The sequence below is a fragment of the Furipterus horrens genome, unplaced genomic scaffold, assembly GCF_987537825.1.
Source record: "Furipterus horrens unplaced genomic scaffold, mFurHor1.1.pri manual_scaffold_2, whole genome shotgun sequence".
Classification (NCBI taxonomy): Eukaryota; Metazoa; Chordata; class Mammalia; order Chiroptera; family Furipteridae; genus Furipterus; species Furipterus horrens.
In genome coordinates this window covers 116,373,324-116,441,893 of record NW_028327172.1, presented here as the reverse complement: position 1 = coordinate 116,441,893, position 68,570 = coordinate 116,373,324, and the positions used below count along the sequence as shown (strand labels likewise).

At 35.9% G+C, this 68,570-nt stretch overlaps 2 protein-coding genes across 8 annotated transcripts; one reads left to right on the top strand and one right to left on the bottom strand.

The window, feature by feature from the left end:
• Positions 1–9,374: 9,374 nt before the first annotated feature.
• Positions 9,375–40,875, top strand: TRMT10A (tRNA methyltransferase 10A). Of its 7 annotated transcripts, none has more exons than XM_090267959.1 (9): positions 9,375–9,514; positions 14,015–14,118; positions 15,666–15,881; positions 16,785–16,947; positions 17,594–17,665; positions 18,674–18,748; positions 24,492–24,641; positions 26,412–26,517; positions 27,914–28,603. In XM_090267959.1, the coding sequence occupies exons 2-9, from the start codon at positions 14,015–14,017 to the stop codon at positions 28,180–28,182; spliced, it is 1,155 nt and encodes a 384-aa protein (XP_090124085.1). In that variant the 5' UTR covers positions 9,375–9,514; the 3' UTR covers positions 28,183–28,603. The 7 variants fall into 7 exon arrangements, with proteins under 7 accessions (XP_090124085.1, XP_090124088.1, XP_090124084.1 ...); XM_090267958.1 differs by lacking the exon at positions 9,375–9,514 and adding an exon at positions 9,755–9,872; XM_090267964.1 differs by lacking the exon at positions 9,375–9,514 and adding an exon at positions 9,755–9,872 and having other exon boundaries at positions 27,898–27,949.
• Positions 40,876–41,674: 799 nt separating this feature from the next.
• On the bottom strand, positions 41,675–66,085 carry CUNH4orf17 (chromosome unknown C4orf17 homolog). Its single transcript, XM_090267957.1, has 8 exons — positions 65,959–66,085; positions 63,063–63,275; positions 60,734–60,798; positions 55,389–55,532; positions 47,800–47,881; positions 46,423–46,612; positions 43,527–43,570; positions 41,675–42,005 (listed from the first exon to the last, which is right to left on the bottom strand). Exons 1-8 carry the CDS (start codon positions 66,083–66,085, stop codon positions 41,803–41,805), a joined length of 1,068 nt encoding a protein of 355 aa, XP_090124083.1. The 3' UTR covers positions 41,675–41,802.
• Positions 66,086–68,570: the final 2,485 nt, after the last annotated feature.

Here is a 68,570-nt window from a genome sequence, read left to right as displayed (position 1 = left end):
AGAAGAAAATGTATTACCCAATAAGATAAACATATAGTAGGTCAGGTCAGCTAACAATACAGGAATAAAAAGTCTTTATAGCATCAGAACACTGTACTCTGTTCTTTTTTAATAATCAATGAAAAAAACTTCAGAGGTGCATTTCAAGTTATCCTTAAGTGGTCATAATAAAATCTACTATTAGTTTCAATTCAGTGAAGGAATTAGCATTTTTAAGGAATGCTGCAAAAAATATTTTTAGGTTAATAATATTCTTATGATCTAATGAAGTCTTCTATGCCACGGCAAAGTTATAGAATACATATACTATTTTAAAGATATTGTTTAAGATTTCTGTTTCAGAAAAAAATACCCACTAAATGCCTTTCCTTAACAAGGGTAAACTTGAGACTTGGGTTTGAAACACTAGGAATCTAAAACTCTCCAAAAAAGACACTGATTTCTTAGCAACCAGAAATACCTTATGGGTCAATAACAGCCACCCTAAGAGGAACCTAACTTTATATTATCTTCAGCCACACAAAACTGAATTTTTAGCATTTAAAAGAGAGAATTGATGGCTTTCTTTCAGTAGATTAAAGAAATGGCTCTCTTGTTTTGTAAAGAAAAAAAATGTAAATTTTGACCAGAATAATTTTATTTATAAAGGCAGTCCAGAGATTTCTCATATAGCCTACACCCAGTTACTCTTATTATGTCTTACATCATTGTGGTAGATTCATTAGTATTAAAAAACCAATATGTATATAATTATTATTAACTAAAATTCAGATGTTACTTGAATTTTCTTATCTAATGCTTTTATTTTTCTGTTCCAAGATCCCATCCAGAATATAATACTAGTTTTAGTTGTCATGTACCCTTAAGCACCTCTTTTTTTGGTGACAGTTATTTACGGGATGCTCCTCTATTGCAGTTTATGGGATGATTTTCTTATGATTTGACTGGGCTTATAGGTTTGGGGGAGGAAGACCACAGAGGTGCCATTTTCATCACATGCTGTCAATGGTACATACTATCAACATGATTTATTACTGTTGATGTTGACCTTGATCACCTGTCAGACTTCTCCACTGTAAAGTTACTCTTTTTTCACTTTCTTTTTATACTATCCTCTTTGGAAGGAAGTACTATATGCAGCCAATATTAAGGATTAGGGAGTTATATTCCTCCTCCTTGAGGGTGATTATATATATAAATTATTTGGAATTCCTTTGCATGAGAGATTTGTCTCTTATCCTTCTTTTACTTATCATTTATATCAGTATGGATTTATGAGTATTTATTTTATATTTTGGGTTATAATACAATTATTACAGCTTTAGCCATTGGGAGCTCTTTTAGTTGATTCCTGTGCTCCTTTGATATATCCTATCTGTGCATGCATGTGGCCACGTGTGTTAAAACATCTCCTTAATTTCTGGCACTACAAAATACTCCAGTTTCATTTTGTACATTTTCATCTTGTCATTTTTCCAAGGAGCTCTGGTTCCTTTTATTGAAGAATGGTATTCAGAAACCAAGATCTGGACACAAAGTGTGCTATTTCTACATCGTGTTTTCCAACCCATGAACAAAGAATATCTCTACATTTATTTAGATCTTTATTTCTTATGTCAGAGTTTTGTAGCTTCCTTCAGATAGATCCTGTATATGTTTTGTTAGACTTGTACCTAAGTATTTCTATTTTGGATTCAAACTTTTTTGTTTCAAGTTCCAATAGCTCAATTGACTTTTTTTTTTTTTTTTAAGTATATTTTATTGATTATATTGTTACAATAGTTCCAATTTTTTTCCCCTTTGCTCCCCTCCGCCCAGCACCCCCCTTCCCCAACAATCCCCTCTCCAAGTCCATGCCCATGGGTCGTACATATAAGCTCTCCCGCCTCACCCTTTCATATATTCTTCTTCTTCTTTTTTTTAAAATTAATTAATTAATTAGTTAAATATTTTAACAATAAAAAATAACAATTCCTCCCTCTCAGACTTAAGACCCTTTACAATCTTATAAAGGACAATGGATGAAGGTCTCGAGCTCCTCTAGCTGCTTCAAGCTGGACATGGTCGTCGTCCTACCTACCCGTGGGTCAAGAAATCCCTAATAAGAGTGGGGATGTGGAGGGGAGGGTGGCCTTCCCACAAGGGGAAGGATCGTGCAGACTCCAGGTTGGTTGGCTGTCTCTGGACAACGGCATGCTTGGTTTGACAGGCTGGCATCCTTGTTGTATTCTGGGGGCAACAGGGTTAAAGGACATCATTTAATCCGTAACCACTAGATGACAAAAGACAGGTATTAATTTTTCAATGTCCCACATTAGGGAAAAGAAGGGCTTCTTTGGAGGAAGGTGTGCCAGGTACATCTCACCTGTCCAAAACCCTTTTGCCCATTATACTTATTTTGGACTGAGGGAAATATTTTAGGTTTCCCCCATCTCAGGCCTCTGGGCTTTTTCTGTCCAAGCCATTAGGATAGAAAAGAGAAACCAGTTTTAAAGTGAAGCCCACAGACCACCCCGTTCTTCACCAACCCAGCCACTTAGTTCAGCCAAACCATTGAGTCTCAGGAGGCAGCAATGCAGACAGGATTAAGTGAGGCCTATGCATACAGATAATCACTCAGGTAATGAGATTGTAGGCTTATGCCCTTTGAAAACAGAAAACACATGTTAATTTATGTAACATAACCCACATACAAGTCTCTAAATCTGTAGGACTGTCTTATCGGAAGGAAAATCCTTGTCCTTCTAATATTCACTGAACTTGCATTTCTATTCTTTATATTTTTATTCCCCCCCCACTAAAAAATTTTCTGTTTGTTTGTTTTTCCACTACAGTTGTCTCACTTTTTTTCCCCCTCTTGCTTCCCTGCACCCTGCCCCCCCCCACACAGTCAGTCCCCACCCAGTTGTCCATGTCCATGGGTCATTCATACATGTTCTTTGACTAGACCCTTCCCCTTCTTACCCCTTCTCTCCCTCCCATCTCCCCCTTTGTTACTGTTAGTTTATTCCTTGTTTACATACCTCTGGTTCAATTTTGCTCATTTGTTTGTGTTGTTCATTAGTTTCCTGTAACAGGTGACAGCATAAGGTAATTTTCTTTTGTTGCCTGGCTTATTTCGCTAAGCATAATTCTCTCTAGTTCCATCCATGTTGTTGCAAATGGTAGAAGTTCCTTCTTTCTTTCAGTACTTATTCATTGTCATTTTCCCCCTTTGTACTCGTGTTCCTCTCTGTCTCTCTGTTTCTTCATCTTCTTAAAGCAGACCCTTTAGCATCTCTTGCAATGCTGGTTTGGTGGAGATGAATTCTTTTAGCCTTCTTTTGTCTTGGAAACTCCTTATTTCACCTTCCATTTTGAATGAAAGCCTTGCTGGGTAGAGTATTCTTGGTTGTAGGCCTTTGTTTTTCATTGCTTGGAATATTTTTTGCCATTCCCTTCTGGCTTGTAGTGTTTCTGCTGAGAAATCTGATGATAGCCTTATTGGAGCTCCCTTGTATGTTATTAGTTGTTTCTCTCTTGCTGCTTTTAGGATTCTCTCTTTGTCTTTGAATGTTGGCATTTTAATTATGATGTGTCTTGAAGTGGGCCTGTTGGGGTTCATCTTCATTGGGACCCTCTGCGCTTCCTGGACTTGCGTGACTCTTTCTCTCGTCATGTTAGGAAAGTTTTCTGTCATTAGTTTTTCAAAGAGGTTTTCTATCCCTTGCTCTTCTTCTTCTCCTTCTGGAATTCCTATGATACGGATATTATTACGTTTCATGTTGTCCTGCAGCTGTCTTAGAACCTCTTCAGTCTTGTTCAGTCTTTTTTCATTTTGTTGCATTGTCTGGGAGTTTTTGTGTAGGTTGTCCTCCAGCTCGCTGATCCGATCTTCTGCTTCCTCTAGCCTGCTTTTAATTCCTTCTACTGTGTTCTTCAATTCAGAGATCGTATTTTTCATTTCCTCCTGGCTCTTATTGATAGCTTCTATGTCCTTTTTCATGCTCACGTAATTTTCTGTGAGTTCCTTGTAGTTTTTCTGGAGTTCTTTGAAGTTTCCGCTGAGCTCATTCAGCTTCTCCATAATCCATGTTTTGAATTCCATATCTGATAGTTCGCTCCCCTCTATTTCATTTAGCACTCTTTCTGGGGATTCTACCTTTCCTTTTGATGGGAGGTTGTTTCTCTGTCTCCCCATTTTTTTTACTCCTATTGTTTGTTGGTGCTTCTTGGAATGATCTGCACTTCCTGGATCTGCCTCTGGTGGCGTCAGATCATGTACCAGTCTGGCCCTAGGCAGCCTGTTGGAGACTTCCAGGGATCTACTGCTGTTGTCTGTCTTCTTTGATTGTTAATCTATTCAATCTGTGATTAGCTGTCAGGCTTAAGGACTGTGGGTGTGGCAGCTTAATTCCTGTAGGCAGGGCTTTTGCTTCCCCTCAGGCTGACGCCACTTGGAGGGGAATGGTCTACCCGCAGTACTGGGGATGAGTCAGCACTGGGACCCAGTCAGCTGCTCCTCCAGTTCTCCCCTCAAAGCCACCGTGCCAAATTCTCCCCAAGTGTCTCCAGCCCTCATTGCCTTCCCTCTGCTTGAGCCCAGGGTAAGTGGTGGCCAAAATATTTTCGTATGTGATCCACTTAAGAGCTCTTTTTCTCCTGCTGTTTCTCTCCGGCTAGCAAGAAAGCCTGTGGCTTTTCGCTTTTCACAGCTGATACTATTTTACTTTCCACTCTGTCGCTGTAGGCTGGGAAGCCCAGCTGGGGGTTTAGACCCTGCCCTTCTCAGGGGGAATCCCCGGCTGCTGAGCTGTTTCTCAGCCCCTTCAGCTGCCACCCGTGGGAGCCCAGCCAGCCCTTCCACGTCTCCACACTCCCTACCGGTCACGTTGTGATGTAGCGGCCTTTTCTGTCTCTCCGTGGTTATAAGACTTCTCTCCAGCTGGTGTTCGGTTCGTTATTCCAGATGATTTCTCCAAAATTACATTGTAAATCCAGACTAGTTCTAGGAGGAAGTTAGTGTAGCTTCCACTTACTCCTCCGCCATCTTGTTTCTCTTCAATTGACTTTTATATGTTAACCTTGTATCTTGTGACTTTTCTATAATCACTTATTAGTTTCATAAGGAATTTTTGTTGTATATTTTGGGGGTCTTTTTACAAAGACAATCATGTCACTTGAGAACAGTTTTACGTCTTTTTATTTCCTTTCTTATCTTGTTGCACTAGCTAGGACTTCCAGTATAATGTTGAATATTTTTGTGTACTTTTTGTATTACATATTGTTTCCCGAGTTCTGAATTTTCTCCAATCACTTTAGGAGTTTTTTGGTTTTATGTTTTTCTTTCTATTTTTTATCATTTTAGACTTTTGTTTTGAAATATTGGGTTATACTTTTCATCCTTTTTCCTGCTTCATATTCATTTTTATTATAACAACTTTTAACAGGATTAAACTATGACTTTTGGGGGTTGTATTTTTAGGCTAAATAAGATATTCTGTACATTTTAGAGAGGGATGGGTAAGTAGAATAGCTTTTCTAACAATGGTTCTAGAACTTCCTTTTTTGGTACTTTCTTATTTCATAGCTCTGTCTCCTTTTCTTCTTTCTCACGTTTATTTAGACCTATTTAATTTTTTTCCTTTGCCCCTATTGTCCCTGTCCTGATCAATTTGAGTTTTCCTCCCAGAAGTTTCTCCTTAGTGTTGGGCTTTGTCCAAGAAGAGAGCTCAGGTTTAAGTTTTGAGAGTTCATGGTCCTCCCAACTCCACTCCCCACCCCTGCTCCCCACCACATACACACACACACACACACACACACACACACACACACACACACTCTTCTAGAACTTTCAGACCTTCCTGCTCATCCCTTTGTACTCACCCTGAAATTAGAGTCTCCCTTGCTTTTCAGTGAATACCTACAGGCAGTTGTTCTCATAGCCTTCAGATGCTATGTTGTTTTCCTATTATTTCTTCCTACACAGATGTTGATACTGAGTTGGTGGTTTGTCCCCACCCACTCATATTTTGAGCTTTATAAGAACTCTTTTTCACTTAGTTATGTTGTAGCTATGATCTGAGCATGCTGTCATTACTGTTTTTCTATCCTAGATGCTCTACCTGTTTTTATGAGGAGATTCAGACTACACTGCCTCCCTAGTCACCTTCCTAGTCTTTAACATTCATATTACTTGGGAGGGAGGTGAACAAAGAATTTTTAAAAACTATTTTAAACTTTTCTTATATTTTTGACATCAATCAAAATGCAAGTTGAAATGATTATAAATGATTGATTCTTTTAGATACCTTTCATGTCATATTTGAAAATTAGTTTATATTTTGTTTACCTAGCTGGAAATTAATGTACAATTGCCCCCTTGGTATCCACATGGGATTAGTTCCAGGATACCCCATGGATACCAAAATTGAAGAATACTCACAGCCCTTATACAAAGTGAGGTAGTATTTGCATATAACCTATGCATACCCTCCCATATATTTTAAATCATCTCTAGGTTACTTTATAATACCTAATACAATGCAAACACTATGTAAATAGTTGTCATACTGTACTGTAAGGGAATAACCACAACCATTGTAGGCCTAACTGATACAGGATAAGGAAAAAGTAGGTTTACAGTCGTTTGTATGGAAAAGAATACAATTAATAAATAATAATACAAGAATAAGCTGTTTCACATACTCACAGCTGTAAACCTACTTTTGCTCCACCCTGAGGTACACATCATCAATGATGTAACTGTTAAAAATATATATTTTCAATCCTCCATCAGTCGAATCTGAGACTGTGGGACACACAGCTGGAGGACTGTACTCACAAGTGCTGCTCTGGTCCCACACACCCCCATTCCCAACTTGCTGCAGAGTATTCTCAAACTTAATGAAATATTAGAATTAGGTTTAAAAGAATGAAATCTGTGGTGATTGCCCAATCATAACTCCTCCAAAAATAAATCCCCCCAAAACAAAACAAAACCACACAGTATTTATTGCTGTTTTTGTGACCTAAAATGCTGGTTCTATCTGTAGTCCTCTTCTCACTCTACAATCTACAGTCTGATTTTAAAAACTGGCTGCCAATTTTCTGAATGTGATTCACAAACATATTTTATTTAGCCTACTCAGTACTTTTTAAAATTGCTGACAACAGTTAAAAACCAGATTTCACACAAAAATTCAGATTTCTGGCTGCTTTACAAAAATTGAGATATGATGTCATTAGGCCCACATTTTTACTTGAAACTTGTACACTGATTAGAGAATGTGGTCTCATGTTTGTGACACTGTTCTCTCAGATAGCTTTTCTCTTTTGTTAACTTCTAGTCCTCATAAACATTGTAGGTTTGCAACCATGGGCTAACATTTCTTCTGTTTCAATCTCATATGTTGGCTTAAACTACCAAATACGTGATGATTTCTAAATCTGTTTCTGCTTAGATGTTCTGCAGACTCCCCTGAACCCACATATTCAAAACCAAATTTTTTTCCCCCAAACTCATGTTTCTTCCACTATTCTATATATGACCCAGTTAACACAATCACATTCCCATAGTTGTCCAAATTGTAAAAATACTTAGGGCTTTTCTTTCTTTTTCCTTATCCTACCCAAAACTTTTCAGTCATATGCCAAACTATGACATGTCTTTATTTTCATTGTTCCCAATTTTTAAATACCTTTCTCTTCTTTATATCTGGAAGATCCCTACTTACTTCCCAAGATGGAACAAACTTATTCAACTTCTGAAACTCTCTCTTGCTTCCAGGAGCAGTTAGTTGCTCCTTTCCACGTACAAGCATCTCAAGTATATTATATGTTACATGGTACTTATATGTTGCTGGTTCTCCCACTAGACTAGGGGTTCCTTATGGTTACTAATCATGATTATCTTTGTATCAAGGGTAGCAAGACCAAAAATATATGGAACTCAGTAAATGTATGTCAAAAACACGAATTTTACAAATCAATGAAAACAAGATTATTGCATGTCATGACTTTACCTTTCTATACTTTTACATGCTTCGATCTTTGGTTAAATTGCCTTTTTTTTTTTTGCTGTTGCTTTTTTAGTGCTTGTTTTGGACTGATACTAGAACCATTTCAAATTCTGCACCATGACTGTAAAGTTAAGTGGCTTTGTCAAAAGAACACTTATTGACCCCATTATTAAAATGAATTTTAATAATTTAAAATTTTAAAAATATCTAAGGATTCCAGGTATTAATTCTAAAAAAAATACGTAATTATTCATAAAATATCCCTGAGGAACAACCGAACAGCTGTTAAAAGAATTGGCACATCACTGTGTCAGCCTGAGTTTAATGACCTACATGTGAAGGGCTACATATTCAATTACTAATCCTCCCTCAGCTACTCTTTGCCCAGATATGGAGGCAGCTGAAAAAAGATGCCCTAACAAATCAGAAATGGATCCAATGCTCAATTAAGAGATCTTTTAAGACTTGAGATGAAGAAGAAATGGAGAGTTGCTGTTTGTTCAGCTGACATAGTTTTTCAAGAAATATTTGAGTGTTTGAAGCAAGAGTAACTTCATTTTTGTGATTAAATTTATTCAACAGCTACATTTCAATTCTTGTAGAACACTGAAATTCTGAATTATTCACTGAAAACTTTAAACATGTTCAAATATATTTTCAACTATCAAGAATAACTTACTTCAGAATTATTCCCCTACTGATTAGCAGTCTTTCTATTCATCAATTCAAACTTTATTATCTTTAAATTCTACAATAATTACTTGTTAAAAGTAGAACCAAGTTAAAAAAAAAAACAAAAAAACTAAACACTAAACAACCTACAGGATTATGTTTCAGTTTTCTCTGTTGACTTGGTCTATATATAGCAAGACTACATAAAGCCCAATATTATAAACAATGAAATGTCTCCTGACGTTTTGCAGCAGAATAGGAAAACTGACTCAAGGAATGAATGGAGAGTAAGATTTTCGGCTGTAAGCAAGTACAAAAAAGGCTTAAACATCCTAACTTAACTGCACCTTATTGGAAATTTAATTCACTTTTAAAATTTTATTTTCCATTTGAATTGTGTAAAATCGTAATATACTGACACCTTCTGTATAAGTTATAGATGCTTTGCTCTCAAAAAAGACCCTTTCGTCAGTTTCGCCTTTTTAATTTTTAAGAGTAGGAATGGAGTAAGTCTCCCCCCGACCCCCACAGGAACACGTGAATGAATACAGGTCCGTAAGTACACGCGTGCTTTTAAGCGGAAAAACAGACATCACTGTAACCACCTCCCACTCACTACAGAAGCCTAACTCCTGACCCCGCCCCACATAAACTCCCTCCCATTTCTCCCTTTGCCGGTCCGGAGTTGGCGCAGTTACATGACGTTTGACGTAACGGCCGAAGCCTCCACCCTCGCCTCTGGGAGTTGAAGTTTCCCAAAGAGGACGCGTGAGCGGTATGAAGACCACTCCAGAAAGGCTTTCTGCGCGTGCTCTTAGGTTCCCCGAAAACTCCTCAGCTTGGTAAGTCTTCTGGAACTGAGGCCGGTGCACGCCTACCCTTCGATATCCTCGGGCCACAAAAGAGGCGCTCAAGCCTGTGCGGCCCTTGATTCGCTATAAGGGCTTCCGGGGAAGAGGAGAGTGAGGCTGTGACAGTGGGAGCCGCAACCCACTTTGCCGGAGGAAGTGGCGTCAGAGTGCGCCCTCGCGGCCCGCCAAGAAGCTCCCTGGTTGGCTGACTTCAGCTTAATCCCGCCTCTGAATGCGTTCTCCGGTGTGTGGCCTAGAGGGGAGTGGGACGAGGCTCTGTCCACCCACGTGGGGCGCCAGCTGTCGATGTCTCTTTGGGGGTCGAGGTCCGGTCCCTAGTTTGTGAAGAGTGAGTTTCCAAAGAACAAAGGGAGAAGGAAATTTGGACTCTGAAGGTCCGGGAAACGAGTTATGGTTTTGCCACTTCATGATTAGAGACCGTGGGCAAGTCGCTTTACCTCTTTACACCTCCTTTTGTCATTTTTCCGAAGAGGGGCTGACGTAGCTGAGCGCTCGGAAATGTAGAGCGCAGGGAAGGGTGCTGAAGGTGCTTTTAGGCCCATCGTGGTGCGCTTAGGACGACTTTTAAGAAGACCAAGTTCCCTGATTTCAAGGAAATACTTTTAAGTGTTAAAATTAGGCCATTTTTGTAGAGATACAAAGAGGATATCAACAGATGGTTTTCTCACTTTCTGTTTTTTAAATCCTCCCCCTCCTCATCCCAGCCCCGCCCTCTGCCTAAGCGCTTTTGCTTACTACAGCAGATATGGCCAGGGCGTCTTAAAAAGGGCATTCCTTCCCTGGCACTGTCAAATCATTTAATTCCATTCTGCAGTTACTTCAGCATGCGTTTGGATTTTTCTGGAATGGAGTCTGTGTCATAATTTATGGAGAATGTTTAGCCCAATCAAAATCCATGGAAGTTTTTTTTTTTTTAACTTAGGCTATTCGCTCATTTTTTATGGGTTCTTCCTGCTTAAATGTACTAAGAAATGGAAATACAAGAAATATTGAAACCCTTTGTGTGTGTGTGTGTGTGTGTGTGTGTGTGTTCATCCCACACCAAATGGCCTTAGTCATATCTATCCAGTTCTTAGTTTTATAAGACCACCTGGTACTCTGTTTCTGTGACTAAATGAACCATTTAAAAAAATTCTATACTGAACAAAATTTCACACACATATTTCTATAATTGCTACAAAATACCGTTCTTAAATAGTTGTGGAACGTGTGAGAGAGTCACTGCATGTGAGGGAGGAATGCAAACTGCCATAGAGCTTATAAACAGGCCATAACTAAAGTAAGAAAGCAAGTATAACTAGTAAACATCTTACGTGTTTTGCTTAACTTGAATGGGAACAAGCTAGTGAAGTGCTTATTCTAGGGTATAGGCAGTGGAAGTTGGTACATATCCTTGTATGTAAAGAGTGCTGAGAAGGAAAACTCTGACTCCAAAAAAAGGCTAGGGGAGTAAACCCCGACAGAAAATCCGGAGCCGGAGTCCCTAAGGCGGTTTGACGTTGTAGTCAACACCGGCAACTCCTGCGGCGCACCTGAAGCCAAGCTGTATTGACTCCGTCTTTCCCTTGGACCCTTCAGCTGCGAAGAGAGGGGGGGGTCTGCTGCATGGGCAACAGCAGACCCTCCATATCACCCTGCCCAGGCTCTGTAGCTTCAGCTTCACTGGAGAGGACACTCCAGCGTCATCGCAAGATGTCGATTCAACACGGGAGGAGACAGATACCGTGTCACTCCCGAGTCGGACTGCACAGCCATTCTCGGCGGTGCAGATAGACTCTTAAGAAGCTACACCATCGTCTCTCGAGACGGACGGCTGCCGACGAAAGAGTGCTGTGAGCAATCTCAAGCCAACATCATTTGTATTGTATTTCATGCCTCAATGTATCTAACTTATTCAAAGCTTTAAAAAATTCACTTACTACAGTGCCTTTTCTTAATTGGGGAGAGCTTTAAAAATGATAACAATGTTGACTAACTTGTGATCTTTGTCTTTGACTGTGTGTTCACGACTTCCTAGGTAGGAAAGGCAAAAGCTCCCCCTGGTGTACTTGAGCTGTATATTGCTATACATTGCTTTAAAATTTCTTCATATCAGAGCCAATCAACCCTTCCAATTTTTGAACATAATAGTGAACTAGCAAAAAAAGAAGGAAAAAAAAAGAAAAGCCAATGGTAATGGAAATAGTGTCTCTTAAAATATTATTGTTTCATGAAGAGAGCAATTTGTTTCCTGTAAATTTTAATTGTGCTTTTAAGTTTGCATGTTTAGCTTAATGGGCAAGTTCAACTTATGTTTTCTCCACATTGTTTTGGACACATACACTGCTGACTTTTATTTAATGTACTATCTATGGAAAGAAGTAAAATAAAAGTGATCCTGGGGATCACATATTTAATTAAAAATTTTCTTTTAATCTTTTCAGGCTTACTGAGATTTCACTGTCTCTCAGTTCTTAAGTTGAATGTTTATCTTACAGCTTAAAAAAATTATTACTACACAAGCTTATATCTCTACTATTTTGCCTTTCTGTCATTCTGTAATTTGGATCTTTTAGCTGCTCTGACATGTTATTTTTCATTTTATTTCTCTGTCTGAATTCTGAGTCAGATTGCCAGGATGTGTTCTAATCCATCAGTTACCTCTTGGATTCCAGGCAATCTGGAGTTTGTCTCAGCTATTGAAATTTTTATATCGTTATATCCTGGTTTCCAAATGGGTTCTTTTTCTTGGATTCTTGTTTTGCTTTTGTTATGCCTGCTTTTGTGTCCCAATTTCCTGTTTTGTTTTTATGGTTCTTCTTACGGTCTCTGAAAGATTACAACTAAACTTGTTTTAAAGTCATTTTCATGTTACCCTATTATTTTCATTTTATATAGAGTGACTTTATCTCCTGATTGTTGATTTTGTTGGGTTTTTTTTTTTAACCTTTCCTTTTTGTAATTTTGCTTTACAGGCTCATCTTGAATGGAATTATCATTCCCCCTCTGCAAATCATCTGTCTTGTACTGATTTTGTGGTTGTTCCCACTTAAGGCCCTGTTCAGTGCTTCAGTCTACAGTCGAGTTTCCATAGGTGATTCGGAATTCTAATAGTGTAGTGTTATAAGTTCGTATGTCACCTCAGTGGCTTGGTCCAGGTTGTAGGTGAGAGGCTATGCTTGCTTTCTTCAGGTTCCCCCCAAGTACTCAGCTTTATATAAGCCAGTCTAATTTTACCTCTTTTTCAGGCTTTTTCTATAAGGGAGCCCCACCCCCACCCCTAGGTTAAGGGTTCATCTTAAACCATCTCCCATCTCCCACCTTCTGTCTTGTGTTATTACTCTTCTCCCTACTTTAAAGCCAGGGAAACTCAGTTGCTTTTGCACAGCAGACCCAGCAGGAGTAATGTGTATTCTAGTGCTTGCTTTTGGTTTTGAGAGAGGCTATACTTTTTTGTTTTTCCCTTTTTATTTTTTATCTACTATTGTCATGTATTTCAAGATTGGGAGTCAGGGTGCCTCAAACCATCTCTAGGAATTCTATCCCAGTTTTTTGATTCAGTGGCATATGAATAAAACTGCAGCTGTTTTTTCTCATCTTTCCGGGACATAAATCTCTGAGCTCTCCCACAGCAGGGCTGAAGCATCATAGCTCTTCTACATTCCTCGGAAACCTTTATTTTCTAAATAAGATTTTGGATTTCTTGGAGGTAGAGTTAGGTCTGGGTTTGAATGTTCATAACTTCATTCATCTATTCATCCAACAAGTACAATATTTTGAGGACCCACTTTGTGCTAAATTTGTTCTAGGTGCCTTGTTTCTTAGGAATTATTTAGTAGCTTGGTAATTTGGGGTAAGCTTTGTATAGTAGTTATGATACTGACTACCTCATAGCGTTGGTTTTAAGGATTAAGTTAGATAACTTTTTTCTATTAAGCACAGTAAGAATGTCTGCTATTACTATTTTTATTATTTTTAAAAATCCTTTGTAATATATTATTTATTTCACTCATTTATTTATTTCACTAATATATAAGCATCTAAGTGCCAGGCACCATTTTAGTATTGGCAATATAATGTTGGGCAAAAGCAGATACTCCATATGGAGTTTTCAGTGTAGAACTGAATTTGAGTTGTCATGTCTAGCAGCTGTTCCTTTAAACAAAGGATACTGTTTGGTTAGTGATCTTTAAAAAACTTCTGAACTCTTTACTTGTATTACTAGATGATTCTTTCTCCTTCTTAGTAATTTTGTGACCTAGTTTATGCCAGGGTTTTTACTGTAGCTTCCAAAGCACATCTTAAAGTTTCTTGTCTCTCAGTCAAAATTTGGTGAAGTTAACAGGTTTCCTTAGTTATCCCTTTGGGTCCTGTTGCAGCAGTGCACTTTTAAAGAAAGCAAGAACCATGTAAAAAAAACTGCTTAAATTATGTTATGCAAAGGTTTTGTCTTCCCATTATCTGAATTGTGATTTTTCTTTTTTCTTTTAGATGTTACTTTCTCTGTACATCTTAGCTCTTTCTGTAAGAAGGAGGAATCATTCAGTTTTCTTCAAGACCAATAGAACATTTGCAAACTTCACGCTTAGTCTTCGGTATGCATAAATAACTAGTAATATTTTTAAGCTTTGGTGTTAATAATCTGTTAAAGAGAAATCTCAGTATTTCTAGCTCTTTTTCGTAATCTTAATGGAAATTCAGTTCTAGGCAATAGACATAAAGATGTGGGTGGTTAAATCCAAATAAAGATGTTTGTGATGGCATTAAGTATTCCATGACTGATTACATAATCAACTTAAGTATTTTGTTTTTTCACTATGACTAAAGTGAAATATTTACAATTATGTATTTACAGTGAAATATATGAAGGGGCAACCAGATTTGTTTTCTGCACTATCGAAAATATACAGATCTATAGCATATGTTTTGTCAAAAACCAATTGTGAGTGTATTCCCAGATAATGAAAGTAACATTTCTTTCATAGCATTAAAGATGACTTATAAAGCTCTTTTCTAATTAAAACACAATTTTTTATATTATAAAATTGTATTTTTATCATATAAAATTTAGAAAAGTGCAGAATACCACAGGTAAGAATTAAATGTATGTGTAATTTCTAAAACAAAATTAGATATAATGTGTATATTTTTTGTTTTGATTTTCTTATTTAACATCACCATTTTTCCTTACCACTGAATAATTTTGGAAACATGATTTTTACTGGCTGCTTAGTATTCCCAGCTGTTATAGATAAACTGTAATTCATTAAATTCATTTCGCTGACATTCAAGTAGTTTCCAGGTTTTCATTGTTAAAAATAATACCGCAGTACATGCAGTGGTTCACCCCCCCCCCATCCACTATTTTGATTTCCGTGGTTTTAGTTACCCACTGTCAACCACAGTCTAAAAATATTAAATAGAAAATTCCAGAATTAATTCATAAGTTTTAAATTGCACCCTCTTCTGAGTAACGTGATGAAATCAAAGGCATCTGGGCTTCATCCCACCCAGGATGTGAGTCATCCTTTTGTCCAGCGTACCCAGCTGTATACTCTACCCTATTGATCGATAGTCACTCAGCCATCTCAGTTATCAGAGAGAGAGAGAGACCACATTCATCTAACTTTTAAAAGTATATTGTGATAATTGTATTTTATTACGTTTAATCTCTTACTGTGCCTAATTTATAAATTAAGCTTTATTATATGTATGCATGTATAGGAAAAACATAGTATATATAGGGTTCAGCACTATCTGCCTTTTGGGCATCTCCTGGGGAATCTTAGAACGTATTCATTGCAGATAAGGGGGAGATTACTGCATACCCTTTTGCATTTATTTTATGCCTATTTCTGATTTATTAATGAGAATTTATTCTAAGGAAATAAATTACTGAGTGAAGGGTATCAACATTTTAAAGCTCTTGAAACATAGATCTGTGTAGCCTTCTGGAAAAATTTTGCTATCATTACCAATAGTATATGAAAGTACCCCATTTCATCACAAGGTCTTTGCCAGTAAATGACATTTAATTGTTTAAATTTCATTTTCAGTTCTGATATGGTTTAATTTTAATCACATCTATTGGTCATTTGGTTTTTACTTTTTTTGAGTATGAATAATCTATTTATGTCAAAAGTTGCTTTTCAGTTTTCCAGAGGCATCAAATAATGTCATCTGAAATGGTGCCAACATTTATTGAGACTTTTAATGTGGAAAGAAAGCAAGACTTAAGTGAAGATCAAGAGGAGAGCCAGACGCCAAAATTAGGTGAAGAGTTTGAACCAGTATCTAAAAGACAAATGAAGAAACTAATAAAACAGAAACAATGGGAAGAACAACGAGAACTCCGCAAGTATGTTTCAAAATGCATATATTCTACCCCTATTCAGAAATATGGAATGTTGGACCTTTCATAGTTTGTTGACACATTAAAAGTAATTGTGTTAATTAAAATTGGGACTATTCATATTGTTAGCTAATAGTCAGTTGGCTGGTAAAGCTGTATGTTTTGAATTATTTTTTTAGCAGTGTTTATGAATTTACACTGCACACTTTTTCTCACCCAAAATCTATTTTGAGTTGCAACACAGTTTCTGAAATAATCGACTTAGGAAAGGGATATAATTAGCATCCGTGTCCTAGATATGGAACAAAAATAGCCACCTCAGAAAGATCAAATTTGGGCCTAACATTGATTTTGCTGGAAGGACTGTTGCAGCTTTTCTTGAGAACAGTTAGGCTGAAACTGTTCTTGTACCTATAATGCCAAAATTTACTGGAAGAAAATAAACTGTAGTTTTTGCAGATTAGAGAAAAAAGTTTATGAGATTTATTTTTTCCACTCAAAATTTTACTTTGCTTTTTTCCTACACCATATAAATGTTGCTTGAAAATCATGTAGGGGAAGAATGATAACAGAACTTTACCACAACTCTCAAATTAAGTGTTAATATTTATAAAGTTTTCTTAGTAGAGTATGATACTATTAATAAATGAATTTATTAGTGGTATAGTTAGGATTTGTGTAAAGCGCATTATATATTTTTTGAAAACTCATTTTCTTCCTTTCTAAAACTTAGATGCACTGTGTAAAATTGCTGATATTTGACCAATTTTGAGCCACAGAAGTGGCAATTTCATGTGGTTCAGTCTGCTGATTTAAAAAAGTAATTGTATCTTTGTCTATTTTGAATAGTCTTATAAATATGTGAATATATAAATATCAACAAAAACTTATTTCAATTACTAACTTTAGACAAAAGCGGAAGGAAAAACGCAAGAGAAAGCAATTAGAGCGACAGTGTCAACTGGAATCAAACTCAGATGGAAATGATAGAAAACGTATTCGAAGGGATGTTGTTCACAGCACACTTCGCCTTATCATTGACTGCAGTTTTGACAGCTTGATGGTATTAAAGGTATCATGATGAATCATTGTCAGAAAAATCCTGTAGGTAAACTAGGCTAAATAATTCTTGCTTTAATATGTACTATCACTTTGATATGAACTTATGTACTGAAATGAATCTTAAACCAAGTTTTTCATACTCTGTGTCCACTAAGTTAAACTACCTAATAAATTCCTTTTATGTATGTGTATGTATTACGTGTTGACAAAGGGAGAGACAAACAACATAATTAGATTATAAAATTCAATAACTGCATGTTAATCATAAAGATCTGTGAGTGTTTATTTGTCCTAATCAATATTAAAATAAATTACTTTCTAGGCCCTTGGTAAGTTATGAAAATAGTAATATTAAGGCCCTAAGAGACTTTTTTTTTTCCTTTTGCTGACTCTTAAGAGTAAATGTTTTCATGAACTAGCATTTTAAGTAGATACAAAATATGAAATAATGATTGCTTACAGAGTATTAACTTACAGTAATTATTTTGTTAATTCTATAAGAGAATTGAATGGAAATGAACAGAAAGGAGTTGTATTTCAAAAGAAAATAATGTACCTGTCTCATCACCCCTTGTGCTTATTCTGTTCCACTAAGATTGTGGAATGGCCATAGATTATTTTGAAAATGCTGCTTTAAAAATTGTTCTCTTTTATAGGACATAAAGAAACTTCATAAGCAGATTCAGCGATGTTATGCAGAAAATCGACGAGCACTGCATCCTGTGCAGGTGTGTTTGAGGGATTTAAAACAGACTCTGGTTTCCTTTCTTATATTTTCCTTGGGAAGAGGCATGGATAATCCTCACTGCCTTACAAGAGTCTTATACATAATTCCTTAGAGAAAAAAAATGCTAATTTGAATTATGTTTTATTTTTCTGCAAAGATAAAGTAAAATATTTTAAACTTTTTTTATGTATGTGATTCTCAGCCACACTGCCCAGTCATCATCAGTCTTGTACACATTGACCTGCTCAGTTCTGTGTAGTTGAACATTTCATTAAAGGATATACACATATTTTCATACCAGTATCTTAGCTATCATTCCTTCCCTTCTGGAGAGTAGGGGGAACCGATGTGTGCAGTGGTACCTGTTAATAGGTTTATTCAACTTAAAAGATTTTAAGTCACTGATAATTTTGAAAAATACTTCCTTAGCTAGAATAAGAGAGTGCTTTGTGAGACTAGTTGCCTGCTGTTTAAATTCTAGGTGATGTAACAGTTAACACTGGCTCACTGACACTTAGAACTAGAAATTCATTTTTGGTTCAATATTTTCTTTTTATAAAGGGATAGTAATTTTGTACTTTTACATTTTATATTCCCACCCTTGCTTAGACATGAAATAGGTGTCAGGTTTTAGAGTCAAAGAATTATGAAGACTTTGGACTGTTAAAAAATAAAAGTGGTGGCTAAAGAAAGGGAATGGAAACTTGACATGGAAGCAGAGAGTGTATAGGAAAGTGATCAGTAAGGGAAAGGCACATTATAGCTGCTTGAAAAATGGGATGAAAATGTAGATGGAATAAGGAAATTGGAGAGTCATGCAATATACAAAACATGTCATTTCTACCAAAAATTTATTTTTGGATGTTTAAAGCATGCTACAAATTTATTTTTTTAAACTGATAACATTTTTATTGATGATCAGATTTTAGTGTACGTATGAGGGAAATACAATATTGTACTTCAGTAGTCATTTCATCTCTCTTTCTGTGCCTGTGAATCTCTTCGTCAGTTTTACTTGACAAGCCATGGAGGCCAGTTGAAAAAGAACATGGATGAAAATGACAAAGGATGGGTCAACTGGAAGGTAATTAAAGTTGATTAACTCTCCTGTAATTCCAACTATTTTTAAGCTTAAAGGACTACATTTTTTTAACCTAAGTTCTACAGGAGTCGGCAATCTCCAAACCCTGTGTATCACTGAACCTGCATTTAAGAGTACTAATGGTAGAAGCTAAAGAGACTGAGATATCTGTCTGTAGTTGCTCTCATTAAATATCATTTGCTATTTTGCCTCCAACTTTAAAACATTTTTTTTAAAAGAGAAAAAATTGTAAGGTCTTTATTTAATCTCTAACTAGTAAACTGGCTATTCATTATTTATAAGAGTGAAGTTTCTATAAACTTTGAAAATGTAATTACATTGTTTCTTCTAAATCTGTATTCTCCCATGTCCACATGTGGCTATTGAACTCTTGAAACTCTGAATTCAGAATATACATTGGATTTCAAAGACAGTCCTAAAAAAAAAAAAAAAGAAACTTAGAGAGCAGCCACTGAGTCATTCTTCATACTGCAGGAGCCATCTTGCTCAGGCAGAGCAGTCCCTTCCAAGTGACATCATCCTGTGGGGAAGCAAGAGCCTTGCCTGCAGGAATTACTCTGCCCCACCCTGTGGGTCTTAACCCTGACTGCTGATTACAGATGACCAGATTAACAAATAAAGGAGACAGCCAGACTGTGGATCACTGGTAATCTTGAACAGACTGCCTAGGGCCAGACTGGGACACCACCTGACATCACAGTGGGTGGAACCAGAAAGAGAGGACAATAATAAATACTAGATTCTACTGAGATGAATTCCACATCAGTGTTCATGATTTGCATTATTTTCTCTCCTGCATATCTTTTTAACATTCATTTCTTACCCAAGTTTGTACCTATTAGATCACTAGTTTTTATATTATAGTTTATTTCAGATCTCATATTTGGCTCCTCCTTTATCTTACTCCATTTTACCTTCTTCATTTCTCTTCTTATTTTTGTTTTAAATTTTACTTTCTCTCTTGCTATGACTTGTTTCCATTCTGCACTTTTACTATTTCTCCCCTCTCCAGCCTCTCAAAACCATTTTTCTTGTCAGTAGTCATCTCACATTCTTTTTCCCATTCTTAAAATACCCTATTCTCTCTCCACCTTTCTCAGTCTTTGCTTGTTGGTTGTGGATATGGTGGTGGTTGTTGCATTTCTTCCATTTTACTTCTAGATCTTCACTATTTTTGTATTTCAAATCTCAGATTTTACCATTTCCCCCTTCTACCCCATTTTGCCTTCCTCTTACCCATTCTTTTTTTCATTATAAATTAAAAATTTTCCTTGTCCTAGCCTGGTTTTCATTCCTCACTCTTATTGTTCCTTTTCCTTCTGTCCTCTCAAAATCACCTCTCTCTCCTCTAGACATCTCTTAAGCTTTTCTTTCTTTGTTCCCTCTAATTCCCACCCCACCTATATTAATCTTTGCTCATTTGTTGTTCATAGTGCTGTGGTGGATCTTTTTATCCAATTTAGTTCCTATTTTTTTCTCTCTATTATTTGAAATTTCTGTGTAAGCCTAATACTATACAATTCCCTACTCTTACACCATTCCTCCTCCTTCCCTCCCTTTTATTTACAATGTAAATTTTACTCTCTCTCCACCTTGTTTTTATTACCTACTCTTATTATTGCTCCACCCTCTACCCTCTCTAATTCATTTTTCTTTCAGTTAGTCATCTCATATTCATTTTTTCCTTTTTTATAATAGTCTTAATCTCTTTACACATTTATTAATATTGGCTCATCTGCTGTTGATAGTGTGATTGTGGGGGGATTTTTGCAGGTCTGGGTTTGTTTCCTGAGCTGTTTGATTTTGTTCTGGCAACACCTGAACAGCAGCATATGTGATCAGGTGGAATTTGTCCCAGGTATGCAAGGATGGTATAATATTAGCAAATTAATAAATGTAATAAACCACATAAACAAAATGAAGGGAAAAACCACATGGTCATATCAATAGATGCTGATAAAGCACCCATATATGATAAAAACACTCAGCAAAGTGGGAATAGAAGGAGCATAACTCAGCATAATAAAGGCCATATATGAGAAACCTACAGCTAATATTATACTCAACAAGCAAAAACTAAAGGCTTTCTCCCTAAGATCAAAAACAAGACAAGGGTGTCTGCTTTCATCACTTTTTACTCACCATTGTATTGGAAGTTCTAGCCACAGTAATCAGAGAGGAAAAAAAAAAAAAGGCATCCAAATTGGAAAGGAGGAAGTAAAACTGTCATTATTTGCAGACAGCATTATAGTGTATACAGAAAATCCGATAGGCTCCACCAAAAACTACTTGACCTAATAAGTGAATATGGCAAAATAGTGGGATACAAAGTCAATAATCAGAAATTGAAGGCATTTTTGTATACCAACAATGAAATATCAGAAACAAAAACTAGGGAGAAAAAAATCCCATTTAGTGTAGCAACAAGAAAAATAAAGTACCTAGGAGTAAACTTAACCAAGGAGGTAAAAGACCTGTACTTGAAATACTATAGAACACAGAAGAAAGAAATTGAGAAAGATACAAATAAATGGAAGCATGTACTGTGTTCATGGATTGGAAGAATTAACATTGTTAAAATGTCTATAGTACCCAAAGCAATCTATAGATTCAGTGCAATCCCTATTAAAATAACAATGACATATTTCACAGATCTATAAAAAATATTTCAGGAATTTATATGGAACCAAAAGAGACCCTGAATAGCCTCAGCAATCTTGAGAAAGAAGAACAAAGTAGGAGGGATCACAATATCTGATATCAAACTATTACAAGGCCACTGTAATCAAAACAATCTGGTACTGACATAAGAACAGACACATAGGTCAATTTAACAGAATAGAGAACCCAGAAATAATCCAGTGTCTCTATGGTTAATTAATATTTGACCAAGGGGACAGGAGCATGAAATGGAGTAAAAATAGCCTCTCCAACAAATGTTGGGAGAACTGGAATGGAACATTTAGAAAAATGATATTAGTCCACCAGCATATACCAGAATAAACTCAGAATGGATAAAAGACTTAAACATAAGCCACGAAACCATAAATGTCCTACGGGAAAGCATAGTAAAATTTCAGATATCCCATGCAGCAATGTTTTCACTGATATATCCTCTAGGCCAAGGGAAATGAAAGAATAAGCAAATGGGACATCAATTTTAAAAGCTGCTGCATGACTAAAAACATCAAAATGAAAAGGGAACTGATCATCTGGGAAAATATATTTGCCAGTGATACATTGAACAAGGGTTTGATCTCCAAGATATATAAAGAACTCATACAGCTCAGCACCAGGAAAATAAACAATCCAATTAAAAAAATGGGCAAAGGACCTGAATAGACTCTTTTCCAAGGAGGGCATACAGAGGGCTCATCAACATATGAAAGAATGCTCAACATTACTAGCCATCAGAGAGATGCACATTAAAACCTCAGTGAGATACCACCTCACACCATCAGAATGGCCGTCATTAACAGATCAACAAACAGTAATGCTGGCGAAGATGTGGAGAAAAGGGAACCCTAGTGCACTGTCGGTGGGAACGCAGACTGGTGTAGCCACTGTGGAAAACAGTATGGTATTTCCTCAAAAAACTAAAAATGGAACTGCCTTTTGATCCAGCGATTCCACTGCTTAGATTATACCTGAAGAATCCTGAAACACCAATTCAAAAAAACCTGTGCACTCTGTGTTCATAGCAGTGTTATTTACAATAGCAAAGTCCTGGAAACAGCCTAAGTGCCCATCAGTAAATGCATGGATCAAAAGACTGGTACATTTACACAATGGAGTATGACACAGCAAAAAGAAAGAAGAAACTCCTGCCTTTTGTAAGCATGGATGGAACTGGAGAGTATTATGCTAAGTGAAATAGCAGGCGGCAAAAGACAAATACCATGTGATCTCACCTATAAGAGAAACTTAATGAACATAACAAAGAAAATGAGCAAAATAGAACCAGATGCATGGACACAAGGCAGGCTGATAGTGACCAGAGGGTTGGAGGTAGAGGGTTATGGGAGAAAAGAAGGGGAAAAGTCTAGTCAAGGAATAGGTATAAATGACCCATGCACATGGACAACAAGGTAGGAATTGACTGTGGGAGGTGGGGTCAGTGGGCAGGGCAGGGGAGAGCAATGGGGGAAAATTGAGACAACTGTAATAGAACAACAATAAAAAATGTTGAAATTAACATTTTAGTTATATTGTGTTGAATGCAATATATTGAAATTAAGTTCACTTATTTTCACTTCTTTTAAAAAAGTATATTTTATTGATTATGTTATTTTCATTTTTAAAATGTAACTGCTACAAAATTTAAAATTACATATGGGGCTCATATTTTTATAGGATAAACCATTCTCAGTCATTTGCAAAAATGATTAGTAAAATTGGCTTTATTACCAAACCATGAGGGATCCTATTCTGTTCAGAGAACTACTGAGTTATTCCTGTATTTTTTTTCTTTCTCAAAGCCAGCTCTCACCATGACAAACTTTTCCACTTCCACTCACCAATCCTATAATGATTGCATTTATTAATAGCCTATAGGATGGAATATTTTTAAAGGTTTTTTTAAGTTTTAAAGTACAACATATTTACCAAGTTTTATGATCATGCCTAATTTTCTAAGAAATAATAAGTTCGAGTAGGCATACTTTCAGTTATTTTGTGACCAATTAAATTTATTATTTTTACCTCCAGCTTTCCAGAAAAATGTAAGTTTACTGGTCTGTAATTTCAGGTTCCCCTCGGGGTCCTTATTAAGCATAGGGGCCAAATTGTAATATAACATTTTCCAGAAAACTGGCTGTTTATTAATCAATAGGTTATACATTTTAGGTGAGATATGTCCTGGCTTCATTTTTTATTTCCTTAACCATTACTGGTTAAGCCTCACCAGTGTGGCTCAGTTGGTTGGATGTTGTCCAGCAAAGCAAAAGGTCACCCATTTGATTTCTGGTCAGGGCACATGCCTGCGCTGTGGGTGCATTCCATGGTCTGGGTGCATACCAGAGGCAACCAATCGATATTTCTCTCTCAAATCGATATTTTTCTCCCTCTCTTTCTCCCACCCTTCCCGTCTCTCTAAAATTAAATAAACAGAATCTTTTTAAAAATTACTGGTTAAATGTCATCTGAGCCTCATGTTATATTTTCCTTTATTCTAGCAATATAGTTTGCAAAAATCTCACTGCCCACTGTTGTTCAGTTTTGTACCTGTGATCTAAAAATTTTGGTGAAGATGATTTCAAGTATGTATCTTTGTAGAAACAGATACATGAAGTTAATTAAATCTATAGGCCATTTCCTTTTGATGATTCATGTAGTTGGAGAGGAAGCAATTGGAGAACACAAGTCTTTGGCTAGAAAGCAGTGTGAGCAAATATATGACAAAATGCATTTGTTTTGTTGGAACAGAGATAAAGTTATTCTACAGATAAACATAAAATATGAAATTAGTGTTTTTAGAAAATGAGTCTGCCGTTAGCATATGGAAGTAGATTGGAGGGACCTGAGGCTAGAGACAGGAAAATAGCATTAGGAGGCCACTTAATTAATTAAGGTGTGAGGTGATAAGGAGTTAAAGTAGGTTATAAATAGTGCATTGTAACAACATTCTTTCATACTTCCTTTAATATGATTTACTTTCAAAATCATTATTAGCCAATTTTCACGAAATCCTATTAATTAATAACATCTTTTCCTGTGTGTCTTAAAGGATATCCACATTAAACCAGCACACTATAGTGAATTCATAAAGAAAGAAGACCTGATATATCTTACATCAGATTCCCCTAATGTACTGAAGGAATTAGACGAATCAAAGGCGTATGTGATTGGAGGATTAGTAGATCACAACCATCACAAGGTACTAAGTTTTTATTTTTGCTTTTCCTTTTACTTAAAACTGATATCTCAATTTTCTCAACAGTAACAATAATGCTACTTGATAGTAACAATAATACTGATGTAGCTGTTCTCTATTGAGTGCCTGCTATAGTTTAATCACCTTTCTGGATAAGCAAAGCATTTCACATAAGGGTGGGGCAAAAGTAGATTTACAGTTGTTTGTATGGAAAATAATACAATTAAGTAATACAAGAATAAAGTGTGTGTTTCAGGTATTCACAACTATAAACCTACTTTTGTCTGACCTGTATATTAGTATGCTTAATCTTCACTATAAACCAGTGAGGTCAGTGCTATTATTATCTACATTTTACAGCTGAGGAACTGGAGGCCTGGGATAGTAAGTCTAAAATCAATAGTAGTAGGTGGAAAGCAGGTATTGGAAACTAGGCAGATTGTTCTGGAGCCCAGATGCTTAAACGATATGCTGTATAAATAGAAGATGCTGCTGCTAACTGATTTCTAGGCTACTGGTAAAACTTATAACAAAACAGATAAATTTATATTTTAAATACATGATATTCATGGGATTTATTTTCTGTTCCCTTGTATTTCTACTTTTGTCTTTTTCCACCTCCTTATCCTCATTTGAATGAAAAATTACAGAATAGACTTTCTAACAGAAAACATCATTTTGTACTTTGTCAGGCACGTTGGAATATGCTAAAGTCAGTCCCACTAAAGAAAAACATGTTTACTATTTGAGAAAATATTCTCAACAGAGTAAAAAAAAGTCATTATTCTTACATAGCACCGCTGTGCAGTAGAACTTGCTTCAGTGTTAGAAATGTTTATATCATTCTGTCCAGTGTGGTAGCCCTGTGACTGCTGAGCATACGAAATATGAACAGTATAATTGAGAAACAGAATTTTTTAAAATTGTAATCAATTTAAATTTAAGGAGTCACATGTGGCTATAACTGGACAGCACATCTCTATAGCATCACAGGGAATTTTATTAGAATGATCTTTAACCTTTTTTATCTTTCATGTTGTAATGTCTTCGAACTAAAACAATTTTGTTTTCAAAAGCACCTGCCTCAATCATTATTTGTCCTTAAACTATGCAAAGTACTGGTTAAGAAATTTAGTTCTTCTTTCTCCTGTACTCTTGTCTTTTGGCTCTTTCAGTTCTGATTAGAGCCAGACTTTAAGGGTTTTAATTTTGAGAAGAGAAAAAATTCTTCACCTTCAATATTCTTTTAATTGATAGGGAAAAAATTAAATTTATGGGCAATTTAAAAAATTTTTCAGTTCATCTTTTTATATATATATTTTTGTCATTCGAGCCTCTTAGTTATGTAATTGAAATGTAGTTTTAACTGTATATCTTTTTCATTCATGGGGAAAATGATGGTGATTTTTCAGGGATTCAGTTTGAGTATTTTAAACTTAAGAGAAGGGCAGTGTTGAACAGTGAACAGGTATTTGGGTCAGGAGGCATGGACCAAACTTTTTCTATGATTCTGCCACTGAGGAGCTTTGTGACAGAGCAGGGTACATGTCTTTGGTTTCCTCACTTGTAAATTGGTTAAAACAAATGCTCTAAACATACTGACTATCCTTTTTGTCAAGAGAATATTTCCAAATTAGCAGTTAAACACACACATATATACTTCAGATAATGTTCTCTGAATTAAAGTCTTTCCTAAAAATTATTTATTCTATCGTATACTTTAAGTTAAAATAATTTAATGTTCTAGTCCAAGTTATAGTGTCTTTGTTTTAGGGACTCACATATAAACAAGCATCAGATCATGGAATTGACCATGCACAGCTCCCCCTTGGAAATTTTGTGAAGATGAATAGTAGAAAAGTTTTGGCAGTTAATCATGGTAAGCTATAAGAGTATAAACTGAAAATATACCTGAGTGAACATTGTGAAAAATAACATTACATTTAACATTTTGGACAAGTAGGAAATACACACTTTGCTGGAGACACAACTATAAAATGTAATGATTTATAACTTGTTTTAATATAGAAATTATACATGCATATTTTAGAAAATTTTGAAAATGCAGAAAACTTTAAGGAAAAGTAAGTAGAATATAATTTCACTACCCAGAGAGATACGTGGGATTAACTTCTTGGTGTTTTTCCTTCCCGTTCTTTTCCTTTGTATATATAATACTATTTATTACATAATTGGATTCTTACTCTATTAAACAGAATGTTATAAATGTAGGTGTTTTTACCCTGTTTATAATTATATATTTTCATGTCATTGAATTATTAATGACTATATAATATTTCATCACCCGAATATGCAATAATGTAACCATTATATTGAGGATTTTTTTTTGTTTTTACTATTGTAAATAATATTGTAATATACATTCTTAGGCCCTAAGTATTTGCCTGGAGTTTTGCATTAAAAGGTTTTTTTTAGGATAGCCCTTACCAGTGTGGCTCAGTTGGTTGGGCGGCGTCCCGCGAAGCGAACGGTCATCAATTCGATTCCTGGTTAGGACACATGCCTAGGTTGTAGCTTCTGTCCCTCTTGGGGCATGTATGAGAGGCAACCAATTGATGTTTCTCCCCCTTTCTTTCTCCCTCCCTTCCCATGTTGCTTAAAAAACTTTTTTTTTTTAGTAGAGATTTTTATTGGTACACAACTTTATTGGGTTCTCTTTATGTGCTAAGAACTTTATAGTAGGCTCTAGGGAGCTATAGAAATGAGTTTACTGATTCAAGGACTAAACTTTTTCTAAGACCTTTTATAGATTGTGGAAATTACTTTTCCATAAAGTAATCCAAATTAACCCTTCAGCAATACATTAATGTGAGAGTACTTTGGAGACAGTATTAAATTTTTACCTGTAATGTGAAAAAACAAAAACCAGGCAAGATGCTCCCTAGAGTGAGTGGCTCTTTATAGGTAAGATAGAAGAAATTTAGATTATTCCTAGCTTTCCCCCCACCCCCAGTTTTATGTTAGCACATAAAGGATAAAGAAGTGAAAGAGATAAAGAATAGAAAGGAAGGAGAAAGATTCTATTGATTATTATTGACAAGGGATAATGGTGAACTCCTGAAAGTTTAAGAACTGAATTGAACAGGTAACAGATTTGAGAGCTTTGGGACAAATGGACTTGGACAGCCAATAGGAGAAGAAAGTGGTAAAAACAAAGGAATTATTAGGACATACTAGCAATATATTTTAAAATATAGTATGCAGCTTTGTGATGAACTTGGCTAAGAAATGTATACAGTTTGTCTTTGTTTCAGTGTTTGAGATTATTCTGGAATACCTGGAAACAAGAGACTGGCAAGAAGCATTTTTCACTATCTTGCCCCAAAGGAAAGGAGCTGTTCCCACAGACAAAGCCTGTGAAAATTCTTCACATGATAAGAAGTCTGCCAGAGTTGAAGGTGTATTGGACAGTGATTCTAGTGAGGAAGAAACTAGAAGAAATGAACTAGATTCGCCACATGAAGAAGAAAAGCAGGATAAAGAAAATAGCACTGAATCTATAGTGAACTCTATACCAAAGTAATGTCATCTGGGTTTTTATTTGTTTTCTTTTTTCTTTTTAAAGGAAAAACTAGGAGAAAATGAGGTGCTTCATAGAATACTCAAAATTGGAAGAAAATTTCATTTTCTCTTATTTTTGTTGAATTTTTAAAACTTTTAGAGCTGATAAAAAGTTCTTCTAAGAAAGCACTTTTTGTTTTTGCATAGATGTGCATGTGTAATTTGAAAAATTAATTTTCTAAGCTTCTAATAAGAGTTTTTGAGGATTTTACTTTAATAGTAAACCTTTATTCTCTTATTTACTGAGTTGTATTCTTCAGAATGTGCCTTCTGACCTTTCAGTTTTATTATTTTATGTTTATAACAGTGTCTTACTGGTTTATTGTCTACTTATTTGTGGAGGCAGATATTCATAAAACTCCTGTAAGTGTACCAAAATGTTCAATACATGATATTACCGTCTTTTTTTTAAGTATATTTTATTGATTATATTGTTACAATAGTTCCAATTTTTTCCCCTTTGCTCCCCTCCGCCCAGCATCCCCCCTCCCCCAACAATCCACCCCCCCGTCCATGCCCATGGGTCATACATACAAGCTCTCCTGCCTCACCCTTTCATATATTCTTCTTCTTTTTTAAAATTAATTAATTAACTATTTTAACGAAAAATAATAATCCCTTCCTCATAAAGGACAATGGGCGAAGGTCTCGAGCTCCTCTAGCTGCTTCAAGCTGGACATGGTCGTCGTCTTACATACCCTTGGGTCCAGAAATCCCTAATAAGAGTGGGGGTGTGGAGGGGAGGGTGGCCTTCCCACATGGGGAAGGATTGTGCAGACTCCAGGTCAGTTGGCTGTCCCCAGACAACTGCATGCTTGATTTAACAGGCTGGCATCCTTGTTGTATTCTGGGGGCAACAGATTTGGCAACAGGGTTAAAGGACATCATTCAATCCATAACCACTAGATGACAAAAGGCAGGTATTAGTTTTTTAATGTCCCACATTAGGGAAAAGAAGGGCTTCTTTGGAGGAAGTTGTGCCAGGTACATCTCACCTGTCCAAAACCCTTTTGCCCATTATACTTAGTTTGGACTGAGGGAAATATTTTAGGTTTCCCCCCTCTCAGTCCTCTGGGATCTTTCTGTCCAAGCCTTTAGGACAGAAAAGAGAAACCAGTTTTAAAGTGAAGCCCACAGACCACCCCATTCTTCACCAACCCAGTCACTTAGTTCAGCCAAACCATCGAGTCTCAGGAGGCAGCGATGCAGACAGGATTATGTGAGGCCTATACGTACAGACAATCACTCAGGCAATGAGATCGTAGGCTAATGCCCTTTGTAAACAGAAAACACATGTTAATTTATGTAACATAACCCACATACAAGTCTCTAAATCTGTAGGACTGTCTTATCGGAAAGACATCCAGTTGCAAGGCACTTAACATTCTTCTTGCCTGTAAATTAAACATCCTTGATAATGCCACAGACATAGTTTAACTTTCAAATGAAAACAAATTTTAAATGAAAAGAAACCTTAAAGATGGTTAGCTGCACTACTTTACAGTCCACCACTGAGAATTGTGATCTTCCTTGAATCGCAATTTTTCTCCCTAGGATTACCCTCCCTGTCATTAAAGGGACTGCATTAAGTCCATTTTTAATTTATCCTGTTCATTTGCATAAACACAAGAGCAGAAAATGATCACTTATGATCCTTAGTTCCACTTTGCTGGAACTTACTTAAGGAACATTTAGGGTGACCTTCAGTCTGCCCTTCAAGGCCCAGAAGCAGAACCACATACCTGGCATTCAGCCTTGCCTATAAACACCTGTCTTTTCCAAGTCCTTCTGGTTTTCCATTGTGCCTTAAGGTCCCATCTAGCCATCTTTCAGGAAAACAACCTTCATTCCTTCCCTGGAAAGATTGCCATGGACTGCGCATCCATCCAAGGTACCAGGCCTTTTATCTCGTGGACTTCTATTACCTTTGAAAGTCAATCCCAGTTCCTCAGGGCTTTTTGGTAACAACCAAAGCCCAAGCATGTCTCCTTCAGGCATGATAGTCCAGTCAAAGTCTTAGTTAAAAAAAAAAAACAAAAAAAAAAAACCTCTATTAATAACTGGTCTTACTAGTTTTATACAAAGAAACCTATGTCATTACTTACTTCTCTAGAATGACAAACTCTGGAGGGATCAGATAGGGAGAAAAATATACAGTGTGAAGGAAAATCCTTGTCCTAATATTCACTGAACTTGCATTTCCATTCTTTATATTTTCATTTTTTCCCCTACTAAAATTTTTTTTTCCATTACAGTTGTCCCACTTTTTTCCCCCTCTTGCTTCCCTGCATCCTGCCCCCTCTTCTCCCACATTCAGTCCCCACCCAGTTGTCCATGTCCATGGGTCATTTATACATGTTCTTTGACTAGACCCTTCCCCTTCTTACCCCCTTCTCTCCCTCCCATCTTCCCCTTTGTTATTGTTAGTTTATTCCTTGTTTACATACCTCTGTTTCAATTTTGCTCATTTGTTTGTGTTGTTCATTAGTTTCCCATAATAGGTGATAGCATAAGGTATTTTTCTTCCATTGCCTGGCTTATTTCGCTAAGCATAATTCTCTCTAGTTCCATCCATGTTGTTGCAAATGGTAGAAGTTCCTTCTTTCTTTCAGTACTTATTCATTGTCATTTTCCCCCTTTGTACTCGTGTTCCTCTCTGTCTCTCTCTGTTTCTTCATCTTCTTAAAGCAGACCCTTTAGCATCTCTTGCAATGCTGGTTTGGTGGCGATGTATTCTTTTAGCCTTCTTTTGTCTTGGAAACTCCTTATTTCACCTTCCATTTTGAATGAGAGCCTTGCTGGGTAGAGTATTCTTGGTTGTAGGCCTTTGTTTTTCATTGCTTGGAATATTTTTTGCCATTTCCTTCTGGCTTGTAGTGTTTCTGCTGAGAAATCTGATGATAGCCTTATTGGAGCTCCCTTGTATGTTATTAGTTGTTTCTCTCTTGCTGCTTTTAGGATTCTCTTTGTCTTTGAATGTTGGCATTTTAATTATGATGTGTCTTGAAGTGGGCCTGTTGTGGTTCATCTTCATTGGGACCCTGTGTGCTTCCTGGTCTTGCGTGACTCTTTCTCTCCTCACGTTAGGGAAGCTTTCTGTCATTAGTTTTTCAAAGAGGTTTTCTATCCCTTGCTCTTCTTCTTCTCCTTCTGGAAGTCCTATGATACAGATATTATTACGTTTCATGTTATCCTGCAGCTGTCTTAGAGCCTCTTCAATCTTGTTCAGTCTTTTTTCATTTTGTTGCACTGTCTGGGAGTTTTTGTCTAAGTTGTCCTCCAGCTCGCTGATCAGATCTTCTGCTTCCTCTGGCCTGCTTTTAATTCCTTCTACTGTATTCTTCAATTCAGAGATCGTATTCTTCATTTCCTCCTGGCTCTTATTGATAGCTTCCATGTCCTTTTTCATGCTGGTGTAATTCTCAGTAAGTTCCTTGTAGTTTTTCTGGAGTTCTTTGTAGTTTCCAGTGAGCTCATTGAGCTTCTCCATAATCCGTGCTTTCAATTCCATATCTGATAGTTTGCTCCCCTCTATTTCATTTAGCACTCTTTCTGGGGACTCTACCTTTCCTTTCGATGGGGGGTTGTTTCTCTGTCTCCCCATTTTTGTGACTCCTATTGTTTGTTGGTGCTTCTTAGAATAATCTGCACTTCCTGGATCTGCCCCTGGTGGCGTCAGATCCTATCCATGATATTACCTTCTATTTGCAGCTTTTATATTCAGTAACTTCAAAGGAATATAGTGGTTTTAGGAAGAAGTATCAGATTGATACACTCAACAATTTATTTGTTTTGGACTATGGACCTGTTTCTGTAGCTCCTTTTAATGCCTTTTTGTGGTTCTAAAACAATCACTGATGAGTTAGTTACTCTCTTTAGTATGTTTTCTTTTTTACAATATATTTTCTTAATTCAAATCATAGTGATAAATTATTTTAATTACAGAATTTAATTTTTCAGGCTAGATTATTTTAAAAGGCTGTTGAAGGATCAATTTTGTCTTTACCTAAAAAGAAATAGCTCTCAGCAACTATCTTTTCATTCCATATATACTTTTATTTAAAAAAATAAACCTGTTGGTTCTTAAATAAACTTTATATGTGCATCTGCCTACTATCATATGAGCAAGCTAACGTAAATGTTTATTTCTGTAAATAACATAAGCGTGTATGAGAAAATATGCATATAATTGTATACCTGTCCACATCATGTATGATTTTCCATTAATGATACACAGGATTGTGTTGTCATATATGTGTATTAATGCAAATGGTTGTGTTCAACAATACTAAGGAATTTGAATTTCATAAAGTACAAAATCTCTGTAAATATTTGTATAAGGACATTGGTAAAATAATACAGGGCTAAATGAGATGTTTTAGTGTCCTATATTTAAAGTAAAAGATTGTCCTTTGTCACAATGATAGTAAGATTTTAGAAACCTTCCCTGAGTGGATAAAATGAAATTTCTGTTCTTTTTTACTCATAGGCATCTTAAATTATATACACTTTGGGTAGAAAGTTTATTGGATTTAGTGTGATGTTCTTTGTCTCTTTTTGTTGCTTTATTCTTGGTAATCTATTATAGTTATCTATTTAAAGTAAGGTCTCTGAGCAAGGTACATAAATAAAAAGCCCCTACAATTCTAGAAGAACAAAGCTTATGCCTTAAGTTGTATTTTTTAAAGGTTCATAGTTTTCTAAGTAAATAGGGTTTTACTTAAATTATTCCATGGGGAATAGGCACAGTTTGCTTTTGAAAGGTGGGGAAAAATCATTACAGGCACTATGTAGTTTAATTTGCACTGATTATAAAAGCCCTGGCTGGTTTGGCTCAGTGGATTGAGCGTCGGCCTGCGAGCTAAGTGTCGCTGGTTCGATCTTCCAGTCAGGGCACATCAGAGAAGGAAAACTCTGACTCCAAAAAACCTCCGCTGCCTTGCGGCATACCTCTTCAGGGGAAAGGCTAAGGGAGTAAACCCCGACAGAAAATCCGGAGCCGGAGTCCCTAAGGCGGTTTGACGTTGTAGTCAACACCGGCAACTCCTGCGGCGCACCTGAAGCCAAGCTGTATTGACTCCGTCTTTCCCTTGGACCCTTCAGCTGCGAAGAGAGGGGGGGTCTGCTGCATGGGCAACAGCAGACCCTCCATATCACCCTGCCCAGGCTCTGTAGCTTCAGCTTCACTGGAGAGGACACTCCAGTGTCATCGCAAGATGTCGATTCAACACGGGAGGAGACAGATACCGTGTCACTCCTGAGTTGGACTGCACAGCCATTCTCGGCGGTGCAGATAGACTCTTAAGAAGCTACACCATCGTCTCTCGAGACGGATGGCTGCCGACGACGACGGATTATAAAAACCCTATATTAGTTTCCTAGGACTATCGTAACAGATAACCACAAATTGGGTGGCTTAAAACAACAGAAATTTATTCTCTTACAGTTCTGGAGGCTAAAAGTGCAAAATCAAGGGGTCAGTAGGATCATGTTCCCTCCAAAGGCTATGGGGAAGAATTATTTCTAGCCCTTCCTAGCTTTTGATGGTTGTCAACGATCTCTAGTGTTCCTTGGCTTGCAGCTGCTTTACTCCAACCTCTGCTTTGTCATCACATGGCCTCTTAACTTGATTAACATCTACAAAGACCATATTTCCAAATAAGGTTATGTCCACAAGTATTAGTTAGTAGGATCTGAACACATCTTACGGGTGGACACAGTTCTATCTACCACAAGTTCATATCTTATTTAGGCTATTGATGACAAGAAGGCAATGATTACAATTACAAATAATTTATGAGGTATTTAATTTTTTTTTTTAAGTAACTGTAATCTTTTTTCTTTGTGTTTCAGCATTGTTTTGGTTTCTTGAGGTACCTTATTATTTAAAATTTGAGTAATGTTAAAGTCCCTTGTATTGGAACATAATAAAGATAGGAAATTCAGTTAGTATTTAAATAAATATGCCCAAAGGAGATATGTCTGCTGAAATATTAGGAATTTTTCTCATTTCATTTCTTAAAAATCTATTGTCATAATGCAAGCTTATTCTTAAGAGATCGGACTTTTTTTTAGACCAACGATTTTTAACCTTTTTCACATCATAGCACACAAAGTAATTACTAAAATTCTGTGGCACACTAAACTATTTTTTGCCAGTCTGACAAAAATAGGTATAAAATAGGTGTAATTTTGATTCAACATAACAATAGCCATTTGGATGGCTATTGTTATGTTGGCTGTTGTCATTTTTTTACTTGACAATCTAAGGGAAAAGAGGTCAGTGCCCCTGACTAAATAGTTAGGTATTGCATGTTTTAAAAATTCTTGCAGCACACTTGTTGAAAATCGCTGCTTTAGACTGATTCTGCAGAGATCACTGTGTTGCCATCTTGGACCACTTGAAAATACTAGAAACCAAAAAAGCAAAAAGAAAACAAAAAGAGTTCTGCAGGAACATCTCTTGGGAATTGAGTGAACAATTATGAAACCCACCAATTACATAGTAAATGATATTTCATTTAATATATGGAAAGGGTCACTGAGATAATACATATAAAAGGCAAGAGCTGTCCATAGAGCACCAAGAACATGTGCAGACAACAATTGTAAAAAAGAAGAAAGGATGGCAGGGATCAGAATTAATGACAGCAGTGGCCTATAATGCTTATTAAATTGATCTCTGTTATTGTAGTGACATTTATGTTTTCCTAGCATCTTGCCAGATACAAAGAGTAGGCACCTAAGAAAGGTGAAGAAACAAACCAGTGACAGAATCAAAAGATAATGCTGATGGTGAAAAGAGTAGCCTTAAATCTCAGAACTGTCACTTGTTAGTCATGTGACTTTGGGCAACCTTTGTGTGTCTGTGACCTCATTTGTAAAATGGGAATATTATACCATTGTCCTCTTCAGGACTGAGCAATTGGTTTGAAACCAAGCAGCTAACTTGGTAATACTGTCTTGTATTGACATTCTTTCAGCCCTTGCCTGATTTCCCTTGTTTCTCACTCTTTCTTTTTGACATTCCTGACTGAAACATAGAAATATACTTGTTTCAGGCTCTGCATTTTGAGAAACTCAGGCTTAGATAGGATTTTTAAAATGCTAACTTTCTTAATTACTAGAATGAATACTCATTAAATAAAATATGGAAATCATATATCACTTCATGAAACATGTTAAAAAGCAATAAAAACAATGCTAACATAAAACAATAAAATTACTGAGCAATGTTGAAATAAAAGAATACAGAAAAACATTCGGATAGCAAAACTAAAAGAAGGTAAGTCACAATTTTCATGTTGGATAAGGTTCAACATCTTACAAATAGAAAAGAGGGCATGTTGTAATGTTCAAGAAAGCAATCCTTAGTGAAGAGCTGACAGTTATGAATATCTGTGCATCAAGTAGCATAGTATTCAAATTCATTAACAAAAAACTTCAGGAATTATATGAAATAATAAGGAATGTATCAGTATAAGAAGACTGATCCATGCTTTCTAATCCATGACAGCTCAAGTGGGAAAAAGAAATATATGGGAGATGTAAGTGCTGTAATTAATAAGACATATAATTGATATATATCATGTTCTATAGGGTGAAAACAGTTTTCAGTTTTCCAGTGCCCAAGGAAAGTTCATAAAATATATATATTAGTCCACAAAGGAAAATAAGTTCTAAAAATAGAAATAACATAAGCAACTTAAAATAATACATTAAAGTAAAACATAAATTTGTGGAACAGGAGGAAAGCCTTACACCTGGGACTTTTTAATTTAATATTAGATGGTCTTGTAAAAACGTGTCGAGATAAAGATGGTCATGAGAGTTATAAATTTCTAAACTATGTTTACATAATACTTCAAAATATATGAATAAAAATGGACAAAATCACAAAGACCACAGAACTGCATCTACCATAATAGCTGGAAAAAATGTAGTAAACATATTTAAAATTGATTAATCAATCACAAGGACAAAAATTCAATAGGATATATAAGATTTGAACAGCACAAGTTCTAATGTAGCTACAACTTCGTGTTCAACTTTTAAAATTTACCTTCTCTTCAAGTTATATGGAACATTTATGAACTTAAGCATATGCTAAGTCTCAAAGCTACCCTCAAGAAAATAAAAGGATTGGTTAATTTTACAGATCACATCTGCTACAGTACAATTAAGTCATTTAAAATATGTTTGAAAAACAGTTGGAAATAAAAACTGAACAACTTACGGGTTGCAAAAAACAATGAAAATTAGGAAATGATTAGAATAAATTTAATGAAACAGTATGTATTAAAACATGGAATGTAGCTAAAGCAATTTTTAGAGGAAATTTTAGTCTCTTGCTTAAGTTGAAAAAAAGAAAGACTAGTATTACTGAGCTATGCATTTAATTTAACGAGTTAAAGTTGAAGGATGGAAATATAGCAACAGCAATGATTAAAAGTAAGACAAACATGCAATAAGAGGATCAAGGCAACAATGGACTCTTTGTAAAGACTAAAATAGATTGACTTCTGGTAAAATTAAACAAGAAAAAAAAAGGAAGAGGGCACATAATATAGAAATGAATAATGAAGGTATTACATTGAAAACAAATGGATATTATAAAACACTATGTCAATACATTTGAAAGTTATTTGAAGTGACTAAGTTATGAAAATAGAAATTACCAAAAATAACTCCAAAAGTGTACAACCACAAATATTTCTATAACTCTAAATTAATTTAGTATTTTAAAATTTGGACCAAATGCCTTATGGGCATATCTGTGAGATGTAGCAAAAACAAAAAGATCATTTTATACAGACTATTTGTAGAAAATTAAAAATGAGGGAACCATTATTGTATGAAACTTGTTAACTGTGCCGTTCAAGTCTTACGTGTTTTTTCATGTGTTTTTTGAAATTACTGTAGTAAAACACATAACATTAAATTTATCATCTTAATCATATTAGGTGTTAAGTATATTCACGTTGTTCAACAGATCTGTAGAACTTACTCGTCACGCAGCAATTACATTCAATACCCATTAAACACCAATTCACCTCCCCGTCCCCCCTCCCACATGCCCTTTGTAACTTTCTACTTTCTGATTCCATGATTTTGACTACTTTAGATATTTCATATGGTAGAATCATAGTATTTGTCCTTTTCTGACTAGCTTACCTCTTAGCATATTGTCCTCAAGTTTCACCCCTCTTGAAGCATGTGATGGGATTTTCTTCTATTTTAAGGCTGTATAATATCCCATTGTATGTATGTAGCACATGTTCTTTATTCACTCACCTGTCTGTGGACATTTGGGATGCTTCAACATCTCAGCTATTTTACACAATGCTGCAGTGGACATGGGTGTACAACTATCGCTTTGAGATCCTGCTTTCAAGTCCTTTGGATATATACCCAGAAGTGGAACTGCTGGATTATATGGTAATTCTATTTTTAATTTTTTGAGGAACCTTTATACTGTTTTTCTTAATGGCTGTATCATTTTACATTCCCACCAACAATGCATGGAGTTTCAACTTCATTTACATCCTTGCCAACAATTGGTTCCTGTTCTTTTGATAGTGGCCACCCTAATAATGGGTGTGAAATGATATACCATTGTGGTTTTAATTGCATTTCTCTAGTGACTAGTGATGTTGAGCATCTTTTCATATGCTTCTTGGCTATTTGTGTATCTCCTTTGGAGCAATGTGTATTCAAGTTGTGTGCCCATTTTTAAATTGGGTTTTCTGTTGTTGAGTTGTGGAAGTTCCTTATATATTCTAGATATTAACCCTTTATCAAATGTATGATTTGCAAATTTTCTCCCATTCCATAGGCTGCCTTTTCACTATGTTGAGTGTGTGTGTGTGTGTTTGTGTGTGTGTATGTGACAGGAAGTTTTAAAATTTTGTAGAGTCCCATTTATCTATTTTATTTTGTTGCTTGTGTTTTGGTGTCCTAGTTAATCACTGCCCGATACAATGTCTTAAAGTTTTCCCCTTATGTTTTCTTCTAGTAATTTAATAGTTTTAGGTCTTACACTTAAGTCTCTAATCAAGTTTGAGTTAATTTTGTGTATAGTATAAGATAACTTTATTCTTTTGCAAATGGAATCCAATTTTCCCAACACATTTTGTTGAAAAAGATTGTTCTTTCCCCATTGTGTAGTCTTGGCACCCATGTTGAAAATTATTTGCTCATTTTTGCAATGGTTTATTTCTGGAATCTCTATTCTGTTCCATTGATTTATAGGTCTATATGCCAGTACCACACTATGTTATTGCTGTTGCTTTGTAGTATGTTTTGAAATCCACGAGTGTGAAGCTTCCAACTTATTTTTTCTCATGTTGTTTATTAATTGAATTTATTGGGGCGACTGGTTAATAAAGTTATATAGGCTTCAGATATACAATTCTATATCAGCTGTATATTGTATTGTGTGTTTACCAGTCTACGTCAAGTCTTCCACCAATATTTATCCCCCCTTTACCTTCTTCTTCTTTTTTACTTAACTTCCTTTTTTCTTTTTCTTTTTCCTTTTTTGGTAGTTTTTCAGTGTCCCTTGAGATGCCATACAAGCAAGTCATTGGGATTTTGATAGAGATTGCACTGAATCTGTAGATCTCTTGGGTAGCATGGACACTTTAATTATTTTCTTCTCCTTCTTCTCCAATTTTTTTCCCCCCTGATTCCTCTGGCTAGGACTTCCAGTATTATGTTGAATAGAAGTAGTGTATCTTTGCTTTTTTCCTGATCTTAGAGGATAAGCTTTCAGTCTTTCCCTAGTAGAATACAATATTAGCTGTGGTGTGGGTTTTTCATATATGGCTTTTATTATATTGGGGCCTTTTCCTTCTATACCTAGTTTATTGAATATTTTTATCATGAAAGGGTGTTGAATTTTGTCAAATGCTTTTTCTGCACTGATTGAGATGATGTAATTTTTGTCTTTCATTTTGTTAATGTGGTGTATTACATTGATTGATTTTCATATATTGACCCATGTTTGCATCTGGGTATAAATACCACCTTAAAAACTTAAGCTATGCTCTGGCCAGATTGCTCAGTTGATTGGAGCATCTCCCAGTACACCAAAGGGTAGTGGGTTTGATTCCCATTCAGGGCACATACCTTGGTTGCAGGCTTGATACCCAATTGGGGCACATACAGGAGGCAATAGATTGATGTTTCTCTCTCATGTCAATGTTTCTCTCCTTCCCCACCCCCCACCTCATCCTCTCTCCCTCAAATCAATAAATGTATCCTTGGGTAAGGATTTAAAGAACCTATGCTAATAAATGAGAATGACTGATTGTAACTGTCTTATTAATATTCAACTGAAGATATTAGAACAATAGTGAATCTAAAGAAACAAAAAGAAACAGAGTAAAAGGAGATATTAATGAAATTTAAAAGGAAAATATAGAACATAGCACTAAATCAAAGACCTGTTTTTCAAAATGATAATAAAATATAAAATGCCATTATCCAAATGAATGAAAAAGTTACAAATATATAAAGTGAGATTGCAGTATAAACAGCAAGGAATAGAAGAATTATAATAAAATCTGTCTCAATTTTATGAAAGTAAATTTGAAAACCTGAATGAAATAATTTTCTAAGAAAATAAATATCTCCAAAACTGATCCTTCAAAATATACAAAATTTAAACAGGCCAGTTGTCATACAAGAAATAAAATTGTCCAAGGTCTACCACTCCCCCAAATACCAAACCTACATGGTCTGACTGGTGAATTTTACCAAGTTTCAAGGAAAAGGAATCTGCAATGCTCTTGAAACCTCTCCACAACAAGAAAAATATAGGGAGAGAGAGAGAGAGAGAAAGTATTGACATTAATTTTCCTTTTCATAGAATATTGTGTAGTACTGGAATATGATCACTACTTAAGAATTTTATCAGTCCCATTTCAGCTAGACTATTGCTTACTCATGGAATATGATTAAAAGTGATGCTATTTCAAAGCCAAGACTTTAAGCTGACATACTTTTGTGGGAGGCAGAATAATGTCCCCACCCACCTCCCTGCAAAGATCCTAATCCCTGGAGCCTATGATGTTAACACAGTAAGGGGGGATTAAAATCATTTGGCCTTAAAATAGGATTATCTTGGATAATTTAGATAACCTCCAGGCCCAATGTAATTACAGGAAGAGGATGGCAAAAGAGTCAATCTCAGAGTAATGTGTTGTGAGAAAAATGCAGCCAGCCATTGTTGGCTTTAAAATAGATGGGAACCATGAGCCAAGGAGTGTGGGTAACCTCTAGAAGTTGGAAAAATCAAAGAAAACATTTTCTCCCCGAAAGCCTCCAGACAGAATGTAGCCCTGCCAACCCTTGATTTTAGCCCATCGAGACCCATTTTGGACCTCTGTCCCTGGAGTTGTAAGAGAGAAAATTTGTGTTTGTTTAAGCCACTAAGTTTCTGGTCATTTATTACAGCAGCTGTAAGAAATTAGCACTTTCCTCCACTCTCCTTTTCCTCTTTTGCCAGCAGGATGCAGTTGACGGGGAAACCCTAGGTGATGGTTGAGCCAGAAGATGGAAGGATCTCAGACCTCTGGCTCAGCAACAAGCAGAAGCATCTGCTGACCTAAAACATACTCTTTGGACTCTTGGGTGAGATATAAACTTCTATTGTATTTGAAAGATGATGTTTGGTTCTACTGTATATCCCACCCCAATGAGTAGAACTCTCTGCTCCTCAGTTTTCTTATTAAAAAAAAAAAAAAGAGAGACTAAGAAGAGTAGCTACCTCAAATAGTTATTTTGAAAATTAAATGTTACTATATCAAAATTGTTTAGAGTGATTCCTAACAGACAGTAAGCTTGATGTGAATTATTAATATTGCACATATGCATGCATGTACACACACAAACACTCATGATTTATAGTATCTCTTTTGAATAGCAAGCAAATATTCTAAATAAAAGACTGGCTAATTGGAAGATAGAATACAGTAGTACACTGACAGGATGATAGCCATGACCCAACAGTGTTTTATTTTAAAAATATAAAATGTTCAATATTAGGAAATTAGTTATATCATTCACAATTAATAATGAGTGGAAACTAATTTCTTTCTGGCTCATAAGTTAGGGATAATTTTTGTAGCTTTTCTTTTTTGGAGAGAGGTAAGCATTTTTCATAATGTCCCAACAATATTATGACACCACAGATTGTGAAAATTAGCTCAGATGTAAACATTCTCTGTCAGAGTTCTAGCAGGTGTTGAATTATAACTTGCTCAATTCTGATATGGATAATTTTTCTAGTATCAGGGCCCTATAATTATGTAATAATACTAACAATGCAAGATTATAAGTGTAGTATATAAATAAACATTATTTTTTATATATGGTGTTAAAATTAACTACAAATAGAAATACTGTCTCCAATAATATTTGGTTAGCAGCATTATATGCAGGTGCTTTGAGATTTACATGTGCCACCAGATAGAGGAGCTATTGATTCCTTGTTACCAAAATATTTTTAAAATAGTAATCTGATGTTATAACAGAGTGAAGGTCATGTTTGTTAAAGAATTTGCCCAGCCTAGAATTTCTACCTTTGGTATGTTAAAGGAGAAAATGTTTTGGGGGGAGAGAGAGTGTATCCGTGCTGTATACACTTTGCTGACATTGGTTTTGTAGATATGCTCTCCTGAGTTTTAGGCCTGGGAGGAGACTTTGGTTTGCTGAAATATTCTGCAACAGGTATTGTCATCTTATTTCTTCTTATAACCATTGGAGGCTTGTGCTCAGCCTCTGAAATAGAAAAAACAAAAACAAAAAAAAATCTCTAAATAAGACCCTAATTGAGACATCAAGTATAGCTTCAGCTATGTTTTAGTAGCAAATAACAAAGAAAAAAATGATATGAAGTTTAGATGAACAAAATACACCCAAAATTAGTAAAATAATCTATTCTGATCTTTCATATTATCTGCTCATCTTTAATGAGCTCTTTATTCTATAACATGTAGATATGTCCTTTACTCTTAGATTCAAACATTATTTGGTAGAAATGAATTAGGACTGGTGATGGGCATGATGGGACCAGTAAGAGAAAGAAGAAGGATCTATGGTCATGATACACAAAAAATAAATAGACAAGTAGGTTAAAATGAGTTATTTGTACTCATGAGACCTTCCCAAGGCCTACATGGTCACATCCAAGGAGGAATAAGGATTTGAGGAGATGCTAATATCAACACTGGAGACAGAGGGGTATGACTTGGGGATTCTTACACAAAAATTGTTCAAATATTTAGACAGGGCAAAATAGATTGGTGGTGAACAGGTAAGACATAAAGTTGAGTAATAAAAACATCACCATCAGGATTTTGCAGTCCTGGGGTGAAAAGTTTGGAGAAGAAGACAGATAAAATAGACAGTCCTTGGAGTGTCACAATAAGGTGGTACTTTCTAATTTCTAAATTACACTTGCTCTTGCCTCTTAGAAGATAGAGCCCCTTTTGGGTTGGTTAACTCCAGCAGAGCCTGCTGGGACCTAGAGTGACCACCAGGAACTCTTAGTTGATTACTATGTCATTCCTCGTTTAAGTTGAACTTGTAGAAATAATAAGGTAGACTTTTGTTTGAAACTAGTAGACATACTTCATAGCCATTACTCTATAGTCATCGTTGCTGTGCTTGTTTTAAGGCTAGGAGTTACCAATCCCACAGTGATGATTCAGTTATGCTATATGGGACCAACATAGGACTTTATACAATTCTTGATTCTTCTTGGCCCAAATCATAGGCTGGGGCTTGGGCTTGGGCTTGGGCTTGGTTTATAGAAGGGACACAAAATTGCTCCTCTGTCTTGAATTTCAGCTGTCTCATGGGGCATCTGCTGGCTGATTGCCATTTTATTGTTTTCTCTGGTTCACTTTGTTTCTAGGGAAAATCATTTGGCTCCATGACAGTTAAGCTGTGAAGAACCAAAACTCCGAGATCATTGTATGGTCGTTAAGTCAATGCAGGGCTTTTCCTGTCACTGGATTGGCATGATCGAACCTGTAGCTCCCTGTGTCCTTCTGTCTTGCTTCTCAAAGAGTGCCTGTCCCTAATGAGTCACTTTACTTTTCAATACAAAGTTAAATTTAAATCAAATTTATCTCTGTGAGAGATTCAGCAGATAATGCCCCTTAGAGTAGCTGGAAATCACTATTGTATTTTACTGCATTTAAAACCATGGCTCCTTAATATATGTGTCCCTAACTAGTTAGATACTTAACTGGTTTCCTTATAACAACTCAGTAATTATCACAAACTGTACTTAACCTTTTGGTACTTCCTTACTTTCTTCAGATCCTTGACTTGACACTCTGAATCAATTAGAGAAAGAGAAAATGAAATTCACAGATACAAACAAGTATTTCCTATAGACTGCATTATTATCATATAAGCTAAGTATATGTGTCTTAAATATGCTATTATAATTCTTTGTTTTTCAAAGTAGACAGTATTAAATGTATTTTCCAATGAAAAATTCTTCTGACTTTGAGTAAATATCTAAACAGTACATCATACTCACTAAGGTAGAGAGATGGCCCCTATCTCCCAGTTTCTAATTTTATGGAAACTTTAAGGTGGAGACAAGTTGCAATGCTACAAAATTCTCCTATTAATGATTTTTAAAGTGATCTGTTGTGTGTTTTGAATATTATTACCTCTGAATTTAAGTGTTACTCAACTTTTAACTTAAATAACATCTCACCACATCCTTTCACCATGATGTTATACATAAATATACATTTTCTTCTGTCATTGAAATTACAAGGTTTAGAAAGAATTTTTACTGCAGTATTTCCAATTTTCTTAATAGTTATTTTTCCATCTGACAACCCCCAGAAGTATGTCAAAGATAATTAAGTGAAGCAATTTATCTTAATTTTGCATTGTTCTATACAAAAAAAGTGATACCTCTATGATGCACATTTAATAAAATATACAATAACAATACAATTTGGATATCCTTTATAGCTGTTATTTTTAGGTAAACTAAAACAAAAAAACAAACAAAATCCCCACTATATTTTCTTAGATTTCTGGGTGGCTACTCTTGCTTTGCCCTTACTGGAAAGGGAAGTTTCCTCAAAAAGAAAGATTGTGGACTTCTGGCCAAGATGGAAGCCTAGACTGACACACTCTGTCTCCCTCCACAACTAAGAAGGACTACGACTACCACAAAACCAGAAATAACAAGAAGTTCCAGAAAATAAAGCTATATGGAAGTCCAACGTATAAAGTTATAAACAAGTGGTGCTCGTCCAGACAGGTAGGAGGGGCGAAGCTGGGGCAGAGAGGTCAAGCTGTGCTGGCTGCAGCAGCAGCAGTGGCAACTGGCGGCTGGACTTCAGTAAGCACAGACACCCATATTTAAGGGGAGGCGAGAAACACCTGGGGACCACCCCTAGCTACAGACAAAACCCGTCAGCTCATGATTCCAACATCATGGAAGGCAGACCCCCATTGCCTTGGACTATGAGGCCCAGAGGGTGTGGGGACAGAGGAGGAGGCTCCCAGTCTCTCAGCAGGAAGTGAACGGCAGGAATTCATCTTGGACTCCCACCCACACACAAAACTCCATAGCATGGTGAGAAGGGTCACCTGGTAGTGACGAGTGCATGGGGCTCCACCCCCTGTAGCATAGGAGGTGTGACAGCCCTGCCCAGGAAGCAAAAAACAACCAGGATGGCAGGGATAATGATAGAGATCCCAATCATACAGCTGACCAGAAAGCAAATACATGAGTTAATGGACAAACAAATAGATAAACTTTCTGAGGCTCAGTTCAGAGCTATAGTTATAAGACAGCTTACAGAAATAACAGCGGGACTTAATCAAGATGGGGAAGGAAGGAAGGCTAGTCCTGCTGAAATGAACGAAAACACATATGAAAAAGTGGTGAGGGAAGGAAAACCAGGGATCAAATCAACAAATTGGAACATACGGAAGGAATAAACAGTCAACCAGTGTAGAAAGAGGAAACAAAAATTGAGGAAAATGAGAAGCTCAGAAACCCCTGGGACAACTATAAGATAGTGAACATCCGAATTATAGGGTTGCCAGAAGATGAAGAAGAAGAACTAGAAATTGAAAAATTATGTGAAAAGATAATGAAGCAGAACTTCCCAAACTTGGGGAAGGAAATAGACTTACAGGTCCAGGAAGCACAGAGAGTTAAAAAAAAAACTGGACCCAGGGAGAACCACACCAAGACACATTATAATCAAAATGTCAAAAATTAAAGATAAAGAGAGAATCTTAAAAGCAGCAAGAGAGAAGAAAAGAACCATGTACAAAGGGTTCCCAATTAGACTATCAGCTGATTTCTCAAAGGAGACCCTGCAGGCAAGAAGGGACTGGCAAGAAATATTCAAAGTAATGAAAAGCAAAAATCTACAACCACAATTACTCTATCCAGCGAAGCTGTCATTCAGAATAGAAGGGAAGAGAAAATGCTTCCAGGACAAAGTTAAACTGAAAGAGTTCATTAGAGCCAAACCACCATAATATGAGATGTTAAAGGGACTTGTTTAGAAGAAGAAGGATCAAAACTATGAACATTAAAATGAAAACTGTATCACAACAACCAACAACAGAAGCTAGGAAATCAAAACAAAGGCAAACTAAGTTGGCAACAAGAATGGAAAAAGAATTATAGGTATGGGGAACATATAGGGGGGAGGTCAGTGGGGAGGAGGAAGGGGGGAAAAGAAGGGAGATGGTACAGGAATTAAGAAGCGTAGTAGGAAGGAGTGGAGTAAACAGGAAGATGATGAGAAGAACTATGTGCACAACCAATGGGCATGGACTAAAGGGGGGACAACTGGAGGGAGGGGGGTCACTAGTGGAGGGGAGCAAAGGGAAAAGAAATGGGGACAACTGTAACAGCATAATCAATAAAACATATTAAAAAAAAAAAAAGAAAGGTTGTTGGGTAAGGAAGACATATCCCCTGCAAAATTGCTCTGAAAAAATAGAATTTAGAATGATTCTCACTACATTTATGAAAATGAAAACAAAAAACAAAAAAAGAAATACACATTGTTGTCATTTATTAAATAAAGAGGAATTAAGACCTCAGCATGTTTAGTGTTTTGAAAGATAATGAAAAGAGAACTCAAGTCTTTATGTACCATATGCCCCCTGGGTGGCCGTTGTTCCTAATTACCTGGTCAGCTGATGTCCTTCTCTAGATCTGGTCGGCACTTTTGATTTCATGGGTGGATCTGAGGGTGGTTTAACTTTGGTTGGCTTCCCAGTCACTGCTGCTAGTTCTGCTGATATGCTTCTTCCAGAGAGAGCCAACAAGTTTACCTCAGCCAGCTCAGCATGAATCAAAGCTGAGACCCACTCTTTTTCTGATTTAACAAAAGGGGTGGGAAGGACATGAAGGTTGTAATTATCATTTTCTAGAAACACTGAATTAGTTCTTTTTATCCAGCACCCCAGTGTAAAAGACTGGTAATCTGTTTTCTGGGTAGGCACCTATGTGTGAGTCATGGTTTCTGCAAACAAGTTGCTTCACAACAACCTAGCTGCTGTTGACCTGTGATATTATAGAGTGCCCAGAGCAGTTAACTCATTGAGGTACTTGTACATGAATGGCAGTGGGATAGTTTTCAAATACTGAGTGCAAAACTCAGCCTTACAGACAACTGCCCAAAGGAAAAAAGTTTACCTATAAAAAATAATAGGTACAGCCCTAGCTGGGTAGCTCAGGATAGCCCTGATATGCCAGGGTTGCAGTTTTGATCCCTGGTCAGGGCACATGCAAGAAACAACCAATGAATGCATACGTGAGTGGAACAATAAATTAATATTTCTCTCTTTCACTTCCTTTCTCTCTCAAAAATAAATTTAAAAAAATAAGTACAATAGGATCTCATTAAATACAGGCTGATAGTTAAATAATAGCTACAAGCATATCTATAAAGATATACAGGAAAATGGTATCTGTGATAATTTTTATTATTATTATTCATTTATTTATTTATTTATTTTGGTTCTTTACCCTCCAGCCCCACAATATGCACTTATTTCTTGTATAATTTTATTTTAAGTTATATTTACCCCAAAATGCTTTTCAATTGCCTGCCAAGTAGTCTCGAATTCCTGTGGTAAGGAACTATTTCCAAAATGCTCCCACTTAAAACATTAGTCTGTTACTGGAATATTGGTATTTCCTAACTTTGATTATGGTTTTCAAAGAGTTGTCCCCAGACCAGCATAATTATCAGCCTCATCTGGGAGCTTGTCAGAAATGTGGATTCTCAGGTCCCACCCACCTCGGAAGTTTGGCCTCAGTCAGTCTGATGACCAGCTAGGCTTGAGGAGAGGATAGCTGCTCTATGCTTTTTATGGTTGTCCCATTAAGACTGGTATATGTTTTCGTGGAACAGGCGAAGAAGGGTGTAAAGGAAGCTAGGAGATGACTGCATTGATGGCTTTCGTGGTGAATTGGCAGAGCTGTTAGAATCTGGAACTTGGAAGGCTGTGCTACTGCCACCCATACCACAGGTAGAAACATGCTTTGTGTAAATCTCACCTTTTGAACTTGCATGAAGCAGCCACTGTAGAACTTCTGCCAGAGAGTCAGTACGTAAAATGTTACAGAGCTTTGCCAGAATCTGACAGGGAATATTAGAGTCACATGGTGAGCAAATAAACAGTGCAAGGCTTATAAATTCCCTTTACTTTCTCCACAGTCTCAGCTTGCCAAGTGTCACTCTGTACACAGTACTCAATTACATCAATTAGGATTTTAGGTTGGGAGCCAGTGGAATCTTTGATAAACATCTTCAATACAAATAGTCATAGTTTAGTTTAGGCGATGTGGCTTTCCTTATTTTTTTTTAAGTATATTTTATTGCTTATGGTGTTACAGTAGTTCCAATTTTTTCCCCTTTGCTCCCCTCAGCCCAGTACTCCCCTTCCCTCCAGCAATCCCACCCCCCTTAGTTCATGTCCATGAGTCATGCATGTAAGTTCTTTGGCTTCACTCTTTCCTATATTATTCTTAACTTCCCCCTGTCTATTTTTTACCAAACAAGTATGCTTCTTAATCCCTGCACTATCTCCCCATTTCTCCCCCTCCAAGCTGATAACCCTCTAAATGACCCCCATACCTATGATTCTGTTCCTATTCAGGTTTGCTTAGTTGGATTTTGTTTTTATTTTTTAGTTGATAGTTGTGAGTTTGTTGTCATTTTAGTGTTTGATCTTCTTTTTCTTAAGTCCCTGTGACATTTCATGTAATAATGGCTTGGTGATGATGAACTGGTTTAGCTTTAACTTGTCTGGGAAGCACTTCATCTGCCCTTCCATTCCAAATGATAGCTTTGCTGGATAGACTAACCCTGGTTGCAGGTTGCATTTCATCACATCGAATACTGCTTGCCAGTCCCTTCATGCCTGCAAAGTGTCCTCTGAGAAATTAGCTGATAGTCCTATAGGCACCCCCCTGCAGGCAACTCTCCACCTCTCTCTTGCTGCCCCCAGGACTCTGTCTTTATCTTTCACCTTTGGCATCTCAATCATGATGTGACCTGGTGTGGTCCCCTCTGGGTCCAGCTCACCTGGGGCCCTCTGTGCTTCACGGACCTGTATGTCCATCTCCTTCACAAAATTTGGGAAGTTTTCCTCATTTTTAAAAATCTTGCTTCCTCATTCTGCACTGGTTGATTGTATTTTTCTTCCTTATGTTCCAAAGCATTGATTTGAACCCCGGTTTCCTTCCCTTCACCATTGGTTTTGTGTGGATTTTCCTTCGTTTCACGTAGCATACATAGCTTTCACTTCTTCCCTTATGTGTTTGCCGAACTCAAGCATATCTGTCAAGCCTGTGAGCATCTTTATCACCAGTGTTTTGAATTCTGCATTTGTTAGGTTGTCTATCTCCTCATCTGTGAGGTTGGCTATCTCCTCATCGCTTAGTTCTCCCACTGGAACCTTGATCCGTTTCCCCTTTTGGGCCATATTTCTCTCTCTCTTCATTCTGACAGGCTCCTGTGTTTGTTTGCCTCTGCCTCCCAGGTAGAGCTGTTGCTCCTGTTACATTGTAAGGGGCAGAGCCTTAGGGATTTGTCAGTGCAGGGCAACCTGTTCCACCACGTTGTGGGGGAGGGGTCTGAGAGGGAACACTGCTGCCTTCCCAGCACTTGCCCCTTTTCCAGGCACCTCTCCCACTACCACACTGGACTGGCACCTCTCTAGTTGCTGCAGTGGCCGTCATTCCCAGAGTGGGTGGGGTCTGCTGACGTCCTAGAACCGTGGGGGCCCTTTAACTAAGTGAACTCTGCTCGGAGACCAGCAGTTTCTGCCTCCACCCCAACCCGCACTGGTCTGCACAGTCAGAAGCAATGAGGCTTGATTTTCCCTGGTGCTGGGACTGTGAGCTGTGGAGCCTAATGAGGAGCTAGGAGCACTCCCCAGGTGTACCTCCCAACTTTTTAAAACTTGTGACTGCACTTTCTGCAAGCCTGCTGCTGCTGCCACCAACACACCGTATCCTCTCTGCCCTGGCTCCACCCCTCCTACCTGTCTGGATGAGTATTTCTTCTTTATATCTTTGTTTACTGGACTTCCATGTAGTTTGGTTTTCTGGAACTCCTGGTTGTTTCTAGTTTTGAGGTAGTTGTATTCCTTCTTAGTTGTAGAGGGAGATGCAGCATATCTGTCTACACCTCCATCTTGGCCAGAAGTCCGTGGTTTTCTTATTTTGTCTATTCAGTACCGACATCATCTGGAGGAATCATTCATGTTTTTGTTGTTGTTGTTCTCTTAGGAAATGGATCCTTTCCTTCTGTACCATGGGGTTCTAATGGGGATGTAGAATGGTCCCCCCATCAGTACTGCTGCTTTCTATAGTGAGTGAACCTGGCTGGATTCATCATTGTTTCTCAGTTCTCTAAACACAGTGATTGACCCAATGGGATAGGAATCTAATTCCCTTTTGTCAATCAGAATCCTTCTTCCAAAATTTTTATCTGACGCTAAGGGCTAAAATGTGAATGATGAGATAAATATATGAATAATTAATTCTAATAAAAATTGTCTAGCTCTGGCTGGTGTGGCTCAATGGATTGAGCATTGGCCTGCAGACCAAAAGGTTGCTGGTTTGATTCCCAGTCAGGGCACATGCCTGCGTTGTGGGCCAGGTCCCCAGTTGGGGGTGTGAGAGAGGCAATCAATCACTGTTTCTCTCATACATCATCTTCCTCTCTCTCTCTTTCTTCCTCCTTTCCCATCTCTGTGGAAGTAATAAATAAAATCTTTTTAAAAATGGACTATAATAAGCATTAAAGTGCAAAGTAGTAAGCACATGTAATGATGTTTCCAGTTTGATCCTAAACTTCATCTGCTGTTGGAATGTAGACATATCCGAAACTTATACCTGTCTCCTGAACTTCAGTCCTATATAACCATCAGCCTACCAGATGTATTTGCTTAGATATTCTATAGTTACTTTGAAACAAAATATCTAAAAACTAAACCTCCATCTTTCTCTTCCTAACACCTGCACCAGGTTCCCCTGTTTCAGTGGACAGCACCAACATATATTCAATATGTATGTTCAAGCCAGAAGCTGGGATTCGTCCTTACAACTCCCTTGCCTTTTTCTACAATATACTGCCAGAAAACAGGTTCAGTAAACACTTCCTTGTAAATATTTCTCAAATCTCTCCATTTCTCTCTATTGACACAGCCTTGACCTAGTCTAAACCATCATCAATTCTTTCTTATGTTACTGGATCATCTTTTTTCCTAGTATCTCTACCTGAAATCTTTTATTAGAATAGTTTTATTTCAACAAATATTTATGTCTAGCATTGATCTAGATGCTGAAGATATAGAATTGGAATTAAAGGGCAGAAAAATCCACTGCCCTGTATTGAGCTTTGTTATATTATTAAGATTCTTGTCCTCAATAATGCCATATCCTGAAGACAGTAAGTTAAATTTGCTTCTAATTTCACAAGAAATCAACGGCCATGAGAAAAGTAGAAAAAAGAATCCTTTGGTATTCTTTAGTCCTCTCTGCTCTAATGGTAGTTTCACCAGTATGGTGATTGTACATTATGCCAGCATCTTTAACTCATAGATCACTCACTGATCAACTTTGAGAAAATATGATTATCCTTTTGGTCAGAAGAAGATATGTCCTCCTAGGAAACCTCCTGCTTTCTTATCATTGAGTTTTGTTTTGGAAGGTAGTAAATATATTGGCAGGAGAGTTTGATTTGTTGAAACTTAATTTTATGATTTGGAGTGTAGGTCTAGAGTAACCCCTACTCTGGGGCTAGAGTACCCTACTCTTTTTTTAAGGTTTGACCTTTCTGGAGTTCTCAACTAAATTCCTGATATGTTCATCAAGGTCTTTTCAGTCTGGCATATCAGAAGTCCAGCATCTCTAAGCAACATGCTGCTTCCCATTAACTCTTTCCTCCAGGTCTCAGAATCTCACCCACTCACGTGCAGCTTATATCAGACTAAAGACTCATGAAGCCCTTTACAGACTTTTGGAGCTCATTCTCTCCACAGATTCCTCTTCTTCAGGATTTTAATTTGCAAATTCCAGCCACTTCAGCATCCCTAAAACCTAGACTCTGTTTTCTCTATCTGGTGAAGCTGTTACTCTGTTTGGGTTTCACTTTTCTTTTCCTCAATGGTCATGTATTTGTACTGTATGTTGCCCAATGCCTGAAAAAAAGTTTCTTTATACAACTTTTCCAGTTATATGGTTGTTTACAGTAGAAAGCTCAGTCTTGAACTTAATCTATCCACTTTGGAAGCAGAATACCTTGCCTGCGATTTTGCTTCCTTCTCCCAAATTAATTCTGCATATTGTATCTAGAGTAATTTTTCTAAAGTACAACTTCGATCATGTAATTCTTGTACTTAAACATAATTCAGTATCACTGCTGAACATTCTTCACTGACTTCCCACAGCCTTTGTGATGAAATCTGAACACCTCAATACAGCTTATAAAGTACTTCATTATCTGGTCTCTGCTTAATCCCCAACCCCATCTCTGGCAACATTCTCCCTGCATTCTCTGCAACAGCCATACTAATTGCTTTTAGTTCCTTGAGTAGACAATGTTCTCACTTCTTAACCTCTAGACAGAAGTTCTCTTGGCTGAGAATGACCTTTTCCATACTTCTCTTTATTTCCTAATTATATCTTAATATTTTTTAGGTTTCTTTCTAACCTTCAAAATCCTCCTCCTATCTGATCTTACAACACCTGTACAATCCCTTTCATAAACTCTGTGAATGAAGGAACAAAATTTGTTCATTTTCTCCATATGATGGCTCTAGTAGCGCTTAGTTGTCTTTAACTTCATTTTAAACAATTTTGTTAGATTATATTGTAACAGCTGTCATATAAGTATGCGTTTTAAAAGGAATTTATCAAAATTGGTAAATTTTTATATAGACATTAATATTGAAGATGGAAAAATAATCAACATTTTCAGCATATTATGCTTCGTTATTTCAAGAAAGGTAAAAACAAATGAAATGCAAAATAAGATTTGTGCAGTGTATGGAGAAGGTGCTGTGACTGATCAAATGTGTCAAAAGTGGTTCGTGAAGTTTTCTGCTGGAGATTTCTCACTGGACTTTGCTCCATGGTCAGGTAGATCAGTTGAAGTTGACCACAATTAAATCCAGACATTAATTGAGAACAATCAATGTTATACTACACAGGAGATAGCCTACATAATAATATCCAAATCAAGCACTGAAAATCATTTGCACCAGCTTGGTTATGTTAATTGCTTTGATGTTTGGGCTCCACGTAAGTTAAGCGAAAAAAGTCTTGACCATATTTCCACAAGTAATTCTCTACTTAAACATAATGAAAGCATTCTGTTTTAAAAACAAATTGTGATGGGCAATGTAAAGTGGATGGATACTTTACAATAATGTGGAATGGAAAAGATCATGAGGAAAGCAAAATGAACCACCACCAACCACACCGAAGGCTGGTCTTCATCCAAAGAAGGTGACATTGTGTATATGGTGGATTGGAAGGGAGTCCTCTATTTTGAGCTTTTTCCGGAAACTCAGGTGATTAATTCCAACAAGCACTGCTCCCAATTAGACCAACAGAAAGCAGCATTTGACAAAAAGCATCTGGAATTAGTCAACAGAAAATGAAAAATCTTCCATCAGGATAATGCAAGACCACATATTTCTTTTATGACCAGGCAAAAACTGTTACAGCTTGACTGGGAAGTTCTGATTCATCCACCGTATTTACCAGACATTGCACTTTTGGATTTCCATTTATTTTGGTCTTGACAAAATTCTCTTAATGGAAAGAATTTCAATTCCCTGGAAGAATGCAAAAGGCACCTAGAACAGTTCTCTGCTCAAAAAGATAAAAAAGTTTTGGGAAGATGGCAAAATGAAGTTGCCTGAAAGATGGCGGAAGGTAGTGGAACAAAATAGTGGAGTACATTGCTCCATAAAGTTATTGCTGAAAACAGGAAACTGAACAAACTTTTTGCCCAACCCAATATTTCTATAAATTAAAGCTCTTTAGGAGGATTGCTAAAAACAGCATCCTAATAGACACAGAAGTCTGTTTTCATTTAAAGTAATAATTGTGAAACTGCATACTTTTTCATATACACCCCAGTGCAAACATATCTTGATTTCAGAACCCATTCAGAGTTACCTGCCTGAAGAGAAGGAAATTGGAATATGTTCAGATGTTTTGTAGAATGCATGGAAGGATGTGATACCACCAAGATGAGCTCTATCTTTAGGACTCTTTTATACAAGCCAAAATTTTTAACGACCTGTTTTCTTCCTTTACTTCTTCCCCTTTAATTTATTTAACAAATAGTAAACAATTATTTGCTAAAATTCCATGCTGTTTGTGTCAGCTAATATTTTTTGAAACAAAGTGATGAGTGCTGAGGAATCGTTTTGAACAAGGTAGGTGCCTAGCATTTATTCAGGCAGTGAAGATAAAGCAATAATCAAGATAGACAAGTATGAGATCTTATAAGACTTAAATTTTAGTGTGAGTGAGGTGGAGAGACAGAGACAACATTGAAAAAATAACTAAATATGAACATATAAGATATGACATGATTTATGAAAAAAATAACAAAGGGTAATGGGATGGAGAGTGAGTGGGTAGGTGCCTTAGGTTGAGTGGTCAGAGAAAGTACTTCTGAGTAAGTGGTATTTAACCTGAAACCTTAATGAGAGGAAGGTGACCACTGAAAGGATTAAAGAGAAGAGAATTCCTAGCAGGGGAAAAGTGCTCAGGGATGGAATGAGGTGGACAATGATTCTGGAGTCTCTGTAATATAAAGCTTTAGCCAGATCATCAGGAAATCATGTATAAACACAAACCATATCTGTAGATATTCTCCCTTCTTGCCCTCCTTTCTTCTTATTCTCTTTCCCAATTTTGTCTTCAACATTAAGTATTATACCCAGTGACACTTTAACACTGTTCCTTATCAGGATTATTCATTAACAACCCTTACAACATGCTCTGTTATTTGCAACTGATACTACTAATACTTATTTTAAAATTCTATCAGAGTCATCATTACAGTATTTTGACCCTTAATTCATTGTAGCTGGTCTTAAAATGAGAAAAAGTGGAGGTTTCCAAAAGGATCTAAAGAAGGTAAACAAAGAATGGCAGATAACAAATATTAGCTGATTGGTTTATTCTTAATATGTCATTCTCAGAAATAACTGTAGCTGGAGAGAAACATTCAGTAGTCTGATATGACATATTACTATTTATATAACTAATTTAACCCTAGACAGAGATAGTGTCTCCCAAGCATTAGGAAGATGATAAAGAAAGACACAGGGACAATGTTGTTTGGCAAATGCCAAGCTTTTCATTATGTCTAAGCCAAATACTGTTTTTTATTTTTAATTTTTAATTTTTTTTTTAGCAGTGATAGGATTCCAGGGAGAAGTAAGACTACAAATGAAAATAGGATCAGGCCTTAGATTTTAGGCTAAGTGGTTTTAATTAATTAAGTTGTCAAAAGAGAACCAAAGACTTGTAAGGATGCTTAGTGATGTGATGTTTTTGTTTGTTTGTTCATTCTGTACCCAATTTATGGATTAAATAAACCTGCCCCTTACTTTGATTTCCTGATCCAGATAGTTTGGTATGCATATGGTGTTCTCTTTGACATTGGTCTTGGTACTCATCACTTCTGAATAACAAGATCCAGCAGTAGAGCACTCCTTTGGAGGTGAGGGAGGATTTTTTACTTCAATTTCTTCCTAAATCAAAGATACAATATAATCAATATGCATTTGCATCCACTTATATTTTGCATAAAAATTAAATGTAAAATGAATGAGAAATATTGTAGCTAAATGAGAAACATACATAAAAGCAAAAAGAGGTTAGTTTTATCTTCCCTTAGATATCTAATTTTCAAATATTTATATTCAGAGACAGAACAAATAGTAATACATTATTTACCTTTTGTGAAACCACTTTAAACCCCTGGCTGAACATCAACATAGTAATTTTTAAGTGTTTAATGTATAACTTTTATTTATATTGCTGCTTCATATAAAAACCAACTCCTGAAATATAATAAAATTTTCTATTGAGTTGGGTAGATTTCTCTTTTATGATTGGAAAAGACAGCCGAGTGGTTTTATGGTGTATCTGTAAAGAGTGAACTGCTGCCTCCTTGCTCTGTAAATGTCAGCTGAAAGCTGGAGAATCAGAAAGGTAAACTTAATTCCCTTGATTAGTTGGAAAAAGAAATAGCAAGTCTATTTTCTTGTTTTGGGAGATAAAATATACTGTTTGAAATAATTCTTTAAAAAGTCTGTAGGAGCTTTAAGTCCAAGAAGAGTTATAGATCTGTATGGCTATTCCAAGAAAGGTATTTTAACCTTCAGAAGTGAGTGGTATATAGACACACAGAAACTAGTGACTGAATGTGTCAGCAACTGGGGACTGTGATGACCGAACTTGCTTGAACAATGTTGAACTGTTGACATTTACTGAAAATAAAGCTGCAGTGTACTTAGATGCATTCTTTTGTTAAAGTTTATTATGTAGACTTCTTGTTTTGGGGAATAGCAATATGTGTGTGTGTGGGTGTGTGTGTGTGTGTGTGTGTGTGTGTGTGTTTGGTTTAACTCTCTAATTGGACACAGCTAAAAAGCAGATTAAAATTAAAAAAAGAAAATCAAGGAGTGAGCGAAATAGGGATTAATGGGTCAAAAGTGAAAAGAAAGTAAGAAGCTTGAAGTATAACCAGTGCAATAGCCATGTTTTGTGTGTGTGTGTGTGTGTGTGTGTGTGTGTGTGGCCATTGATCCTTGAGAAAGGGAACTTTTCTTTTGACTTAAAGGTCCTGAAAGAGAGGACCTAAATTTCAGGACCTGTATAAGAGGCACCCAAGGGCTATATTCTCAAAATAAAGGTGACCTAAAAATGTAATAGTCCTTAAAAAAATAAATTGATCTAGGCTTATAGGGCCTCTGGGTTCTTATAAAAGTAAACACAAATTCTCCTGGAATAAAATTCATTTACCATGGGCTTCAGATTCCCACAAATTATTTCTCATACATAATATTCAGCATCTGAGCTGTGACTAAAAAAAATTTATAATGCTAATTAGAAAAAATGTTAACTTAATACTACTGAAAATGTTACATAGCAATAATTATGGAAGCAGCTAAAGCAATCCTCAGAGAAGAATTTATAGGTTTAAAATATATATACAAGAAAGATAAAAGAAGCTAGACAAAGAACAATAAAAATATGTGAATGAAAAGAGAAAAAGATAATAAAAATAAACAAAATAGAAAAGAAATATTAACATAGAGGAAGAAAAACACAAAAATTAGTTCTTTGATATGCCAATAAAATTGAAAAACTTCTGTCAAAACTGATCAAGAAAAAGATATAAATTAACAAAACATGTAAAAGAGTACACCTAACAGATCTGGCAGATATTTTTAAAAGAATATGAGGATTTATGACATTGTTGATAGATTTGAATGTTTATATGAAATTAATAATTTTTAGAAAAAGAATATGTTACCAAATTGAATTCAAGAAGAAATAGAAAACCTGAACAATGCTATAACAAAACAAATTTTAAATTAAGGAATGTTATCAGGGTTGAAGATAATAATTCTACTTATTTATTAAAGGGTCATTTCATCGAGAGAACATAATAAACCTAAATAGTTATACTCCTAATAAAATAGTTTTAAGTGACATGATAAAAAACTGAATGAAATGAAAAAAATATAGAAATCTACAATGATAGTCAAAGATTTCAATACCTCTCTCTCAATAATTGACAGAAAAAGTAGAGAGCAAATCAGTAAGGCCACAGAAGATTTGAATGAGAGTATCAACCACTATGACCTATTTTTTTTTTTTTTGCTTCCATAAGATGACTTTCTTTTTACATTTTAATACATTTATATTTATTTTTTCTTTTTATTTCTTTTTATTTTTTTCCATCAACATTAATTCCCCTATTACTTCTTCTACCTGCACCCACCCCACCTGCACCCACCCTTCTTCCCCCAACAATCACTACTGTTGTTACATTCTACCCAACTACAGAGTGAACTTTCTTTTTCATGAGCACATGAAAAATTTGTCAAGGTCAACCATATTCTGGGCCTTATAACAAATCTCAATAACTTTCTAAAGTTTCAAAGTATTCTGGGTAAGGAGAAGTTAGCTGGTGTAGATATCCATGGTCTGTGAAGGTGGTGGACACATGGCCCATATTTATGCCAGTTCTCTAAAGTCCTGGTGTTCTATTACCAGAAATGGGTAAATGAGATTTACAAGAAGGAGATCAAGGACATCCTCACACAGTATGACTAAACCCTACTGTTAGCTGATCACCATCACTGTGAATTTAAAAATCTCAGAGGCCCTAATGATCACTCCCAGAAATCCTGCTGATAAACCCATCATGAGGATCAGGCTTCACCTTTATAATAAACAATGGTTGTGGGATTTAAGGTTTCAAGAAAACTGGCCACAGTGAAATTAAATTGGAAATCAAGCACATAAAGATATCTTCAAAATCCCCAAATATTTGGAAATTAAATAACAAGTTTAAGTAAGTCATGTGTAAAAGAAGAAATTAAAAAGGAAATTAGGAAGTATCTTGAACAGAATGAAAATGAGAAGTCAACATAATAAAGTTTCGCAAGGCAGTAAAAAAAGTCTCAAATCAATGATCTAAGTTTTCATCTAATATGTCTACAAGCCAAAATTAATGAAATAGAAACAGGAAAACAAAGCAATAGAGATCATCAATGAAATGAAAAGCTGATTCTTTAAGAAGATCAATAAAAACTCATAAACCTCTATCTACATAAATCAAGAAAAAAATCACATAATCATTAAAAGGATATTTTGTGAATGACTTTATACAACAACTTAGATGAAATAGACAAATTTCTTGAAAAACATAATCTACCAAAGCTCACTAAAGAAGAAATGGATAACCTGAATAGCCTACATCTATGAAAACAAGAAATTGAATTTATAGTTTAAAATCTTTGCTCAAAGAAAACTCCAGCCCTAATGGCTTCACTGACAAATTCTACTAAATTTTTAAGGAAGAAATAATACTACTTCTACTTAAAATTTCCCAGAATATTAAAAAGGAGTTATCCACTTATTCTATGAAGCCAGTATTATGCTAATACCAAAACCAGAAAAGACATTACAGGTAAACTGCAAACAACTATTCCTCATGAACACAGACATAAGAATGCTAAACAATGTCTTATGAAATTATATAAAAAAGGATAACACATCATGACCAAGTTGGGTTTTTCCTAGAAATGCAAGGGTAGTTTAACCTTGGATATTATGTAGTTTAACACTTGAAAGTTGACCAACGTAGTTCACCCTATTAACAGAATAAAAAAGGAAAACCATAGGATCATCTCAAACAGATGCAGAAAAAGCATTTGGCAAAATCCAACCCCATCTTTGATGTAAAAGAAAAACTCCCAGGACACTAGAAATAGAAAGGAATCTCCTCAATCATATAAAGGACATTATAAATAAGGTAAATTAACATGATACTTAATGATAAAAGTCTGAATGCTTTCCCCGGCAATTTAGGTAATCAAGGATGTCTGCTCTCATCAGTTCCATTCAACATAGCACTAGAGTTGTTAGCCATTGCAAAAAGGTACAATAGAGAGATAAACAGCATGTGCATTTGAAATTATAATAGAAGAATTAAAAATTTGGGATTTATCAAAATTATAAAATTTTGCTTCTTCAAAATATATAGTTACAAAAAAGGAAGACTCAGACTGGAAGAAAATATTTGCAAGATATATATGTGATGAATGACTTATAACTAGAGTATATAAAGAACTTTTACAACTTCATAATAAAAAGACAAATTGATTTAAAATGTAGGCAAGAGATTTGAATATACATGTTCCACACACAGATATATAGATGGCAAATAAGAACATGAAAGCATGTCAGCCTCATTAGTCATTAGGGAAATGCACATTTAAACCACAATGAGATACCACTACACACCCACTAGATTGAATAAAATAAAAATACTGACTATATCTCAGGATGTGAAGGAAGGGAAAATCTTATATACTGCTGGCAGGAATACAAACTGGTACAACCACTTTGAAAAAACAGTTTGGTAGTTTCTTAAAAAATTTAACATATACCTACTGTAAGACCCAGTCATTTCATTTCTAGATATTTACCCAAAAGGGAAGAAAATTATCTCTATACAAAGACTTTTACACAAATGTTCATATCAACTTTGTTAAAAATTGGAAACAAGCTAAATGTCTATCTACAGGTGAATGGATAAAAATATTGTGGAAATGTTCTTCAGCAATAAAAAAAAATGAACTATCCTTTTTATTGGCACATAACAACATAGATGAATCTTAAAATAATTATGCTAAGTTAAAAAAAAAGCAGATTAAAAAGGAGAAGTCAATATATGATTTCATGTATATAAAATTCTAAAAATTGCATGCTAAATATTTAGTGGCAGAGATAAATGTTTGCCCGTTGGGGACCAGAGTCATGAGAAAACTTTTGGTTGTAACAGATGTATTTATTCCCTTGATTTCAGTGGAGGCTCCTGTGGTGTGGATATATAGTTCTCAAAAGTCATTAAATTGTGCCCTTTAAGTACAGAGTGAGGTGAAAATAGGCTTCTAGTTGTAAGTACATGAAATGCACAGTTTATTTTTGTATTATTATTTATTAATTATTGTATTGTTTTACATCCAAACAACCGTAAACCTACTTTGCCCTACCCTGTATTTGCATTTTATATCATGTTAATTATACTTAAATAAAGTTGTAAAAAATATTGTGAAATGTGGTATCTTTTTAGAAAAGTATGGAAAGAAGAAAGGAGAGGGAATGATAAAAGTCAAGCTAAATAGGTAGCTATAAATAGTTGTTTCTTTACCTTTTTAATTACTAAGGGATTCTCACTGGAAGTTTTGAAGCACTCCTTGATTTTTCTACAGGGCTCTGAAATGATAGTGAGGAAAAATATACTTAGATCAAACTGAAAAAAAAATGTCTATCACATGCCATATACATCAGTTGCTGAAATAGATGGGCGTACATCTGATGAACCCAGGGACCTGTTTATAAGTATTAGAAAACTTACAGGTAGAATTGTACTATAATAACATAATAAAAGTGAATTTATATTATAAAATGAATTCTATGGCCAGGAGATGATATAAAGAAACACTGTAAGAGCTTTCTAGATCTGGATAAACTTTTTAAAAGTACATATTTCAGTGTAAGACATGCTTTTCTCTTTGGTTCCTGTCCATATAACTGTCACTGTCTCTAATTACAGAGACTGTATGTATGTTGTTTGCTCTGTGGAGAAAGCAAAGACATATGCTAAGTTATAATTACATTTTTTATTTCATTTCTTGTTTCATCCATCTCTCAACTCTATCCACTTAATACTCATCTATCTAAATCCCCCTAAGTTATCCTAAAACCACTTAAACCTTTGCTTTATTTTCCTTTGCATTAACTTAAAGATATATTCTAAGTGATGCTATCTTTTATACTGAAGCCATAGTTATAGCAATTTTTTTAAAGATGAAAAAATTTTGTGTATATACCCAATAGTAACTGAATTACTTAGAGTAAGGAGAACAAAGTTAAGGATGACAGTCTGTCAAGAGAACTCTTGAGGGAAACAGAAACCACTCTAGCTATTCTAGCAAAAATAGTACAATCTGTTGTTTCTAATATCATTGGAAGGGTCAGAACAGTGAACTCTGGTTTTGACCCTTCACAAATCATTTCAGAACAATTTGCAGCTGGCCCACCAAGGGGGGCACAGCCTTTATCACAATCAGAAAGAAGGGGAGGCAGGAAGTCACGGCCCCTTTAATTGCCGTCACAACATCCATGAAGTTAGATTATGTACTGGATCTCTGCTGCGATCACAAAGCCATCATATCTGCTGACTTTACCTTTTTGACGCCTATAAATCCAGAATCTGAACACTGAGATATTGTAGCAAAAACAAACAAACAAACAAACAAAACGTGTCTCTAGTCATGCTTGATTGCAGACATCAACCAAAAAGATCACCTTAGCCCCACATCTGCAATATAAATTTTACCAGATGGCAACACCTGATTTCCATCAAAGGGCTCTTGCAAGTGTAATTTTTAAGTTCCTATGTTTTACAATATAAGAAGGGACACTAGAGGAAGGTGAAATAAGTGGGCTTTGATTCTTCATTGCTAGTGAAAAGGCAGGATAGGAACTCTTGAATAAAAGATGAAATGAGCCAGCAAGCATGAAGACCTTGAATGGAATCGCATAGTAAGTACTCTATTAATGATCCCTCTTATCTTTTGAAAGATACATATTTTGCCATATTATACCAAAATAATTTTCATGTGTCTTGAAACATTTGGTAATAGCATATTATTGTATAAAGTAGGAGAAAGAGAACAGGATATCATTTTTACCATCCAGAATTCTTTATATTTTACCTTGACCTTTGGATTTGACCTTACTGTGCTTTCTTGTATCAATTTAAGGTGTACAACATAATGATCTGATGTAAGTATATATTGCAAAATGATTATCACAATAAATTTAGTTAACATCATCACTTCACATAGTTACAAATTTTTTCCTTATGAGAAATTATAATATCTTAAACTCTTAATTTTCAAATATACAATACATTATCATTAACTATAATATTTACGCTGTACTTTTGAGTAATCTTGCTTCATTTCAATTTAGTAAATATTAATTAATTAATTAATTTGTTGAATTGTTTATGAAAGACCAGGCACTGTGCTGGAAACTGGGGAGATATCAAGAAGAGCAAAAACTCAGAGCTTTGACCTTAAGGACTTTACTATCCAGTGGGGAAGATGTAAGCTTGAAATTCCATGACTATTGCATTTCCCCAACTCACTTTTTGTCTGAAGTAGTTCCCCTATCAATATTTTGGTATCTCTTGGCTACTTTTGCAGGAACTAGAGATTAGAGCCACACCAAATATGTCTTGGACATAATTAGTAATAATTATAATATTTATTAATATTTTTGAACTACTAAACTGAGATCAGATGAGTGAAAATTTTTTATAATGAATAACATATTTCCCACTGAGAAAATTTCATGACTATTTAAAAATTACTGCAGCCATTTTAGCAGTCATGTAAATCCCACCCTGTCCACTCCCCAATAGTTTGCAGGAGGCCTCAGGAAATATTTCATAGCTGAGAGGCACTCACCAGAATGAGGCCGCGGGGGATGCACTTTGACACTGTTTGGGGCTGGTGAGACTCTTCTGACTGGGTTCTCCAAGGGTGCAGTACTAGGTGGGTGACTGCATTTGGCAGATGGTATTTCATCCTTCTCCATGTGGTTGAACTGGCCAACATTCCACAATGTTCCCAATGAGTTCTCATCATCAATTACAGTACAAATAGGAATGTTATTCAAACCTAGGAAGTAAGTATAAAAAGACCAAGCCACTAGATTAGGTATGGGGCAGGTTTTCTTTGAGCAATCAGCAATGTCCCCCTAACAAGACGTTAAATGTACATAAGATGTCAGACTTCAAATTGTATGGACCAGTGGTAGTTTTTAAAAGTAATCGTAGCAAATTATACTTGCGATACACACTTCCTTAAAATATTCTGTCACCTGATTAACCTGAGAACCAAGCCCACATCTTTGATCTTTTTCTGAGGGTCAAATGGGGTAGATATGCCTCTATCCTAGACAGACCTCATATTTCCCAAGTTTTGATAATGACTAAGAGGGATCATGTTGGTCCTCTTCATGAAGACCAGATTGAGACTTTTTTGAAAGCATCCAGAATGTCTCAATGTAGAAAGGCATCCTGACAGACATACACTGGCTCTTCATTTGTACCGGCAGGAGGTGAAAAGCGGTTGGCACTTGGACTAGGAGGCAGGGTAACGCACATTGTGCAGGAGGGAAGGAAGGAAAATTTTCTACAAAAGGAACTCTACCTCATGTCAGAGTTCTGGGTTCATTCCCTTTCCTATAACAGCTTTTTGCTTTTGGTTCAAATACTGATTTATAGACAGATCGTCTTTTCAGTACAATGCTATGTCATGCCAAATTAGATGGCTTAGGATATGGGGATGTGCAGGTCATTGCTGTATGTTAATCAATGAATTATGAGAGGTAGTAACAGACAGCTGCTTTGTTTCACAGGAAGCATCTCGACAGTATTTTTCATATTTGCCATTCTTCCTAATCTCCCTTTGGTATAACCAATCCATGCCCTTCTTATTTATCTGCCTGAGAGACATCCAAAAGGTCTTTGCTGACAACCCTGTCTGAAATGCAGCCCATCACGCTTTATCTCCTTATGCTCTTTTATTTTTCCTATAGCATTTATCGCCTGTCATTTCTCTTTGCACATTGCTAAGCTGAGCTGTCCCAGAATATAAACTTCATGAGGCATGGATTTTGCTTCATTTTCTACTCTATTCCCTAGAATAGTCCCTAGCACAATGTAGGTGCTCTCTGGTTATTTGTTAAATGAATGGATATTTTACCAAATATAAAACTTTTATTTAATCTAATATTTTGAACTTTACTGATAGTAACTTCTTCCAAATAGAAATGAGAATAACATTTTGAACATAGCATCATATCTTACCAATTTATCTTAAACACCTGGGTTAGTGATTGCCCCAAGTGCATAGTGAAAAATTGCTTATCAAATGAAATATATAACAGATTAACACAGTAAATTAATGGAAAAAATGTCTTACTGCCTCCTTTAATTATAAAAGATGTGTATTTGTGTGTTTTGGTGGGCCTTTTTATCTTCCATTCCCACTTTTTTTTCAGCTTTGTTTTTCTTGTTCATTCATACATTTTCCACATATATATATATACACACATATATATATATACATACATATATACACGCATATACATATATATGTAATAAGACACTATTGAATACCACCTATCCAAAAGTTAGAAAAAAAAACTGTATAAAAATCTTTGAAGGATTGAATGAATATCATTAAAGTGGCTTTAATGCTAGAAATGCTAGAAAGTACTTGCTATAACCCTCTTCTGTATTTTATTTCACATTCTTCCTTGAATTATATCTATAATGCAGTATAAAACTGCTGGCAAGGGACTGACATTTATGTCTTCAAATCCCTTACAGGGCCTACCATAAGGCCTTGTGTATAGTAATATATGTTCATAGAAATATATGTTCAACTAAACAGAAAATATTCTTTGGAAATCTTCTGAGGATATGCCTGCTAATTCTCAAAATTGTAATAACTGAAATTGAAATGAAAAGAGAAGAGCAGCCAGTTCAGTTTCAAAGAGCAAAATTCAAGGTGTCCATGGAACATTCAGTACTTCGCACATAGGTCAGATGGACAGTTGCATATAGAGATCTAAAGTTTAGAAAAGGAGTCTGAGTCTAGAATACACATTGGAAACTGTTTGCCCTATGGAGGGTATTTGAAACTTGTGAATGGGTAAATTTGACTAGGGTCACAGTAGACTGAAGAGAGGAAATGGCTGAGGCCTGAGCTGTGAGAGACTCTAACATTTACTGCAGAATCCACAAAAATAAAAGCTGGGAAAGAAAAACCACAAAGGTAAGAAAAAAAAAATAGGAATAAATTGTGTTACGGAAACTAAATTTTAAAATGCAAAAGGAAGAGAGTGAAAGAGGGAAGGATAGAGGGAAAGATGGGAGAAGGAAGAGATGAAGGAAGTTAGGAAGGAAGGGAGGGAAGAATGAATGGGGTGGGGTAGAATACATGCTTCTTTAGGGCTGGTATTTAGCATGTAGATGCTAGCACGGCTGTGGGGTTGTTAAAATATTGAAATATTTTCATACGATTTGGCCATTGTTACCCTGAAGCCCAATTGACCCCTTTGGCGCCTCCTTTCCTAACAAGTGTGTAATCCCAGCATGAGTGCTGCTGCCGCAGAAGGTGCCTACCGTCTCCCTTTTGGCTCCAGTGCTGGCACCTGGTCTCAATAAGCAATGCCTGTGCCTCAGCAGTGGTTAAACACTGTGAATGGCACCCCTGTGTTTATCCACCAGAATTGTCGAGTAGCCTAAGTGTAGAAAAGAGAGACACATTCTAGGACCTTGAATCACCTTACCTTTGATGTGGCACACCCTTCTGGGATGAGGGGTGTGCCTGACTAGAAAACAGCTTCCCATTCTAGCCATGCTGTGGCTGCTTTTGCTCTCAAACTGAGCAGCAGGTGTCAGGGACATGAGGCTCATGGTCATGGAGTGTTGGTTTCCCCCTCTCCGCCGTTGCCACGAAATGCGTTGGGGTCTACCTTGTTAGCCTTGCTTCCACTTCCAGGGGTGCTCATACCCTGAAACCACAGAATGACAATTGTTCTGACAAGGGGTTCTCGACATTTTCTTACATGGCAAGCATTTTTGTACCTTCTTTGTTTGCATTGTATTATTCCTGGTGTCAAAGCAATGTGAGGCTAAGTTACATTCAGACCAAATTTTTGTAACGATTGAAATTAATCTATGCATGGGTGGAACAGAAAAATTTTCCCCTGGAAAAACCAAAACATTTGTGAGAAACAACGTATATTCTATACTTAATTGCACTTAAGATCATTTTGTTGGCTCTCCAATGTAAAAATATATGACATGTTTATCAATTTTGAGAGAGTAAATTAAAATGATAGCTTTAAAATGCAATACCCATGAATGTGCTTCACATTGAATTAACTTTAAATAAGGGTCTTTCCCATTGTACTTTAATAAAATCAGCATCTTAAATTTGTGTCATCTTCTGAGAAGATGGTAAAATCTGAAGAAGAAAAAAAAAAATCCAATAGCAAAAGAGTGATATTTTCAGATGATAAACTGGAGAACGTTTGACATGTTGTTATTTGCAATATTCAGTAATATTTAATGATATTACCTCAATCGCTCAGCAAGCATTTGATACCTACAGTGTCATAGTCCTAAGGGATAAAAGATAATGTTATGGCTCTTGGCCAATTCACAATCATTTGGAAAAGAAAATTTCTGGATTTTCTTGAAGATGGTATACTGGTTTTGAAATTTAAGAAAGATGTTTTTCTAGTGTTTATTATATATTTCCTATCTTACATAGAAATCTTATTTATTGCAGCAGTATTAGGAAACATACATTTTATTTATAACCATGGCAGGGAGTTTTTCTGGTCAGAATAATTTGCAGTGTCAAAATATTTCCATACCCTAGAAACTGATTTCAAGAAATTTGTTGGGGCAGATATTTTTAGTTCATTGACTATCTTTTTAGACTAGAGAAATCTATATTCAAGTTTTCATTGTATATATTCAGAATGGATGGTATAGTATGTTGCCACAAAACATTTTATTTTCATAAATTCTAAAATTATTCTAGGTTGAATAAAATCTATTTCAATATTTTAAATTCATAAATTATCATCTAATAATAAAAATATATTTTCTTATTGTTACTTATGAGTAATTAAAAGGTAGTTCTAACCTGCTTTTGAAAATAAGACCTTAGACTTACTCTTCTTTCTGAGACCTTTTGTACAATTGGGTCAGTAAATTCATATTTTATCTGTATTGGGAAAAAGTGGTGCAGTAGGCAGTTTGGAGAGTGAAAAAGATGCTGAACTGGAATTAAAAAGTGGGATTATAGTCTCAGCTTTGCTATTACTGAACAAAGTGACCATGGATGAATTGCTTTATTTCCTAGATTTTGGCTTGCTCATATGAAACCTGTAAGTCATTACATGTCTGCTAGCATATTTAGCTATTCTACTATGTGTTGTCTTTCCCACATCAATTCTCTTAGGTTAATTTGAGGGATAGTGATATACTTTAAATTCTAGTATAAAAGGTCAACAAGCAAACAATGCAGAGAATTATTCTTCCTTCTCTTATGAAGGTTGCAGTGCAGTCTGAAATTCATCTTGCTCTTATATTTCAAAAGGTGTATAGAGCTTACTCTTGGATTATAGAAAATTTAATAATCTCATGTTATGGTTGTATTTCTATTAAGTTTCAAAAATAATGTTAAAGGAATAAAGGCAATATATGAATATTGTATCTTTATATATCATTTAAAGCTTTACAAAATCTGAAATAAATATTATGTACTATTGGAAGTCTTATTTAAACTTAATTTTTCACAAATGAAGTAGGTGAATAACTCAGGACATAGTTGTGCTTTGATTTGTTCTAGCAAGTGATCTAATAATAATAAAATAAAACTACCTCAAACCTGAGGAAAAGCAAAACTGTTTTTGCTCTGTGAAAGATACTGTTAAAAGAATGAAAATTAAGCCACAGACCAGGAGAAAATATTTGCAAAGCACATATCTGATAAAGGACTTGTATCCAAAATATACAAAGAACAGTTAAAGCTTAACAATAAGAAAACAAATAGCACAATTAAAAACTGGGCAAAAGACCTGAATAAGTACTTTATCAAAGAATATCATCAGATGGCAAGCATACATATGAAAAGATACTCCACATCATTTGTCATTAAAGAATAAAAAATTAAAACAACAATGAGATACCACTATACACCTATTGGAATAGTTAAAATCCAAATCATTGACAACGCCCAATTCTGACAAGAATGTGGAGAATCAGAAACTCTCATTCATTGTTAGGGGGGATGCAAAATGAGGTAGCCACTTTGGAAAACATGTTGGCAATGTTTTTACAAAGTAGCTGAACATAGTTTTACCATATAATCGGTCATTGTGCT

Excerpts from the sequence above, each read along its gene's own strand:
- TRMT10A (XM_090267959.1), top strand. The coding sequence starts at position 14,015 with ATGTTACTTTCTCTGTACATCTTAGCTCTTTCTGTAAGAAGGAGGAAT. Across the intron at positions 15,882-16,784 it reads GAACAACGAGAACTCCGCAA|ACAAAAGCGGAAGGAAAAAC; the intron begins GTATGTTTCAAA and ends TACTAACTTTAG. Across the intron at positions 17,666-18,673 it reads GAGCACTGCATCCTGTGCAG|TTTTACTTGACAAGCCATGG; the intron begins GTGTGTTTGAGG and ends TCTCTTCGTCAG.
- CUNH4orf17 (XM_090267957.1), bottom strand. The coding sequence starts at position 66,085 with ATGAGCCTCATGTCCCTGACACCTGCTGCTCAGTTTGAGAGCAAAAGC. Across the intron at positions 47,882-55,388 it reads ATCTGGATCAGGAAATCAAA|ATTCTGGCAAAGCTCTGTAA; the intron begins GTAAGGGGCAGG and ends ATTCCCTGTCAG. Across the intron at positions 46,613-47,799 it reads GCTTCATGCAAGTTCAAAAG|AAAAAGAGTGGGTCTCAGCT; the intron begins GTGAGATTTACA and ends TTGTTAAATCAG.